The sequence below is a fragment of the Mixophyes fleayi genome, chromosome 4 (genome assembly GCF_038048845.1).
Source record: "Mixophyes fleayi isolate aMixFle1 chromosome 4, aMixFle1.hap1, whole genome shotgun sequence".
NCBI lineage: Eukaryota > Metazoa > Chordata > Amphibia > Anura > Limnodynastidae > Mixophyes > Mixophyes fleayi.
The window spans coordinates 98,630,766-98,702,854 of record NC_134405.1 but is presented as its reverse complement, the minus strand read 5'-3'; the positions used below and the strand labels follow the sequence as shown (position 1 = coordinate 98,702,854).

Below are 72,089 nucleotides of genomic sequence, written 5' to 3'. Positions count from 1 at the left end.
TCCCATCATTCTTCTTATGTCTCTCTCTTTCCATAACACCTCAAATTCACATCTCACAGGAATTGCTGTTTCAACGGCAAGCAAACATTTATATTAAATTAAGTATTTCTGTATTGGTTGCTTAGCCTGGGAACACAGTGATATTATTATGTCATTGTACCCCCCTACCTTTCCTTTCCCTTCCCTGCTCCTTTTCTCTTTACACTTCCCCAAGCCATGTTTGAAAATGTAATTGTCGTGAACATAGGGAACTTACAGTTATTTATAAGGGATGAATCATAACTGCAGTGTGAATATGTTATATGAAATGAATCCATTGATAAGTTTAGCTACTAAAGTGTAAAATGAGATGACAGAAAGTCTGATGTAAATGTATTTGATGGCTTTGCACATTCCAGTGTGAGAAGATAGGAGTGTCACCTGGGGCAGCTTCAAAGAGCTCTTGCTGTGAGATATGTCCTGACACAAGTTAGTTTTTGGACTCTCCAATAGACTTTGTGGGGTCAGTCACAGCTGGACATCCTTGCAGCCCAAGGCAGCATTTTGAAGGCCTATACAGGTCTATAGAAATATGAGCTTCAAAGGAAAATGTCTTCATAGTGCACGTTTTGGGAAATCCGTGTGCCACTCCATACTGAGGAGCAGAAATCACACCAGGGTTGTGATTGACAGGTACGGATGGTATCTGGGAACAGCTAAAATCACTTATCTTTGGAAAAGGTATGTCATAGTGTCAAAATGTCATCATGTTTGGTATCAAAAGATGGACAAAGTCATAAGGGATTTATTAATAATAAAATTGGGTATGTGTGACGCTCCACAGAAGTTAGGTCACATAGTAGAATTGAGTAGTAAATCAGACAACATGCAAATGGTGATTGAAAAAGTGTCACAGGCCACAACCCCCGGGGTAAGGAAGAGGTGTGGAAGTGTCTTTAAAAAGCTGAAACCAGTTACAGCAAATGGTCAGACTTGTTGGGAAAATCAATCCACGTTGATAAGCTGTCCATCTTTCTTGCCAATTGTCAGACGCCGTCCCTGCGCCTCCTCCTCGAGCAGGGACGGACGTCTGTCTTTGGAGCGCCCCGCGGGGACACGTCTTCCGGCGACGCGGTGCGCAGGCGCGCCCGTCGCCATAGCAACGTGACGCGTTTTCAAGTTCCTGTCGGCGGTCAGAACAGCTGACCGCCGATCCTCTGCCCACCAATGAGGAGTCATCACTTCCTATTTAAAGTCTGCTCTGACACCATTAGGGTGCCAGAGCAACTGGTTTATCTAGTCTCCAGCGTTCCAGTATAGTGTTCTTGTCTCCTGTGTTTGACCCGGCTTCCTGACCTCGCTTTCGGATTCTCCCTTTGTTTCATCCTGATATTTTGGTTTTGACCTCGGCCTGCTGACCATTCTCTGTCTCCTGATTCGGTACCTCATCTGCCCGGTTGGTTCCTGACTCTGCCTGTTTGACTACGTGTTTCTCTATATCTCACAAGTAGCTACCTGGGAGGGCCGCGACCTGCACGTCGTTGCCGCTAAGTCCAAACTTCCTTGCGGGGGTCCCTGGTGAACATCAGCGGCGTGTTAGACTCCGCGCCTCCTGGTGTAGTAGTGCCAATACTTGCAGGTACTAAGGTCACGTCTGTGACACCAATTTTCCCTGGCACAAAGTATGCAATTTATATAAGTGACACTCTGAATGTAACCCCTTTTATTTTAAACTGTTTTGCTTCTGTATGTTATTTCAATCTAGTAATTGTTTATGAATTATTTTTTTTAGATCTGTATGCCCTGTACTTTTGTATATTAAATCTATAATTTAATATGTTGCGTCCTTGATACTCTAACGAATCCATTAGCCTGTTAAGAAGAACAGAGCTCGACCAAGTTAACCCTTTGAATGCCAGTGTGTGATTTGTTGATAAATTTGATTAACAAGCTGTGTGTGCTTGCATTTATATTTGTGTAACAGTCTGGAGGTGTGAAGAGTTAACCCTTTGCTTGCTGCTGTGGGTCTTACTAGTCTGTGAGCAGCTAGAAGCCTTGGGTGCCAGTGTGGGACAGTATATTGGGGTCCTATTGCCCGTATTCAATAGATGGTGGCAAACCTGAAGTGTGTGGGGGCGATTCAGTAGGTTTGTAACCTGTGTGATAGGTAAAGAGAGACTGCGGGCTGAAATCGTGTGTGACCTCATACAGCAAATACCCCCAAAGTCACGGCAGCTGGGAGCGTGTAAAATGTATTTAAATAAAAGGAAATTGGTTATTTGATTGAACAGATTCTGAAATTTTACAGTTTCACCATTGGCAAATTAATTTGTGAATCTGTCTATATTCATCAAAAATGGACAGTAATGTGCGTGAAACATAAATAAAGCCTATCAGTAATTATCAACAAATCTCACATATCTATAGCCTTATAAAAGGAGCTTACAATCCTTCGGACACTCATTCATCAGTGGAGACTCTCTGTGATTGTGACAATAGTAGTCCAGACTAGTCTACACACTGTGTGCACTGCATTTGATACATCACTGTGTAACCAGTAGTGCAGCATAACCAGCCTGACTTATATTTTCCATTTTTAACTAACACTTTTACACCCTTACCACAACTCTCTGAGTATGGCAAAACACTATAGTTTTCTGTACTTGTCATTAGCATCCTTAACTATCATTGTGATCTCAAACAGTATATTTGTTAAAATTTGTTAACTGTAACAAACTAAATTTTGTTTTTGTCTTATGGATTAACAAATACTAATATAAATTGTGATGTCAACGTGTGTAATTGTTAAAATGCAATGACTTGCGCAAAAGATTTTTTTACGCAATTGTTGTTTGCGCCATTTGCACCATTACCTATATATACATATAGAAATGCAGAGGCAATTCATTGTGACCTCAACCTGTGTGTTTGTTAAAGTGTACTGAGTAGCAGAAAACAAAATATTTTCAGTACTTGTCATTATTGCCACTAGCTATATCCAGGTGGTACACTGTAATATCAACTTTTATATTTGTTGAAATGATTGGTGCAAAACACATTATTTTTTCTGTACTTATCATTAGTACCATTATCTAGGTGTAGAAATACATAGACAAATGTTGTGATATCAACTAGTATATTTGTTAAAACGGAAAATGTGCACATTTTTTTGTCGCATGTGAAAGAGAGCAAGTGCTTGTGCATTGCCAGGAAACACACAAACGCTTCAGTCAGTCATACAGCAAGAAAAGGAGTCAGAAAATGCGTCTGTATGTTCACAACAACCTCAGTCAGTGGTAAAGAAATTCAGCAAAATTGTAACAAACACTCCCTCCCAGGAAAACAGAAAGTCTATTAACAATAAAAGAACTATTTCAATGTGAAGGATGCAGAAGTTTGTTTTTTCCTTTGAAAAAGAGGGTGACGAGCCACCCAATTCTGCAACTCATTGACAGTAAATGGTGGAAGCATGCCTGAGTTGGTCTATTGTACCTGATTATAATCCGCCTGGAATATTGGCAGAAGAAGCTTGACCAGTGGCCAGGATTATATAAAATTTTCAGTTGAAACTCTTTCCTGACAGTGTTCCAGTGTGTTATCTGAAAGTGTGTTCAGCCCTGCAGGAGAAATGGTAGCCGAAAGTTGCAGTCAATTGTCCAAAAATGTGGCAATAATTCAACATTAGATAACCCTTAAATTTACTTCCAAACATGTAATTTCAACAAGAACAATAAGTGAAAAGAAAAAAAAATTGTATCACGTTTGGTGTAACATTACTTTGATTTGGAACAAAGACATTTTCTGGGACATGTAGAAACTAGATGTAAAAAGACATTAAACTGGAAACGCAATTTTTTGTTGTAATTGTCTAATTTTTCAGCAGAAAAATGAAATGTAGACTTGAAAAGAGATGATTTACAACATGCAAAACAGCCATGGTGCGGTACTAAATACTTACACGCCTTGATTTGTGTTGTTGGGCTTAGCTTACTGCCAAAGGGCATGGTTTGTGGGACAAGGCAGTGTAACAGCCGATGGGAGCAGTTGGCTAAAGTAAATCTTTATGTATAATCAAGTCCAGATGTGCTCTTCACAGAATTCCCTTCTGTCAAAACAAGTGTTTGCATATTTTAACACTTAAAGGTGATGAAGGGTAAGGGAAAAGTAATTAAAAAATACAGTGTAAAGTTCAGATGGATAGACTAAGTAATTAAACTTATTTCTACCTTATTCAACGCATGGTATTAATGTGAAGACCATTTAGGCCATTGAAGGTAAAACACTGGCGCGGATCCCTGGCAACGAAAGGGGTTAAATGCCAGTACTGTCATTATGTAAGTGTTACGATTTTGATGCCTTAGTCAGTATTAGCACAGGCTTACCTAGGGCGCGGAGTCTAACGGCCTTCCGGTCTTCACCAAGAACCACCGCAAGGTAGTGTGGGCTTAGCTGCCGAAGAACCGCAGGTCGCGGCCCCCAGATTAGCCTACTGACGTAAGGGAGAAAGTTCTAAGTGATGGCAGGCAGACAAGAAAATAGACAATGCGGTGCAAGTACAGGCACTAACCGTTAATTCCAGGCGTAGTAGGTCTGGAACAGTAACCGGTAGATGCACGGAGGCAATGGGTGCGTGGCAGGATCCAGAGAATAGTTGGTAACACAGCCGGGTCGGTACACAGAAGGTATCAGGTATACGGTGCCAGAGGGAGATCCAGAGAATAGTTGGTAACACAGCCGGGTCGGTACACAGAAGGTATCAGGTATACGGTGCCAGAGGGAGATCCAGAGAATAGTTGGTAACACAGCCGAGTCGGTACACAGAAGGTATCAGGTATGCGGTGCCAGAGGGAGATCCAGAGAATAGTCAGGTCACAGCCAGGTAGGTACACAGGAGTAGGAGGAATAGAGGGGTTAACAGGGAGCAGGTTTACAGGAGTCAGGACACAGGAACGGTAGCCAGGAACAGGAAACACATTGCTCTGACACAGGCAGCGTGTCAGAGCAGGGAAGATATAGGAGTTTGAATTCCCCGCCCAGGAGTCACATGATCAGCAGCAGAGAGAACCCGGAAGTGCGGCAGCGCTAACAGAAGAAGCGCTGAAGAGATGGACACCGCTGTCAGCTCCCGCTGACAGCGCAGCGGAACAAGGTAAGTTCCTAACAGTACCCCCCCCTTCAGGGGTGGCCTCCGGACAACCTATAAGGCTTTAGAGGGAACTTGGTATGGAATTTCTTCAACAAACTCGGAGCATGAAGGTCTCGTGCAGGAATCCAAGAACGCTCTTCAGGACCGTAACCTTTCCAGTCAACCAGGAACTGCAAGGAACCTCTGGAAATCCAAGAATCTAGAATCTCCTTCACCTCAAATTCCTGATCTGGTGCAGAAATAGCAGCAGGAGGTCTTCTTGAAGAGAAGAATTTGTTAACAACAAGTGGTTTGAGAAGGGAAATGTGGAAGACATTGGGAATCCTTAAGGTAGGGGGTAATTTTAATCTAAAGGCCACCAGATTAATGACCTCAATGATCTTGAAGGGACCGATAAATCGGGGAGCGAATTTCCTAGAAGGAACCAACAAGCGAAGATTCTTTGTAGACAACCACACTTTGTCACCAGAAGTAAGTAGTGGAGACGGTCTTCTTCTTTTGTCAAATGCTTTTTTACTGATGGCAGAGGTGTGAAGTAATTTGCGTTTGATAAGATCCCACCTAGACGAGAAGTCCGATAGAAGGGAATCCACTGCAGGAACCCCAGAAGCGGTTAACTCTTTGAAGGGTGGAACTTTAGGATGAAATCCCTGAAGAGCAAAAAAGGGAGAAATGGAGGTAGAGTCGTGTGAATTATTATTGTGGGCGAATTCTGCCCAAGGTAATAAATCAACCCAATCATCATGTTTAGCTGAAATGAAACATCTGAGGAATTTCTCCAATTCTTGATTCGTCCTTTCCGTGAGACCATTACTTTGCGGATGATATGCAGAGGAGAAATTTAACTTAATTCCACAAAGACGAGAAAAGGCCCTCCAAAATCTTGCCACGAACTGAGTTCCTCGATCAGAAACGATAATATCTGGACAGCCATGTAGGCGGAAAATTTCTTTAATGAAGAGTTGAGCCAGAATAGGAGCAGAAGGGAGACCTTTTAATGCCACAAAATGAGCGGCTCGGGAAAGGCGATCGGTGACCACCCACACTACTGAGAACCCTCTGGAGGGTAAATCTGTGATAAAATCCATGGAGAGATGACTCCAAGGTCGATCCGGAATTGGCAGAGGCTGCAGCAGACCGTATGGAGCTTGACGAGGAACTTTATTCTGAGCGCAAGTGGAACACGCCGTCACAAACTGTCGAACGTCCGAACGGATAGCCGGCCACCAATAACTACGGGAGATAAATTCCAAGGTCTTCTTTATACCGGCATGACCAGAAAAACGGTAGGCATGAGCCCATTTAAGGAGTTTAGTTTGGAGATGTGGAGGAACCAAAGTCTTCCCGTGAGGAATGATCACCCGAGTAGGAGTAGTAGCCAAAATACATTCTGGATCTAGAATAGACCTAACACTCTCTTCTTCGGTATCCATAGAATCAAAGGAACGAGAGAGAGCATCAGCCTTCTTGTTCTTGGACCCTGGTCTGAAGGTAATGATCATATTGAATCGTGAAAAAAAATAAAGACCATCTGGCCTGACGGGGATTGAGGCAGGATGCAGTTTGTAGATAAAGCAGGTTCTTGTGATCCGTAAAAATAGTAACAGGAAATCTGGCTCCCTCCAAATGATGTCTCCAGGCCTCCAAGGCCAATTTGATAGCAAGTAGTTCTCTGTCTCCAATGCCGTAGTTTTTTTCGGTGGATGAGAATTTACGAGAAAAGAAGCCACAGGGAGAAAACTTTCCAGTAGAATTCTTCTGAGACAAAATAGCTCCTACTCCAGTGGAGGATGCGTCAACTTCGAGAAAAAAGGGGAAGGAAGAATCTGGCTGTTGAAGAATAGGTGCCGATATGAAGGCTTCTTTAAGATACTTGAAGGCCTCTACCGCCTCTGGTGGCCAGGTCTTAGCGTTGGCAGATTTCTTGGTCAGGGAAGTGATGGGTGCAATAACAGACGAAAACCCTTTGATAAAGTGGCGGTAATAATTAGAGAACCCAATAAAACGCTGGATGGCCTTAAGTCCAACCGGTTGGGGCCAATCGGAAATCGCCTTTAATTTCTCAGGGTCCATACGTAATCCGGAGCCAGAAACCACGTGACCAAGAAAAGGAAGATGCGTTTTTTCAAAGACACACTTGTCCACATTACAGTACAGATGATGCGACCGAAGGCGTTGAAGAATCAAGGAGACATGATGGCGATGAGTAATAATATCAGGTGAAAAAATAAGAATATCGTCTAGGTAGATGACAACAAATTGATACAGGAAATCCTGAAAAACTTCGTTAATGAAATTTTGAAAAACCGCAGGAGCGTTACAAAGTCCAAATGGCATGACAAGATACTCAAAATGCCCATCGTGCGTATTGAACGCCGTCTTCCATTCATCCCCTTGTTTAATACGGATAAGGTTGTAGGCCCCTTTCAAATCCAGTTTAGAAAAAATTGAAGCTCCCTTGATCCTATCAAAGAGTTCAGAGATTAATGGTAAGGGGTACCTATTCTTTTTCGTTATGGCGTTGAGGCCACGGTAGTCTATGCAAGGACGCAATCCGCCGTCCTTCTTTTTTACGAAAAAGAAACCTGCTCCTGCTGGTGACGAGGATTTCTGGATAAAACCCCTGTTTAAATTCTCCTTAATATATAGGGACATGGCCTCTGATTCGGGTAGAGATAATGGAAATACCCGTCCTCTAGGTGGTATCTTATCCGGCAACAATTCAATGGAGCAATCCCAAGGTCTATGAGGGGGTAACTTGGAAGCCTCCTTTTCACAAAAGACATAAGAAAACGAATGATATTGAGGAGGAATACCGGAGGGTGTTGGAAGACAGCCCATAGCGGGTCTATGAATCCTGGGAAGACATCGGGAATGACACTCTGAACCCCATGCAAGAACTTCCGGTTTCTGCCAATCTAAAGTGGGGGAGTGAAGTCTGAGCCAAGGTAGGCCTAAGATCAACGGGTTGATAGCCTTTGGAATGACTAAAAAGGAGATTTCCTCAGTGTGCAAGGCTCCAATGCGTAGAGACATGTTGACAGTTCTGTTCTTAATGGATCCTCCAATGATACGACTGCCATCTATAGCTGTAATGGCAATAGGTGGATCTAAGGGTTGCCTAGGCAATGATAACCGCTCTACAATGTCAGCTCGTAAAAAGTTCCCCGCTGCACCGGAGTCAATAAGCGCTGGAAGAGACAATTGTTTATCAGTATATTGCAGAATAACTTGGATAGAAAAACTAGAATCCATAGGAGAGAGAATGTTCATACCTAACTTAGTCTCTCCGTCATCAGTTAGGTCCGATCGTTTCCCGGGCTCTTCCCACATTGACTCAGGACATGACCGGGTTCCCCGCAATAAAGGCATAAACGATTCTTGAACCGCCTCTCTCTTTCCTCCTGGGATAAACGTGCTCTTCCCAACTACATAGGCTCTTCCTCCGGTGTAATAGGACTTTGGAAGCGAGGAGCCAAACGGAAAGTAGATCGACGGGAACTCTCTCTCTCCTGAGTGCGTTCACGGAAACGTATATCAATCTGGTTACAGAGAGAGATCAAAGCATCCAGGGTAGTGGGTAACTCTCGGGCTGCTAGCTCGTCCTTAATACGATCGGACAAGCCTTGCCAAAATGTGGCCACTAAAGCTTCATTGTTCCAACGAAGTTCGGCCGCCATAGTGCGAAATTGAAGGGCATACTGGCCCAGAGTAAGGGTACCCTGGCGCAGACGGAGGAGTCCAGAAGCTGCACTGGAGACTCGTCCGGGTTCATCAAAGATGCGTCTGAAGGTTTCCAAGAAAGTGGCACAATTATGGAGAATGGGGTCATCATGTTCCCAGAGAGGAGAAGCCCAGGCAAGCGCTTGACCAGACAATAAGGAAATAATATATGCGACTTTAGTTTTCTGTGTGGGAAAGTTTCCGGGCAAAAGTTCGAATTGAATAGCACACTGGTTCAAGAAGCCTCGGCATTCCTTAGGATCCCCATTGAACTTGGGTGGGTTAGGTATGCGGAGTTGAGAGGTGGTGGGAGCAGATACAGCTGAACCGCTTGGAGCGGGGGCAGGCTGTGGGGCCGGAGCAGGTGGAGGATTAGGAGCTGCCACCTGAGCTGCTTGGAGCGTATCCAACCTGTTAGACAGAGTCTGCAGAATCTGTAATAACTGTTCTTGATTTTTTCCCTGTTCCTCAACCTGAGCCGCTAAGTTATCCAGTAGTACTCTCGCAGTGGGATTCCCTGTCGCTTCCATCAGTTAGATAAGGGTCAGAGCAAACTGTTACGATTTTGATGCCTTAGTCAGTATTAGCACAGGCTTACCTAGGGCGCGGAGTCTAACGGCCTTCCGGTCTTCACCAAGAACCACCGCAAGGTAGTGTGGGCTTAGCTGCCGAAGAACCGCAGGTCGCGGCCCCCAGATTAGCCTACTGACGTAAGGGAGAAAGTTCTAAGTGATGGCAGGCAGACAAGAAAATAGACAATGCGGTGCAAGTACAGGCACTAACCGTTAATTCCAGGCGTAGTAGGTCTGGAACAGTAACCGGTAGATGCACGGAGGCAATGGGTGCGTGGCAGGATCCAGAGAATAGTTGGTAACACAGCCGGGTCGGTACACAGAAGGTATCAGGTATACGGTGCCAGAGGGAGATCCAGAGAATAGTTGGTAACACAGCCGGGTCGGTACACAGAAGGTATCAGGTATGCGGTGCCAGAGGGAGATCCAGAGAATAGTCAGGTCACAGCCAGGTAGGTACACAGGAGTAGGAGGAATAGAGGGGTTAACAGGGAGCAGGTTCACAGGAGTCAGGACACAGGAACGGTAGCCAGGAACAGGAAACAGATTGCTCTGACACAGGCAGCGTGTCAGAGCAAGGAAGATATAGGAGTTTGAATTCCCCGCCCAGGAGTCACATGATCAGCAGCAGAGAGAACCCGGAAGTGCGGCAGCGCTAACAGAAGAAGCGCTGAAGAGATGGACACCGCTGTCAGCTCCCGCTGACAGCGCAGCGGAACGGGAACAAGGTAAGTTCCTAACAGTAAGCATTGTTCTTGCTATTGTTCTCTGTAATTCCTATGCACTAAAGTCATATTGTGTTCACAGAACAAAATACATTGACACAATCGTCATAATTGTGTATAACTTTTGTTTAAATCTAGCTTTAATAAGAACATAGTATTAATATGTACTACGTGGCCACTTTATTAGGTAAACCTATTCCTTAGCTTGACTGACTGTTGCCCACCTGTAGCTGAGTATTATAAATTGTCCCAGCCTCCAATGGCCTTTTTCATCAATGATCTTTTTCCAACTACAAGTCTGGGTGGGCTGGATGCTAGGTTGGTGTCACATCCCTGAAACATCCATGGTAAGTGCTGTGCATAAGCAGTTTTCCTACTCTGGCATGTCTGCAACCCACTACCATCCAAAGTCACCTCAATCTTTTGTCTTCAATTATCTCACTCTGAACTTCACTCACTCAGTCGATTGGTAGCTGTTTGCCTACCTAATAAACTGACCACTCAGTGTAGTTTTTGGAGGTACAATGTTGTAAAGGAGTCTAATTTTAAGGCTACATGGACATAGTATAGATACTTTAAATGTGACCTGCATCAGATGTTGAATAGAACAAATTGCTTTTCCTGTTCTTTTTTGCATTCAGCTCCTGATTATATAATAGGCTGACTAGGCTGCTGCCTAGGGAGTAGGTTTTTGTGGGGATTATGACTTTTTGAGGGTGCAAAGTTGTGATTGAGAGAGCTATAAACTGAAATTCATTTTAAAATATAAGAGAATAGTTCCCGCAGAAAGCTTCCCAGCTGGTGCCAACAGGCCCCTGGCTATGCCACTTGCACCTTAGCCACAGATGGCCACTTTCAGCCTATGGAACCACAACCTCCTGCAAGAAATCCTCCTGATTGGCCAACGCGAACGAAAATCAGGAACAGGGGTCAGTCATCTGTACCTGATTTGTAGATCAAGCACATCAGCTAGAATTTATGTTATAATCCTCTACTATTAATCTATGTTTCTATATTACTAAATGCAATAAAGAAAATTAAGCATTTGAATAAAAATACTATTTGCATCAGCAATAATTTAATCTGTAGTAAATTTATACACATAGGGCTTGATTTGTGTTCAAATGCAACTTGCACTCAAGATAAGCATCGATTTGAATACGGGTGTGAGTACGCTCTGCCTAAACAGTATTGTCATACGTAGACAAACAGAACACACTGCAGTATACAGACACGCATAAGTACAATAAAAGCCAGAGCCGTAACGACGGCGGTGTGACCGCCCAGGGCGCAAGCCCAAGGGGGGCGCAGCCGCCCGATACCAGCCTCTGTGCCCAGATGAATCGCGGCTCTACAAGCTCCCCTACAAGCAACATTCCCGGCATCAAAAGCAGTACAGTGGAACGCATGTGCGTTTCACCGAAAGCAAGAAGTTCGGCATTTGGAACGCATTTGCGTTCCAAATGCCGAACTTCCTGTCATTGGAACGCACATGCGTTCCACTGCGGGACGGTAAGAGGCTCAAGAAAAAGATCTCTCCCCCCGCCCCCACCCCCACCCCTATAGTGTGGACAACCAAGTCGTTGTGGTACTATCTCTCAGCTCCCTGCTAGGTTCAGATGTTTATAGACAGCTGCAAGAAAGAATTATAACCTTATTTCCCTGTCCTCCTTAACTGTTTTTTATTAATGAAGTTCAACAATCATATTTCGAAATTTTGCAAAGTATCTGTTAACAAGCACGGTAAGCTCGACCATAATACTGGCTCCACATGTAAAATATTATGTAAAATAATCCAAATGTATATTACAATTTATGGGTCATTCGTTATTACTGATAATGGCATTTATAAGGAATGCCCTGCAGGGTGCTACAAATTAAATAAATGGCTGAAAAGCACAGGAGAAAATCAATGTATCAAACGTTGCAGGAGGCCATACAAGCTAATACATTAAAGTCATCTAAGGGTGGTAAATGCTTTAAATGTTACTATTGCTAGATTAAAATAATTATGACTTAATAATAGATAACATGCCAAATATTATTACATTTTACTCGGTCTATGATAATAGTGAAGGGGTGTGGAGAAAACTCAATTGGGAATAGGTAAATTCATAATCATGAAACTGAATTTCTTGACAAATCAATGCAGATTCTGACCCCTTTGCAGAGCTGTAACTAGGCATGTGTGGGCGGTGCCATTGCCCAGGGCGCAAGCCCAAGGAGGCGCAGCAGGCACCCACTACCTGGCACTGATTTTAGACTGAGACTTTCATGCAGAATTCTTTCAGTAAAGTGCTAGCCACACCCCCACATTAGGTTGGCCACACCCACTTGGCAAATGTCACTCCCATTTAGATGGGGGGCGCCAGTGCCCTGTCTCGCCCAGGGAACTAAAATGTCTAGTTACGGCACTGATAAAAGCTCACATCAGAAAGCATAAAAAAACCTATTTTAACATAAAATAAAATAACAACTCAACAGTATATTTATAGAAATATTTTTTTACATTTTTTTATAATTTTTTTAACATTTACATAAGTAAATATGATTTGAATGCGTATTGTACATACAATTACTTTTTATAGTCTATCTTAGTTGCATACAGTCGTTCTGTGATAAATAGTGGCAGGCATATGTTTCATTTTTAATTCAAAGACTATGCCGTGTCAGTCATCACTATCAGTCAGCAATTGCACCTGCCCTGTAGTGGGTGCAAAAGATACGGATGAAAACAAGCACATTTATGACAAATGTTCCTCCCTTGTTCTTTTGCAGAATTGAAGTTGTCTGCACTCTGTGTGTAGACTGCAGAGGTGAGTCCCACATAGGGAAATAGAGCAGCTGCCAGTGTCTACACATTTTTATTAATATATGTGTTTCTTCAAAATGTGTGTTTGTGTATATATATATATATATATATATATATATATATATATAAATGAACTGGGGGCACTGTCGTGTGGCATGTTGTGAACTGTGTGCATTATTTTGAGGCATAATATGAGCTGTGCCACTACTGTGTGGCATAATATGAACTGTGTGGGCACTTCTGTTTGGCATAAAATGAACTGGGGCACTACTGAGGGGCCCAATATAGATTGGGGTACTACTGTATGGCATAATATGAGCTGAGGCACTACTGTGTGGCATAATATGATTTGGGGGCACTTCATTTTGGAGTAGGAATTGGGTGAATTACTCTGTTGCGTAATATCAACTGGGGGCCTATTGACATGTGCTACACAGAGTATCAGCGGAGAATAGTGCAGTGTTAATAAGCTCCCTGCAGGGTCAAATGCAGGATTTGTAGAGGGGGGGTTCCATGCCATGCAGCTAGTGGACATGACTAGCATGCAAGGAGGCGCGACTATTATTTTAGATAGCGCTAAGCAGCTCTCCAACTCTTCCAATCCCCTTCAAATACATGGGCAATGCTGTGTGCACTACTGTTAGGTGCATGCAGCTCCCCCTTCATTAGCAGAGCAGAGCAGTGTGAAGCGGGACTTACCTCCCACCTGTCCCTGTAGTCGGGACAAAGCCCTGACTGAGATAGTTAGTCCCCAAACTCAGGAAAGTTGATTGTCCTGTTCTCTCCTACATGTTCTTTCTGCTTTCATTACTTTCTGGGCTGGCAGTGTTTTAAGCTCAGATGCTGCTTGTCTGGATCCTGGAATGTTGGGTCCCTGTTTGGAAAAAGGCTAAGAATATTAGATATAGAAAGCCTAGAAACGAGTGAGCACTGTAGGGCTCCCTCCCTCTATGCAGTCCAACATTAAATCAAAAGCACCCATGTTTTATTATTAGTCCTCCCACCTTGCAAACAGCCCGACTGTAAATTAATTTTATTCACCTTTAATAAAAAGACATATTTTCCCAAAACAAATCCAACAATAAATTAATAGTATTCACATTTAATAAATAAACCTATTTCCTCTCAAACATTAAATAATTAGCATTCACTTTATAAGAAATAGCTCTCCCTTCTCCCCAAACTCAGCCACAAATTCAATTAATAGCACCCAAACCAGCCCAGCATTTAATTAATAGGTCCATCATCCTAAATTATTATGTCTGCACCAACCCCACTATTGAATTAAATAGTCCCCACCATCAAATACATATCAGCCACCAATAAATTAAACGCTCCCACCATTAAATGATTAGCCCCCACTCTCATCCTGCTATAAAATTAATATCTCTCACCCACCCACATTACATTACGATTCACCCCTGCACTTACATAATTAAATACTGTCTTTATAACATTTACGTTACTTTGGGTGAAGATTTGTGTTACATTTTGCAAAGTGCACCTACAAATGTGCTTCTCAGCCAAAGCACAACTGGAAGGAGGAAATTGCATCCTATTAAATGTATAGCATGAGACCCTTTCTCCACCAGCTCAGATTTGATACACCACTCAGCATAGAAAGGAACTCCCCTAACATTTTCCCTGGCCTTCCATTTAATTCATTCAAGTAATTAGCCTAATTAAATTTTGCGTTTGCAAACTCCTGCTCCACCAGAAAGGATTTTCTGCAGCTCTATGACAGTTTTGTATTTTTGTAAATGAGGTCCACTGAATCAAGCAGTGCATTAGTAACATCATGGACTAGGAACAAAACAGCTGACTACATGCTTAAACCACATTTGCACTTTCATTTACAGCTTTCCGTTTTATTTATTTATTCTTATTTTGTATGGCTGTTTGCCAGCACCCCCTGCAAATGGAGAATACTGTAAACTAAGTATTTACAAAATGTGTTATTAAATGAAAAAAGTATATATAAAACAGATAATACAAAAAAGCATACAATACAAAAATACTGTCTCTCACTTTGTCCTCTTGAAGCGGCAATTGGAGGTTGTATGTCTTATTGCTTATTTTAGAACTCCATACAAAAGCCACATATTCCTAAAGAGATGAATGGGTAAAATATACTGATTTATAATCTCAGGTTTTGCTTAATTATGATTTTTTCTCAAAATTGGCATTACTATGCTAGAGATGTAATGCAGAGATCAATGTATTTTAAAAAAAATTTATTTAAAATACTTTGCTCCTACTGACTACATTTACAAAGTGCAGTACGTTAACAGGAATAAAACTTAACAAACATCTGGGATCACCAAGAGGAATTTTGGGCCCCCTGTACAGCAATGTCTTAGGCCCTTCCATAGATGATTAAGACCAAGTTGGGGTGCTTGGCCACATTTTGTTGAGGGCATGGCAATGCTGGGCCATGGTTGCAGCCCTTTTTGGTACGTGAGAAGCGCTAGTCAACCTCCAGTCCACCTTAAAAATAAAACCCTCCGCTGCCACGTGCACTGCGCCATACTTGTTCACTTTCCCAGGAGACTCCTTAATTCTGGCACCCGGGCGACAAAATGGCACGATTCGCACCAATTTCTACCAAGGAAAACCAACAATTTGAAATACATAAATAAATAAATAATAATAACCCAAAACTGTCGTTACATTTGACAGGTAAAGCATCCCAGGACTGGCACCATAAAATATATTAGGTGACAATTCTTGCCCTCACCAGCCACATCATGCCCACAGCCCACTGTATTTACCGGTGCAGATGTGCAATGCTGTTGACATTCATCACCATTAACATGGAACTGTGGAAACTTCCTGCAGAGCGAGAAGGAAAGCTCTTAGTCTTGTGACATTACTATTACCCATCTCACAAGACTATCAGAAATCTAAGACCGGCAGTGAGTCAGGAACAGACAGCCTAAGAACAATAAACAATAACATACATCAGGCGGATTCCAACACAGGCCCAGGCCCCTTGGCCAGGAAAAAGACAAGGAACCTGCTTCTTCCCAGGGGCTGGCTGGCAGAGTTTAGCCCGGGGGCAAGTACACAGCAATGGCCCAAAAGCAGCGGACCATCCTTAAAGGGTGATTTTCGGTACAATATATAATGATCAACATAAAAAAGAGGCTATTTTAGTGTTGCTTAACCCAGCGATACTTTATTATTATAAATGATAAATCTTAAATAATTAAATATATAATACAACAAAAAACAAACCTCACTTTATAGTGCATTTTATTTTTTATATCTTCTCCCTGCAGCATCTTTTTTTACATACCTGGCTCATTATAATGGGGCATACTGTATATATAGCATTTTATAGCTATAAAATCACAATAAGAACAACAAATAACAGATATGTCTATCCCATCATCACACTGTTCATTTGTCAATACACTGCTGCCTCCTTCATCACACTATTCCCCCTTCATCACACTGTCCACCTGCAACAAACTGTTCCCCTATATCACACTGTTCCCCCTTCATCACACTTTGGCCCTGTATCACATTGTGCCCCTTATAACACTGTGCACCTCATTACACTGTGCCCTTCATAACACTGTGCCCCTCATTACATTGTCCCCTTCATTACTGTGCACAATTCTAATTTATTTTCCTGTGGTCTTCTTTTCTTCTGTCTTCTTCTTTTGTTCTCAGCAGTTCCTTCCAGTGAAGCTCCTCACTGACAGCGTCGGGATGTCATGATGACATTACACCCGGCAGTCAGTGATGCGGACGGTAAATTGATGCTACAGGGCTCCCGTAGTCTAGAGGAGGAGCTCTGCAGCACTGTCATTGGAGTAATGTAGGCAGCCTATGCAACCCATGCATAGGCTGCCGTATTGCATACTACAAGTTGTAGTACAATATTCTATGAATGGATGATGCGGCCACATTGAGTAGTATCTGATGTGCCCACCTATGCATGAACAGCAAAGGGTGCCTGCATGCAATTTCCACTGGACCACTAGGTGGCCCAAAATAGACTTTGAACGTCTGGTCTGGGGAGGGGCGCACATGCCTCCCTGCCCATCCAGTCCCTGATCTGCCCCTTCTCAGCGCCCTGCAAACATCTGCTGTAGCACAGCTGCTAACAAGGCAGTTTATTTCTTTAGCACTCACACCATCTTATATAGACATATGCCTCATCTCTGATATACACCTATCACTTTCCCCGTGCTGCTGCACACATATGGCATTCCATAGCTTGCCCAATCTCCCTCAGCCTTCAAATCTTTAAATACTCTATAAAAGACCACCTCATTAACAAACAATTACTCTACAGCCACCTTCACATATGTCCCAATCTCCTCTCTGATTCACACTCTCATGAGCGGGGCCTTCCATACCCTTTGTTTTCATGCTGGCATGTCCTGTTTTCCCCACCGTCTGGTGCTCTAGAGCACTGTGGCATCTTAGAAAAGAACTACAATATTAATAATAATACAAATCAATGACTAGGGATGAGGAAAATACAAATGACAAAATGATGGCAGAATGAAACGTCTGAATCATTTTCTGAGTAAACAAAACTGTTTTGGAAATGTAAGACATTGCAGTTCACCATCTGCTACAACATATTTTTCAGTTTCAGTTCCACTTTAAATAAGTTAAGACCATTAAAATAACATTTTAACAATAGTGGTCCTTCACCTCACTCCCTAGCAGCTGCTAAGTGTTAGCAATCCTTAATAGAAGACATATGGATCTAAATCTGTCAATTAAAGTAAAGCACCCTGGCACCAGCCTTAGCTGTATAGATATCTGTGCTTAAACATTGTTGCATATGAACAAAAGTTAGTCACCTATTGACTCATACTTGTTCAATCAGGGATCTCTCTAAGGTCAGGAACCCACCTGTTTTGTGTTTGCATATTTTTAATGCTAGTAAAAAAAAACACGAGTGAAAACGCATATGAAAAGCAAATGTTTTTTACATATTTTTGTTACTAGTGTTGGGAGTTAACTGTAGGCTTGGGTGGAGTACGGTTTAACAGTGTGGAAAAATCATACACCGAGGACACCTACAATAAAAATCCGAATGTGTAAAAAAACGATTTGCATTTAGCCAGACTTACCTCCAATACGACGGTCTACATCTCCGTTCGCAGCACCATGCTCCCCGCAAGTTATTCCGATACACACATGTCCGGCACCAAACTTTGATGTCATCGCGACCTGAATAAATCTTAAATTAAAGCGGCAATGTCGGGTTAAGTGTTTAAACACTTAACCTGAGGGGTCCCGGCATTGCCGCTTTAAATTAAGATTTATTCAGGTTGCGATGACATCAAAGTTTGGTGCCGGACATGTGTGTATCGGAACAACTTGCAGGGAGCATGGTGCTGCGAACGGAGATGTAGACCGTCGTATTGGAGGTAAGTCTGGCTAAATGCAAATAGTTTTTTCACACATTCAGATTTTTCTTGTAGCTGTCCTTGGTGTTGGAATGGTGGTAAACGTGACACCGATAGGTTTCCCTAAAGCAATTACCCTCTGTTTGAGAATTCAGTACGTGATACATTCAGAAAAATGCAACACAAATGCAATTCAATTGACTGCAAGTAAAAACACAATCTGACTTGTTGACATTGAAAACAATGGTTTCTATTTAACACTTTTTTACATGCATTGTACTAGCATTAAACATTATTAATAAAACACTTGAAATTGTGTACAAGGCGTAAGGGCTGTTTAGAGCTGTGTAAGGTTATGTTTCATCCCATTGGGCCTGATTCATCCAGTGATGTAAATGGCGATTTTTGGGCGTATCATCCAGAAAATCCAAAAAAGTCCAGAACCGGATCATATGCCACAGAACTGATTATTAGTGATGACAGTCTTGTATGCATGCTATGTGTTTGCAATCAGGAGCAACTGTAAAAATGTATTTTATGTTCAGTATGTATTAAGAACATTCTAATAAATGTATTTTATGTTCAGTATGTATTAAGAACATTCTAATAAATGTATTTTATGTTCAGTATGTATTAAGAACATTCTAATAAATGTATTTTATGTTCAGTATGTATTAAGAACATTCTAATAAATGTATTTTATGTTCAGTATGTATTAAGAACATTCTAATAAATGTATTTTATGTTCAGTATGTATTAAGAACATTCTAATAAATGTATTTTCTGTTCAGTATGTATAAAGAACATTCTAATAAATGTATTTTATGTTCAGTATGTATTAAGAACATTCTAATAAATGTATTTTATGTTCAGTATGTATTAAGAACATTCTAATAAATGTATTTTATGTTCAGTATGTATTAAGAACATTCTAATAAATGTATTTTATGTTCAGTATGTATTAGGAACATTCTAATAAATGTATTTTATGTTCAGTATGTATAAAAAACATTCTAATAAATGTATTTTGTGGGGGGGGGGGAATCTCTTGTATCAATTAATACCTATATTATTAACAGGTGACATTAATTGAATATATTTTTTGCAAATGTATATTCCATATAGGTATTGGACGTATCCTGCAGTGTCTTGTGTAGTAGAGCTCTACATCCGAATTCATCAGCGCATGTATCTTCAGATCCGGTCCTTGTTGAATTCGGGCGTGCACAGACCGGAATTACGTGCGTTCTGAAACAAACGCACGTGGCGCTTAGTATCCGTGTCTGGATGTATCAGGCCCATTGTGTTTTAGTTTGAACAAGCTCTAAAAAAAGAACTCACCACATGCTGCAGACATGGGAATCACAGATTGCTTTTTAAACAACAGATCTAAACGAAGGAAACGCAGGGAAATTGTGCACACTGGGTGCAGCATTGTATGAGAGCTTTTCTCGTGTCTTTCTAATGCCTGCAGGAAATGACAACACGCAGGCAGATCTTACCTGATTAGGATGCAACCAGAGAAACATTAACAAAAAGGTACCATGTGGGGTTGTATAAATTATCCTTGACATGTTGTACCAATTGTCCTTACAGGGATTCCTCAATGTCTTGCCATAGTCAAGGTCTCCACCCTTAACTGATGACCAGCAACGCCCTACAAGGATAAAAACATAAAGACAGGGACCGCTCACTTGAAACGTCCAGTTTTCTTGATTGCTGTGTACTCTATCTCAGCGGCTGTGGAAGAAAACAGAACAAACCCCTCCCCACGCGACTTACTGCCCCTAATCTACGTCTAGTATACCCCCCCCCCCCACTCTAGTCTAGTTACAACAACTACAAAGTTCTAACAACTGCACTGGGTCCGTGTGCAACACTGCAGCAGACTAGGTGTAGTGCTCTATCCTTTACCAGACTCTAGTCACTGTAATACACAATGGAGTTGATAGGGGAGAGCAGAAGTACACAGCAAACAATAACAACAAAACAATATAAAATACTTCACACAATAAAATGACACAAAGGATTAGGAACCACTCCTGGACTACCGTCACCATCTTTTGTATTAAGCCCACAATCTTCTTTGTTGACTCAGCTATCTCCGCTGATCCTGGCTGTGTTCTTCTTCCGGAGCTCCTCATAGGTCTCTCTCTCTGCTGTCGCACAGAACTCGCCTCTCACAATGGCTAAGTATAAGCCTTGCGAGTGTGTGTGGCAATGACGTGCCGACCATCGTTTGGTTTACTGCAGTGCACAAATTTAAATGGCTGGTGGTGAGCTGTGATTGGCTCGCCGTCCTGACCACTGATTAGCTGACAGCACATTTGTTCAGATTTGCTGTTACCGATCCTGGGGAGAGCTGCGGGAAGAAAAGACTTACCTACACTGGATCATTTATCTGGTAAGTTGACTCTTCTTTTCTTCAGTAGCACCACTACAGGGAGACAATCTGTATTCTGATCACACCGCCATGAGAATAAGTGATCAGCCATAAAAACTGAGAAAACAGCAGTTTTCCTTGTAAAATTACCATTGTATAATTTAGGAAGGGTTCAACACAAGAGAAATCATAGCTTTCTCCTGCCATAACCCATTTAAAGTTTCTTAACACAGACCCCATATATCAATATGGGCACTGCAAAGTTCTCTAATTTATCAAGCTGATTTTCACGGGAAGGTAATACCATCTCAGGATGGGATTACCTGTCATTTTCAGTGGGATCCAGTTTAAGCCTCTCTGTCTTCGCTGGCACCCTCACCCGTGGAAGTGCTAAGCGCATGTCAGGCATGGTAAATTACAGCAGCGTTTCATTATGCATCATTGTGATTTGCAGTGATCCAAAGTGCGTTACAAGTGCTTGTCTGCATGCAATTCTTTGACAGCTGAAGCACTTTGGTGTGAGTGACTATGGTTCCCAAAGCAGTATAACATCACACCGCATTTGTTCAATTTAGAACATCACTCTTTTTTGCCCAGAAAACTGTTGTAAAATGCCCGTGTGACACAGCCCTAAATCACACTGATGTAGAATTTATGGGGCCTATCTATTAAGGTACTTGGGGGCACATTTTTCAATGTTCTCAAAAAGTGAAAAAAAGTTTTCAATCCTTATCGCATTGATAAGGATTGAACTATTTCTCAAATTTATAAAGAACGCAACACATAAACAGCAGTTCCGATAAACTGCTATTTCTGTGATAAAAAAAATACTTACCATGCCTCTTCGTAATGCGCTGTCTCTGGATCTCCTCCTTGTCCTCTACGTTGCTCTTCATACTGCAATTGCGCATGTGCAGTTCGATAACAGGGAGGGATCATGTGATCCCTCCACACATGCTCTTCAGAGCAAAGCTGACAGCACTGAAATTTTTCAATTTTGATAATGTACGCCAGCTTCAGCTGGTGAAACATTAGCATAACAAGTTACTGAAAAAAACTTTTTTTCGGAACTTGCTAGATTGCGGTAGGGAGCAGTCACCATACTATTGAATGGTGACTGCTCCCAAAAGCGAAACTGAATGCAAAGCAGCAGATATCCACGATATCTGCTGCAATGCACCATTCATAAATATGCGGGACACTCCAACTTGTGTTGGAGTTGCGGTAAGTGTGTGAAAGTTTGATAGCACTATTTCTCAAATGTGTCCCTTTAAGCCTAAAATCCTGGGGAAAATACTGTTTTTGTGGGATTTCTCCAATATCTGCTGCGGTCCCACTGACTTTGTGCGCAAAGTCAGTCCCCATAGAGGACTGCGGTTTTGCGTGATTTAACAAGTTACAAAAACTTGTCCGCAATAGCTAACGTGCAATTGAGTCATATATACGGATAGCATTGCGGTAGAGGGATCTTCAGATAATTCACCGCAGCTTACCTGCTCTCCCCTCCGGTCACTATTGCACGTATGTCTTTGCGCATGCGTGTCCTAAGGATGCCATTGAGTTTTCAAGTGAGTGAAATCATCACCGAGACAACCTCCTGTTGGATGCATTATCCTGGGAAGATTTTTTTATTACATGGGGCCAAAAAATCATGTGTCATCAATACAACGACAGATGATAATTAACAGGGCAAAGCGCCCCTATGTGTTGGATTTATGAAAACAGCATGGAAAAAAAACCTTTCAATCCCAAGGTCCATGGACATATTTCCACATTGTCCTAATGGTGTGCAGGGTTGGGACAGTTTTTCTGGAGGCAACATACTGCAGTAACCACACGCCACATTCTGTCAACAGATTGTAAAGTATAATATATTGCTATTACAGAGAAACACAAGCATATAAATCTATCCTGGAAAGTCCCTAAGTTTCAGTGTAGTAAATCTAATTGTGTTTATCAGGGAACACCTAGTTCCAGGAAGGTGGGCCCCCCACAGGTAAGGACATACCTCAGCAGCCCCATCCCTGCAGAGAAGACGCCTCTGTCTTCATGACACCATGCAGGAAGCATGCTGCACAAGTGCACTCACTGTGATCACACACTCCGCCGGTGTCATACAGCATGAGGCAGCAGCGCTGCGCCTCCTCCCCACAGGAGCTTAAGACACCTCCACAAAGTGTGTGGAACAGGCACAGGGAGAGGGTGTGTGAGAGCTCAGGGCGGGAGGGCAGAGCTTCTGATCTCTCAGCCCTTCTACTGCACTGTACTCCTCTCAGCTCAGTACCTCCGTGTGGTCTAGTAAACCCGAACAATAAATCGCCAACGTTCTAGCAGAAGCCTTATTTGGAGACCCGTGCGTGGGGCTTAGCTGGAGGTGCAGCCACTGAAGCCATGGGCTAGAGGAGGGATACAGCCTGGCCCACCACTGCTTGACCATGGCTGTGCCAGTCCCCCGGTCTACCGCAGCGCATGGACCCACAGGATACCCTCACTGTGGACTGATCACTTGTGGATCTTAAAACTTTCACATTGTATTTTGGAACAACCATAAGTCTCCCACGGTGCATGTTCCTCACGATTGCGTCTTTCCTTTATTGCTGGTAAATCAGAGCGCAGGAGGATGCTTCCTAGCTGCAGGTAAGACACGTCATGTGTATGTATATAAATGACTGGAATGATGACCCATCATGTTAATTGATTGCACTGTATTGTCAAGCTACAAAGATATCTATCTCAGCTTGTCATATAGTTAATGGTATGTTGGGAATATGTAAAGTTTACTGTGTATTGCTCGGCCAATAAAACTTGTTACTAATTAATCCACAACTTATTTACCTCAGAGGCATGCACCTGGAAAATAAAATTTACATGAAATAATTTCATGATGTGCGTGTAAGAGCATATCCGAATGTAAATGTTATGTTGGTTAAATGACATTTTTCTGCAGGCTAGTTTGTTTTACTGTTCCCAAAAAACTGTATGACAGAGCAATACATTTCTCAATTATAAGACATGTATTTATTGTATATTTCCCATTTAATTATAAATGCAAAATCTGTCTCTAGCCTGCAGAGCTTGTAATCTATTTCTATTTTCTTGTTCTGCTTTGGGGGTTTCATAAAAATCATCCTTTTGAATGCAAAATATCTTGCTTCAATTTTTGCATGTCCTGCGGGAGGTCATGGTCTGGGAAAGGGTTAATCTAGCATTTGGATTGTAGCTCATGTGTTTTGTGGTAATACCCACAGCTACTAAGGTTGGACAAGGAAAATCAGGAATGAATGAGGCAAGTGACAGCTGCTCTACTCTGTGTACTGCATGTCTTGTGCATTATTTGGAGATTTGCAGAGATTACCTGGGTATAGGGTATCATTTCTGTTAGGGCTCTTGGCCAGAAGCAGTGAGCAATAACTCACAATGACCATTAGTTATTCTGATGCATCAAGAAAGATGGTCCCTCCCTTATCTCATTATCCAAGGGCTCTCGCTCATGGGGCACATATCTGGGTGCAGGCAGGAAATTGGTTTAATCAGAGCCGTAACCTAAAAGTTTAGTGCCTGGGGCGAGAAGCAAAGATACCACCCCTCTAGCCCTCAATTTTAACCAAATTAACCTAAAATATTCATAAACTGCGCCCCGCTTCAGCGTTGCGCCCTGGTCGGTCACCCCTATCACACAGCCCTAGTTACGGCCCTGGGTTTAATCAACAGCTGTACATGTCCAGGATTTTTTAATCCAGTTTGGGGCATGTCAAAATAAAGTGTATGTACAAAGGATCATGGAGGCTTTCTCCACTTTTATATGACAATTAGTGATTCCTTACCCTCCTGCATCTGTTACAAAATACCTAGCGTTATCCTTCTGCCTTAATTTTCCTATTGTCTGCCGTGTCTTTATATTGCCATGCAGAACTGTTTATTTTCTTGCTCCGATATGAATGCAGAAGAGAAGTCATACCCAGTGGCATCAGAAATAAAGAAGTCTACCTAGTGATATAGGCACCTAGCTGAGAAGCACAGAAGGAAGTCTGCAAGTCATGTATTTAGCAAGAGTTGCAGGAATGCATGTAAAAGCCAATAATTCAATTTAAGGTATTGAGTTATATATAAAAAAAAAAAAAAAGCAACAACGTTTATTCGGTATCACAATATGTAATAATGCTAAATGAGGGAGGGGATAGAAATAACAAGTCAAGGGGGTAAATGTATCAAGCTGAGAGTTTTCCAGCGGGTTTGAAAAACCAATCAGATTCTAGTTATCATTTATTTCGTGCATTCTACAAAATGACAGCTAGAATCTTATTGGTTGCTATAGGCAACATCTCCACTTTTCAAACCCGCCGACAAACTCTCAGCTTAATACATTTACTCCAAGGAGGGATATCTAGTTTAATAGAGCAAAGGGGATACTCTGCAAAAGAGTACTAGGTGGTCTGTAAGGCAGTATGGTCAATAAAGGCTCTTTAAAATGGAAAAGCATTGTCATCTCTGTCCTTTTCTTACATGTATATAAATTATTGGTGATGATGATGTTTGCCAATGACTATAGGTTTGGAGCTGCGCAACTTTGTTGTCAGAAATGTCTTGCAGGACTGCAATGCTTGGAGAATACACAGGAGGGAGTAGAGAAATCTGTTCCGCCTTCCTACCAACAGCTGGTACACAACTCCTTTCACACTGATGGTGCCTATCTAGAATGGTCTTACACAATATTATGCTGTACACACAGGGCTGATCAATTACAGATTATCTGCTCTGTCAATCATACAGAGGGAACTGTACAGATGACACTGGCTTCTCCAGCATGACTGTCAGTGTTAGACATTGCTAGGACTGCCGTCCGTTTCACTTGAAAAACCAGAGGACACCTTGATGACCTGCTGTTTGCTAAGTCCATTAAATCCTTCTTTAATTAATTTCCCAAATAAGGCTAAACAGTTATAGGATGAAACACTAAATAACAGCGCTAGTAGCATGATTGCCTAAAGATGAAAAAAGTGCGAGTTCATGAATCTATAAAACCAATATTTATTAAAACATATAAAAAAAACACATTCATTGATGTAATTGCAGTTTTATTTGTGGATACAATTTGTATATTGAACTACAGAGCGCTTTTGATGTTCTTCATGTTATGCATGTTTATGCATTAGGAGGTACTTTGAGATATCTGCTAATAGTTAGCGATTTTACAGGTCTGTGGTAGATGAGATATTGTTATGTGTGTTGGTTTTTATTTATATGTTTTAGTAAATATTGGTTTTATATATTCATGAACTTAGACTTTTTTCATCTGTAGGCAATCATGCTACTAGCGCTGTTATTTAGTGTTTCATTGTTTTTTCTTGAAGAGTTCACAGACTCTTCTACAGCTGCAGGTGCTTGTTTGCCTTAGTCTATTTGGACTGGTTATATGTCCTCAGATCTATTCATTAGCACCTGGGTTTTTTCATATTAAACAGTTATAGAAAATCATCCCTACTCGTCCTGCTTATATAGGCTCATCAGAAGTTTAAATAATGGGTAGACAAACAGAAGCAAACATTATGTGTGTTCTCTCACTCCCATTGACCTAGTAATTGTGTCCTCAGCAGGCAACATACTGGCGGTGGGAGTGAGCCGAGAAGCATAAGTTGCATGCAAGACGTCGGGGGGGTTCATGAGTAATTTTTTTGGGGACGGGTTTAATTTTCTTATTTTTAGGTGGAATTATCCTTTAGCTAGGACACTTGGGTGTCCTGGCCATTGTTCTCCACCACTGAACCACATTCTGTTACCACCCCAGGTTTGTCATTGGTGGCCTTCCAGGTGAGTATTCTACCCAGTGTGTACATACAAATGTCATTGAATTATAGGTTAACAGTGTGAACAGAAAGAGGTCCAAGCATCTCTACCACCTGACAGCGACCAGCTGCAAAAGACTGCACAGATCATTTAACTATTACCATATAGATTCCATTCTATATTAAGGAGCATCCTCTGATCTTGTGTTAAACTATCTATAGAGTTTGGTTGGTGTTAGAGAGTTAAATGTATTGCAGAGGTTTGCACCAAAAATGCTGTTATTGAATGTGTTGCAGCCAATGTGTTGCAGCCAATGACATGCCTGACCTTTTTACCTGCATCCCCTGATTACATCTAACTCATCACCTAAACTGATCATGGGTGTCAAGAGGAAGCTTTCAAATACTTGTTCCATCCATCATCATCTTGTGACGGTGTCTAATTTCAGACCTTTCAGTAATGTGTGCATGCTATAGCGTGTATGTCCAGTGTTCATGTTGTGCACTAAGCAAGCTGTGTTTTCTGTGACAGGAAATTAGCTATTGAAGTTGTGTAAACATTCTGTTTCAATTTTGAGTAATATTACTGCCAAAATAAAGACCCCCCCACCCCTGAGCTCTTCCGTATACTGACCATAATTGGTCTGGGCTCTAAGGTCTTTGCTCCTGGGGCTAATGTTATCCTTTATTCTCTACTGATTGCATTAAGCCTTCTTTGTAAAGGCAAAATCACTCAGAGGCTAATGATGTCTAATGTCAGTGACAAATGGGGCATTACATGTAAACAATACAATGCTAATTAGTAAATATAATGAGTTCAGGCACTAGCTAGTCTTCCTTTTGTCTCTGTGTCCTTTGGGTTAATGTTATAATGTATATAGTATAATTGTGCTAGTTTGCACAGATAAAGCACAACACAGTATAGATTTCTATAAAGTAAAATAAAAAATTAAGGTGTTCTGTTTACTTTCTCTTCATGCTTTATCACAAAGTATCACACATTATACACTTTGAACTTCTGACTGAGAACAGAATATTGATTACCCCCATATCTGAATGACACTGATTTGATCAAAGAGAGGCAGTTACAAAGACCCATTCACACTATTCTCAATCCTGTAGTGCAGTTCTGAAGTATCCCATACCATCTTTACCCCTTCACAGTTATAATTATTTATTTATATTTTATATTTATTTATCCATGGAGACTTGTCCTCACTGTGTCTCTCTAACACATTATATTTTAGTACTACATATAGCAATCGCTGACTGGCACAACAATGCCTGAGCAGCTTGGTGGAAAGTTGAAAGGAAATGCAGCCAGTAACTACACGGTCTGCTGCAGAGTCTGAAGACAGACTAGGAGAAGGGGATGTGCGCCCTATCAGATTCTACAGTGACCGCGCAGAGACTCAATTCTGTCCAGTCACTGCCTGTATTACAAACTGAATGTTTCTGTCCTATGGGGAAAGTGTGACAATAGATTGGGTGGATTCTGTCCAATCCTCTCTTTAGTACAGGCCGGGACAGATCTTGGACCCCATTTAGTCTTGGGAGTAAATCCAGCTAGAAGGTGCAGTTTTGAACTTTGGCACAACCATGTTATGCTGCAGAAGGGGTAACATTTGTACCTTTCGCATTACAACATGGTTTGCCCCAGGTGCAAATTTGCACCCTTTGACAGGATTTGCTCCTAACTCTAAATGAGGACTTGTTACCTCATACTTATACTTTACAAAGGGGACATTAATTAAAAATGCTGAATTGCTAAGGAAAGAACTATTCATGAATGAAGGCTTAATGCAGCACTTTCCGGGATATGGTAATGGTATATTAAAGTATTTGTATAAAGCAGAACTCAGAAACTTCTGACATATACTGGGATGACATTAAAATGATATTTAAACGTTAAACTTGCACATAATTTTAAACACAAGTACAGATTCTTATATGAAGACAGCATCCACCTTTTCACATAAATGATGTATGCAGGTCTGTGCAATAGTCACTTATCTGAAATGTATTAAAGAAGTGGCAATATACACTGTTTGCTGTTACGTCGGTGATCGATACTGGAAAGGTCAAGCTATTCAAACAAAACAAAAATATGTCACAATTGTATTAACAAAAGATTCACAAAGAAAAAGAGAATATAAAATCTGCAGTATGTTCAATCTATGAATGCTCATCTAGGGATATTCAATTTTCTCAAATCAATTTAATAAAAATAAACCATAATAATAATTTGACAGGAGCCTTGGAAACCCTGCTCTTTTCATTATTAAACTCTGTCTGTGGCCTCCATTCACCTCCTCACATCGTAGCATTGTCCCTGTCACATGCAGTCCTGTTCTCACTAATATAATCACACTTATGGGCAGTACTTGCCAGTCACACACTCACATCCTGAAATAATTTGTGCTGCTATGAAGATTTCAGTGATCTGATTGGCTATAAAATGTATTACCCCTCCCACTTAAAATCAGTACACATGGAGATATAGAATAATAGTGCTCAGAGAATTGTCAAAGGCAGCTTGAAAAGAAGTTATTTTCTACGTATTAACTTTTTATTTACTCCATTGACAAATGAATGTTATGTATGTCAGGATTGCAACATTATTTAGATCAAACATTAAAAAGAGTGTAAAATGCAGCTGTAAGTGGGATTCCTATGGCAACTACTCCTGCATTTTCACATCTGAACACTTGTAAAAGTCCAATGTTTTGGAGACATTTCGTGAAGCATTCTCAGTGCGTTCAGTTGTGAATGAACAGGAACTGTTGCCATAGGGATCAATGGTACAACTACATTTTAGGTGCAGTTTTCAAGTGATTTCCCTGCTAGTTTAAATGAGCCTTAAGACCTGAAGGAAAAATATGCTCAAAAATAGGAACTTCTGGTAGTAGGTGAAGCGATGACCTCTGGATACGTTCATTATGCATGGATGCGTCTGTTAAACATATTCATTTTTTGGGTTGACATCTGATGTTACTAGTAAAAGCTGTGGAATATTATTGTTTATATATCATTGGCTAAACAGAATTGTTCATATTAGGTATATCGTCTTCTGTCTTCTGTCAAACATAAATCCCGACACTACATTCTTCATGTAAACATAGCATACATACATATATGTATAAATACAGAAACACAGATCTGTGTCTTTTCTGTTATTATTTGAGGTATTACATATAGCAGGGCTATGTTTGTTATCTGACTGGCTATCGCCTCTTTGGAATGTAGACATTTCAAAATACTTGGCGGTTTCTTTTTGTTTGCATAATCTTAGTAGGTGAAAAACACACTCCCATAGGGGTGAAAAGGATGATTGATATGTCTACAGAAAAATATACCTTGTCAGGAGTAATAGCTGTGCAAATAGAAAACCTCACAAATAAGATTTAAATAGTAACTTTGTTGTTGACTTGTTTCTTGTATAAGCAGAAGGAACATATTAGTATTATTCATTATAGCATAGTGTAATCATATTTGTGTACTGCCACTATTAGGCTGATTACACTCTTGCATTAGGAAACATCAGTGACACCACAGGTGACTTGTGGTCGTTACCAGTGCTGGACGACACTGTACTGATTGCCTCACAAGCACTGTAAAAGCCATTTAAAAAATCATGTACCACAGTTGACTTAATTATAGTCTCCGATTGTTGGGTTGGGCAGAAACCGCTTCTCCCTGCTGTACTGTGCGCTTATTACAGTTTTACATTAAAATACATATATGGTGTTGCTTTGTAAGAGACTCTTTGTCATTTTTATGCCTGAAATATGTGTTCTTGTTAGTTTATAGACTTATAAAACACAAAATTGTAATCTGATTACTGAATTTTCAGGTGTTTGCTTGTGTAATATCATTAGTAAGAGACAGACCCATAAAATATGTTTGGATACTTTTGTGGGGGAATTGGGTGCGATTGCAAAATAAAAGAATCAAAAAGGAACATCTGTATTTGATGTTTTAAATTTGAACTCTGGGATTGGTCACGGATCGCACATCATTTTAGCTGTTAGCTATATCATATCGGGTATCTGCTGTAAATTACCAACATATTGTAGTGCACTGTACCGTCAGGGAGACAAATGACTGACCCGGATCTTGTAGTTGTATATTACACTGGCTGATTGGAGACTGGGGCTTATTTATGAAGCCCTAAACCATCTAATTTTTTTAAGTAAAATGTTCATTTAATAAAAACCTAATGCCTAACGCCATCACCCCTGCACTGTTTAACGCAAATGGCAACTGCGCATGCACAGTAAAAACTCTTTTTAGACTCTTTGTAGAGTCTTTAGAAAAAAATAATCGCGGGGACATCCTCCTATCAGATGCGCTGTCCCAACAAGACTTCATTAGTAAATTGCCCCGAAGACTACTTTGTCATCGTTGCGATGACAGATGATACTTTACAAGGCAGAAAGCCAGTAATTATTAAATAGGCCCCAGAGATACATCAAAGTAATTAACAGCACCCATGGTGGCTGAGGCTTATCATAACATGAATACACAAACATACTTTGATTATAATGCCGGAACATTGAAGCAGGCGGTAGAACGGTTTACGGTCTAGACTCTAGAGGAATATTGACTGCTAGACTAGGGAACTCATTTGTAAATTGTACAATCTGACTTAGTTTATTAACTTGTTTTTGTTTCTTTTAGTCTTATTGTTTGTTTGTTTTTACATCTCTTCCTATATATAATAAAGACAGAGGCAAAGGAATGTAGAATTTAGGAGAGAGGGAACATGTGCATTCATTGACAAGTGGGAATGGCTCCCAAAAGTTAGGCTCAGCACCAGCTTGTTAATATGTATTGTCCCTGTCCAGAGGTCCTTCCTGACTTTGTAGCTTCCCCTTCTCAGTCATTGCAACCACAGAGTACAACACCTTTTTTAGTGCATTTCATTTAGTGAGTAATCTCTCAGATCAGGAACATTTCTTTCATGTTGATTGAATGTAATTGGCTGTTATGACTATGTGTTACAGGAACTAAGGTCAAATTATGTCTTTAAATAGTTCTGCGTGTGATGACAATTACTGCGCCATGATATCAGTGCAAATAGCCAAAGGCAAACTATGTTCTTTTTAATAAGAATCAAATATTATTATGTTATCAATGAGATCAGAGAAAAAGAAGGATTTTCTAGCATTAGAGCGGAGTGGTGTTGTTGAAGACAAGACTGGCTAGGGATTACAGTTACTGCTGGACTTGTATTATTGGTAAACACAGGATATACATTGCTCATCCAAGTGCCATTAGTGTAGACTTGCCAAATGCTTGGTGGCTAATGAGTACACTAGCTCTGGCGGTCTGTACCCATACAACAGAGGTCTCTGCCTTAGTTGGCAGTTGGACAAAGGACTAATGAGTACACTAGCTCTGGCGGTCCGTACCCATACAGCAGAGGTATCTTCCTTAGTTGGCAGTTGGACAAAGGACTAATGAGTACACTAGCTCTGGCGGTCCGTACCCATACAACAGAGGTCTCTGCCTTAGTTGGCAGTTGGACAAAGGACTAATGAGTACACTAGCTCTGGTGGTCCGTACCCATACAACAGAGGTCTCTGCCTTAGTTGGCAGTTGGACAAAGGACTAATGAGTACACTAGCTCTGGCGGTCCGTACCCATACAACAGAGGTATCTGCCTTAGTTGGCAGTTAATGAGTACACTAGCTCTGGCGGTCTGTACCCATACAACAGAGATCTCTGCCTTAGTTGGCAGTTAATGAGTACACTAGCTCTGGCGGTCTGTACCCATACAACAGAGATCTCTGCCTTAGTTGGCAGTTAATGAGTACACTAGCTCTGGCGGTCTGTACCCATACAACAGAGATCTCTGCCTTAGTTGGCAGTTGGACAAAGGACTAATGAGTACACTAGCTCTGGCGGTCCGTACCCATACTACAGAGGTATCTGCCTTAGTTGGCAGTTAATGAGTACACTAGCTCTGGCGGTCTGTACCCATAGAACAGAGATCTCTGCCTTAGTTGGCAGTTAATGAGTACACTAGCTCTAGTGGTCCGTACCCATACAACAGAAGTCACCGATAAAGTCTCTGCTCACAGTGGCTGCATGCAGTTTTGTGTACCAATGGGTTCATATAAATTAAGTTCTGCATATTTCTGTAATGTAGTGACTTTGTAACATTGTGTTAAATAAAATAGCATTGAATTTACATTGGGCATCTACTTAGGTGTGTCTTCTCACCTACAAAACAGGACCGAGAGTCACTGCCTTCATAGCCACTAACTCAGCCTGAAGGAGTATCATAGCTCTCAGTAGTCACTGCACTGCTACCCCACAGTCACTCTGGACTAGATCATATACCCTAAATATTGCGACATGAGGAACGAGGCAGAGAGCCTTTCAGTGCCTTCAATGGATGAAAACTGAGGAGGACAACTTTTATTCATGTACATGAAAAGCTAATCTACATTTAGAATTCTCATTTGTTCTTTAGTTTTGTTATGTTGTATGTACTGATCCTTCAATACACCTATTGAAATTGAGTATTCCACTATTTTAACTTTTTTTTTTTTCTAAACTTGGTTGACCGTCCATATTTACTTTCTGTATTGTGTTTATCCTTTCAGGTGGATATGTCGATGTTTGGCTACTCTGTATGTGCTTTTGGTCCTCCCTATTATACCGTCCTTCTGCCAGGTACAGTAAACAGAAGTGGATTTGATCAATTTAACATGAATTGTTGTCCCTTCTCTAGTCATAATTATTGTTTTTGTCCAGCCATTCATTTACATGGGATATTACCTGTAAACTGTGTTAGTTATTTGCTATTCAGATGTCAGTTTAGGTTCTACAATGTCCATATTCTGTGGTCAATTGAAGCTGTGTCATAATATAATGACTTTTTAACATAGCCAGAGTAGTGTACACATTACTAAGCAGTTCATGCTTTCAGGGATATTTATCTAGGGTGGCTTTGTCAACATCACAAACAGGGACGTGACAATTGTATTGTACACCACATGCTGATGAACTTGTAGCATCATCATCAAGTTTATACTTTAAAGGGGTCATTTTTGAGTCAGTATTCCTTCTTAAAGCAGCAATCCTACATAGAAGAATTTTTTTTTTTTTTTTTTAAATATCAATTGCAGTGTCTCTTTTTATGCTTTCCTATCTATCTGTCCTCCAACAGATCATTGTCTCTTTTTCTAAATCTCTCTGAAAGGGAGACTAATATGGTTGTGATAGCATGGCCATGCCTCCTTCTCACAGTTGTCACCTGACATCCCCTCCGGGAGATCCTGGAGGGGAGACTATAAAAGTTGGCAAGTATGTTCTTATGTCAATGCAGTCAGAGCTCATAGGGTTGTTCCAAAGCTTCTCTATATCATGTATCATGTGACTGTGGTAGCCATGGTAGTCACATGACACTGCAAACTCTGGAAAATGGTAATTTAAAAGCTTTTCCTTATTGCCTGCCACAGTGATTTATATTAAAAACAAACTTCATTTTTTCATGAGATTGCTGCTTTAAACTTTTTGCACCATTTTCGTATTTTCCTTTCTTTATTGGCATGGAACAACCTACATTACATATTCCACAGGGCGTGCTGTTCCCACTTGTGGAAAGATGAGATCTTTATACACTAATTGGAGCACACTGGTTGGCAGATTGAAGTCTTCCAGTACTGGAGTGAGAAAGGGAATGCAATATTGTAAAGGATTGATCGAGAGCAGTAACCATTCAATCAGGTGTCCCATTCTTTAACATCGTCATAATCCTCATTGTCATCATCACCACCATTTATTCACTCCACAACTCTGTAGGTGCTCATACATGCTGCAATTTTATATTGGTCCATTGTATACCCAGTTGGACCGATCTTGGAGCTTGTATGGGTCTAAAAAGACTGATGTACTGTCTAGAATCATAAGAACAATACCGGTATTCCCTGAGAAAAGGCATAAAACAATTCCATGCATCCTTCAGGATAATGCATTAATGCAGTAATTCAATTATAGATCTATATCCTGACGGGTGTTTTATCTTGGTGCATCAAGTGTTACCTCTAACAATAAAGACATCTTTAACTATTGGATCTGCAAACAATGAATGGAAATGTCAAATGTGTCACTTTTAATTATTCACACATAATACATAAATGCATCTATAGTAATCTATGCACTTCAAGTGACCTTGAAAATAAATGTTTTTTTACATTTGAAAGAGCTGCCTGAGAAGTGTGCATGTCATTATCCTCTTACAGCACTCAGACTTTACAGGTGAGTACAAAGTGCAGGGTTATTGGAATTAGGTCAAAGTCCACTATCTTCCACATGCTTTATTCAGGCGACTAGGTTCATGTAACCTGGGGGCTGGGAGCAACATTATTTACTTAAGAAAAAAACAACTCCTTATATCCACATACCACATCTACTTATCAAGGCTTTCACTGCATATTTTGCTCTAGATATATGTTCTAAAAATCTTGCGGACGTGTTGAAAAGTTCTGGACATGTATTGAATACAATGCAATACATGTCCATACAATGTAATATACATTTTATAGTCTTATTCTATTGAGCAAAGTAATAGGTAAAAGTGGATCAAGAGAAAGCACTTAGTTTATCAGTCTCCTACATAAAGAATAGACAGGAGTTTAGGCTGAATACTGGTTCTGCCCATAGAGCTGCTGTCTCATGCCACATGCTTCTTGTGCCTTTTATACCGCTGTGATGTCTATAGTTCCTAGTGAATTGATAAGTTGAATATTGGACCAGCCCTTAAGATACTGCCTCCGATGTGTGCAGGTGACACAGACACTTCACATCAGCAAAAAGCAGCAATTTCTGAAAGTAATTGTACTTAGTAATGTTCTCACAAAGGTAAATCTTGAAATAACACGCCAGGCTATTGTATGTTTATCAAGCTTGACAGTGCAAACAAGGTAGTAGATCCATTGTATTATCGCTCTGCAGAAAGTCACGGACACATGAGCTTTAGATTTGTCACTATTTGGATTACAAAATTAGACATGTATTATGCTCTGTCAAACTCCTCATTGGCTATGAGCGCATATTGACGCGGAGAGGGGGAATCTGAAGCTCCTGTCACCGGGCCATTAAGCTGATCTTACCAACATGTTATGATTGTGTGACTTTTTTTTTTTTTACTGTTTTGACATATTGTTTTATTGTTCGCTTTTCATTCAGCAAATCCATGTTTTGCAAGCTTTGGAAATAGAAGACGAGTGTTGTTTCACTTGCGCTAGATCCGGGCTGTCTCTGTCTGGACACTTGTGTTTTCAGAGAGTCTGTTATGGAGCAGACACCCCAAGCTTATTTTCACTAAATGCTTGGTTCTGTCTTATATCCCTTTGTTTATCCTATAGGGGCATTGCTGCATGCCCTGAAGGCTTGACACTCCATAGCATTGTAATGGAGTAAAAGCAGGCTGAGATAAGCAGGATGGAGATCATGTTTGGATTGCCAGTTATTGAAGGCAGGCAAAGTTTCTATTGCATATAAATGTAATCCAATTTTAAAACAACATTTCATGTTCTAAAATTACAAATTTAAAAAGCTCCTTCTTGGTTGTTATGACATGATCTTTTCTCCGTATTTGCTTTCATCAGGTGCAGAGGATGCCCTTCCAGAGAGGATTTATCAACAGGTTTGGCCCTGAGCATAGTCCACCTCTGAGGTCCAGCAATGAGTGGGGTTCGTGGCAAAGCTGGTCTCCATGTTCTCGAACGTGTGGAGGGGGGGCTGCAGTACGCACCCGGCAATGTATCATAAGGTATTGGCTAATTTACTGACACAGGAAATCTTCATGACTTTTGTAGGATCAAATTGTATACTGCTTCCTTTATGTTTTCAGAAAATGGCTAGGTTATATATAAATGTCTGACCACTGCTCATAACAACATGTCCTTATTCCAGAACATCGTTAAGGATATCCAGCAAGTGCCAAGAGTTCTGGCATCCATATAAAACATTTACCAACTAGACACCGCTAACTATAATGTATGCGGAAATAATCCAATGTCTAAAAAGTTCCTAAGAATGGAAGAATATAATTGTGTAAAATTGTATGAGGTTTTCTTTTTTTTTTTTGTGTTTTAGTTTTCTTTTTATAGAGTATTTCCACCAAAAATTGGAAATTTTAGTTTTGGGTAGAATATTACAAGTTATACCCAGTCCCAATAGTTTATCTAACTGGGGAATGATATTCACAAGCTCCTAAGGATTGCCCGACACACACCTCTGCTTCCCCGGCTCCTGCACGCTCCCGTTTTGTAAAAAGACTGGGTGGTCATGAAAAGAGTCCAGTGATGTGTGACACTATCTTCTTGCTCCTGCTGACCAAATCTTTGTCACTCAGCAATGTGTTGTGCCGGATATATGTATATGTATAAATATATGTATATATGTATATGTACCTGTTGAATTCTGCTCAGCATGTAGTTTGTCTGTGAATATGGGGGACTAACATTAACAATTCAACAAACTAAAAACGGAAGTGGTATAAAAATAGCAGACCTAACACATGGCATGTAAATGACAAAGTTATCACATTTGTTTGCACTTTATGTTTGATTTGGAGTGCTTTTTATAGATATCATTTCCACTTACTGTTTATGGTTTAGTTGTCAGCTGTAACCCTAGAGACGGTTCATTGCTCTTCATTGAGGCACATGAGAAATGACTTTCATCATATAAACCCAAACTATGTGCTTTTTGTAAGCCGTTTAAACAAATTATTTAGGCCATTATGACGCCTTTTATTTATGTGTCGAAAACACGTCCTGTCCTGCCGACTTGTCAGTAGAAGAATTCATGTGTCTGTTCTAAAATCTTAAAAGATGTATTTCTGTAACCAGATAATGTGTGATCGGTGTCTTGTTACAACGTTAACCCTTTTTGCTGGCTGTTGAGGTTTTCAGTTCTCCTCCTTGATCTGTGCTGTTTCTTCATAGAGATTCTTCAGGACCAGATTGCCCAGGAGACACCAGACAGTACCAAGTGTGTAACTTGAAGGTGGGGTCAAGTTTATATTGCGCTCTTGAATCCTATGGACTGGAGTTGCTGTGATATGCAGCATATTCTAATATTTTTCTAAATCTTATCCTACACAGGAGTGTCCATCAGGAGTGACAGATTTCAGACACTTCCAATGCTCTGCTTACAACAACAAGCCTTTAATGGGCAATTATTACAGATGGACCCCTTTCCAGTCAGGTAAAACAAATATTTTTTCATTATTTTTCTATATGTCACTAATGACATATGGCCAAAATACAAATCTACTATATTTACTGTGAGTGGGGTGTGCCTAGTCAATGGCAATCCCCCTGAAGTTCTTGGCTGGTGCCAACAAACAAAAATGAGACATACGTATACCCATTCCTGCCACATCCCATACACCGTTAAATTGTATGTAGCTTCAATGTGTACAAAATGGTTTCTTGCGTTACAGTATCTCCATGCATAATGGTTCAGAATAAATGTCCCGTGTTTTTCTATTTCCTAATAAGGGCAAGGAGACTGTGAGCTAAGTTGCTTGGCACAAGGGCAAAATTTTTATTACAACTTTGGCAGAGTATTGGATGGGACGTCATGCCGAACAGAGTATGATGGTGTCTGTGTCAATGGGCAGTGCCTGGTAAGAATGGACAAGTGTTTACTAAAACATTCTATAAACTTTTTCTACAAACTGGATGGCTCACTATGCTTTACCTGTATTTGTAAGTTCACATTAAAGAGCAAATAAAGCCACTATTTAACTTTTAATATATGTCAAAGTCTGTGTATTACAGAACTGAATTATTTACACGACCCTTGACCAAATGTGTCCCTCAAGGGCAGTTTCCCTCCTCTGTAGCAGGCTGCTATATTGGGTGGAAGGTGCTTCTCTAATGCAGCAATCACCCAATGACAGACGTGTTTGCAGACTCTCTGGGGTAAATGTATCAAGCTGCGGGTTTGAAAAAGTGGAGATGTTGCTTTTAGCAACCAATCAGATTGTAGCTGTCATTTTGTAGAATGTACTAAATAAATTATAACTAGAATCTGGTTGCTGTAGGGAATATCTCCACTTTTTCACACCGCAGCATAAGTTGTCTATAATGGAGTGAGGAAGCAACGCAGAACAATAAGTGGTGCAGGGGCCCAGGGTGGGAGGGGCCCGGTAATGCTGGAACACACCCACCTCCAATTCCCAGGAGAGCAAAGCTGGAACACACCCACCTCCAATGCCCAGGAGAGCAATGCTGGAACACACCCACCTCCAGTGCCCAACAGAGCAGTGCTGGCCCCCACCCACCTCCAGTGCCCAACAGAGCAGTGCTGGCCCCCACCCACCTCCACTGCTCGGCAGAGCAGTGCTGGCCCCCACCCACCTCCAGTGCTTGGCAGAGCAGTGCTGGCCCCCACCCACCTCCAGTGCTTGGCAGAGCAGTGCTGGCCCCCACCCACCTCCAGTGCTCGGCAGAGCAGTGCTGGCCCCCACCCACCTCCAGTGCTCGGCAGAGCAGTGCTGGCCCCCACCCACCTCCAGTGCTCGGCAGAGCAGTGCTGGCCCCCACCCACCTCCAGTGCTCGGCAGAGCAGTGCTGGCCCCCACCCACCTCCAGTGCCCGGGAGATCAATGCTGGCCCCCACCCACCTCCAGTGCCCGGCAGAGCAGTGCTGGACCACACCCACCTCCAGTGCCCGGCAGAGCAGTGCTGGCCCACACCCACCTCCAGTGCCCAGGAGATCAATGCTGGACCACACCCACCTCCAGTGCCCAGGAGATCAATGCTGGCCCCCACCCACCTCCAGTGCCCGGCAGAGCAGTGCTGGCCCCCACCCACCTCCAGTGCCCGGCAGGGCAGTGCTGGGCCACACCCACCTCCAGTGCCCGGCAGGGCAGTGCTGGGCCCCACCCACCTCCAGTGCTCGGCAGAGCAGTGCTGGCCCCTACCCACCTCCAGTGCTCGGCATAGCAGTGCTGGCCCCCACCCACCTCCAGTGCTCGGCATAGCAGTGCTGGCCCCCACCCACCTCCAGTGCCCAGGAGATCAATGCTGGCCCCCACCCACCTCCAGTGCCCTGGAGATCAATGCTGGCCCCCACCCACCTCCAGTGCCCGGCAGAGCAGTGATGGACCCTACCCACCTCCAGTGCCCGGCAGAGCAGTGCTGGCCCCCACCCACCTCCAGCGCTCGGCAGAGCAGTGCTGGCCCCCACCCACCTCCAGCGCTCGGCAGAGCAGTGCTGGCCCCCACCCACCTCCAGCGCTCGGCAGAGCAGTGCTGGCCCCCACCCACCTCCAGCGCCCGGCAGAGCAGTGCTGGCCCCCACCCACCTCCAGCGCCCGGCAGAGCAGTGCTGGCCCCCACCCACCTCCAGCGCCCGGCAGAGCAGTGCTGGCCCCCACCCACCTCCAGTGCCCGGCAGAGCAGTGCTGGGCCACACCCACCTCCAGTGCCTGAGCACTTCCGTGAGGCCACCGCTCTGCTCTTAATATAGCAGATTGAGGCCTTTTCTGAGCAGGGAAAAATTAATACTATTGTCAGTTTATCATCATCATCATCACCATATATTTATATAGCGCCACTAATTCCGCAGCGCTGTACAGAGAACTCACTCACATCAGTCCCTGCCCAACTGGGGCTTACAGTCTAAATTCCCTAACACACACAGACAGAGAGACTAAGGTCAATTTGATAGCAGCCAATTAACCTACTAGTATGATTTTGGAGCGTATATCTAACGTACAGATGTGCATAAATGTGTAGAGCCCACTTTACATATGAAGACTATTAAATGCCCACATTTCTCCAGCTATAGGAGTAGGATAAATCTTCTTTCAGATATATTTAATTCTATAGTAAATGTCCATCTATTGCCACATGCACTAAGTGGTCTGTGTAATAGCTAGTTACACCTGTCCTTACCGTGTAATTGACTGATGAATCAATGACGTGCAGATGTTTGTATTTTCATTTAATTTGTGTTTTGTATTAGATTTTATACTGAAAATGTGATTTTTCACATTTATAAAGAACACAGTCAACACTATATTCACTTTTGTATGTGACACTTTGTTTATAGTACAGTACTGTGCACAAGTACGATAATGGGACTGTAGTATGTACTACTTATATATATTAATTTAGAAATTAATTAATATAGAAATTTATTTTTTTATGTGCTTCTCTTACCCTGTACGTATGTCTGTATCCGCTGCTTAGGTGAGCCCCCATGTGTTTTAATAAAAATACATATTGCAGATTAAAAAAGGAGATGTTTCGGCTTTTACGTGAATATGGAAGTAGCAGCATTATCAGAGACAGTCCTATGCATTGTTAACGGATTTGTAGAGGGTTATTCCCAATTCTTGTATCTATAAACAGTTATTTACATAGTACATTTAGAGCCTGGTTACTGATTCTCATTAATAAAGAAAATGAACAACTCTCTACCTCATGTCATCAGTAACAAATACTGCATTTTAGCTTCTCTCCTTCTTGCATGCACTAAGGCAAATGTGAGAAATACAATTTTTTACATCCTTGTTTTCCCAGCAAGTTGGCTGTGACTTCATCTTAGGATCGGATGAGAAGACGGATATCTGTGGAGTTTGCGGTGGGAAAAACGTATCCTGCCGACACCATCACAATATCTACTCTACAAAGTACCCGGCTTCTGGTAATTGTCACCCTGCACTTAGATCATTGAGAGTACAGGTCACTGCTGGCCTAGACACCAGGGCTAGAACTGAGATATGCTGATTACATCTGATTTGTCCAATTGTTTCTACACTGAGTAACTCATTAAATAGTCAAATACATCCGCACATCCAGGTATTATCATAATGGATGAACTTGTATAGTACTACCTTGTCATTTCAGTCACTTCATTAGCTGTCTGTCTAATAACCTGAGCTGACATAAGGGTTTATCAGTATTGTAGTGCCTGTCTGTGTCTTGATCATAGCTTCATTCACATTCCATCTACAGTTATTGTGAGAACACTCCCTGACTCCAGTAAAGCTGGGGATTAGTATTTCCATAATAGTTTAGTGTCAGCATGTTAGACAGTATGAGCTAATGCATCTTCGTGTGAAGCGAATCTAAGGTAAAGGATTGACATATGTTAAAGTGGTCCAATTATTTGGAATATACCCTACTGTACTTCTAAGTATAGCATTCCACTATCAGACCTCACATGCATACCACAGACTTGTAGTTATGGCTGTAATTGGAGTCTGTGTTACTCTGGTACAAAACATGCACAATTATTCATTTTATTATCTTGTTGCAGTGACTTCCTCTATGCTTGTGGCTGAAATGATGGACAAATTATTATTATTATTATTATTATTATTATTATTATTATTATTACTACATAATAATATTTTTTTCTTTTATATAGCGCTTTTCTCCCAATAGGACTCAAAGCACTTATCATATTTTGCAGGCGCTGAAGCAGCCATCTTGGGCATGCTCAGTTGCTGTCCTATTTATTTATTCACATCCGCCCCACACACATTGGAACTTACCATCTAAATCCCCTACCACACACATACACACACTAGGGCCCATTTTTCTCAGAAACCCTATTAACCTACCCGTATGTATTTGGACCGTGGGAGGAAACCGCAGTACTTGCACAATACAAAAGTACTTCTCCCCAATACATGGGGAGAACATACAAACTCCACACAGACAGGATATTGTCTAGTTTTATGTGATCTGCAAAACTGCAGTTTATTCATTACTCCAAGGGCTAAATTTATTAACAATCGAGTTTGGTGGCTGTTTTAAACTGCCACACATCGCCGGCGGTTTAGTGGTCCAAACCACTGCATTTACTATAGGGCGGGTTGAGGCTGCAATTTAAAATGGATGGTGATGTGTGGTGGATTGAAAAAGCTAAACTGACTGTGGTTTTGTCATTTAAATTGTCATTTAAAGCACCATTGACATTTAAATTATTTGGGCAATCATTTTTTATTGATTAAGGGGACAAAATTAATTTAATATTAAACTTATGGGGGGAAAAAATTCATTATATTAAGGGAAAAAAATTATTGAATTGTTATATTATTCATGTACTAAGGCCAAATTGTGCAACAAAAATAATTAGATCCACCATTAACAATCAGTTAATATTAAAGTCATGGGCAAAAGTTTTGAGAATGACACAAATATTATTTTTCACAAAGTTTGCTGCCTCCGTTTTTATGATGGCAATTTGCATATACTCCAGGATGTCATGAAAAGTGATCAGATGAATTGCAATTAATTTCCCTTTTTGCCATGACAATAAACTTTATTCCAAAAGCAACATTTTCACTCGATTTCAGCCCTGCAACAAAAGGACCAGCTGACATCAGGTCAGTGATTCTCTCGTTAACACAGGTGAGAGTGTTGACGAGGACATGGCTGGAGATCACTCTGTCATGCTGATTGAGTTAGAATAACAGACTGGAAGTTTTAAAAGGAGTGCTGTGCTTGAAATCATTGTTCTTCCTCTGTTAACCATGATTACCTGCAAGGAAACATGTGCAGTCATCATTGCTTTGCACCAGAAGGGCTTCACAGGCAAGGATATTAATGCTAGTAAGATTGCACCTAAATCAACCATTTTTCGGATCGTCACGAACTTCAAGGAGAGGTTCTATAGTTGTGAAGAAGGGTGCCAAAGAATGTCCAACAAGCGCCAGGACTGTCTCCTAAAGTTGGTTCAGCTGCGGGATTGGGGCACCACCAGTGCAGAATTTGCTCAAGATTGGCAGCAGGCAGGTGTGAGTGCATCTGCACGAACAGTGAGGCAAAGACTTTTGGAGTATGGCCTGGTGTCACGAAGGCCAGCAAAGAAGCCACTTCTCTCCAGGAAAAACATCACTGAAAGATTGATATTCTGCAAAAAGTACAGGGATTGAACCACTGAAGACTGGGGTAAAGTCATATTCTCTGATGAATCCCCTTTCAGGTTGTTTGGGGCATCTTAAAAAACGCTTGTCCATAGAAGGAAGGGTAAACGCTACCATCAGTCCTGTGTCATGCCAACAGTAAAGCATCCTGAGACCATTCATGTGTGGGGTTGCTTCTAAGCCAAGGGACTGGGCTCATTCACAATTTTGCCTAAGAACACCGCCATGAATAAAGAATGGTACCAAAACATCCTCCAAGAGCAACTTCTCCCAACCATCCAAGAACAGTTTGGTGATGAACAATGCCTTTTCCATCATGATGGAGCACCTTGCCATAAGACAAAAGTGATAACTAAGTGGCTCGGGGATCAAAACATTGAAATTTTGGGTGCATGGCCAGGACCTTAATCCCATTGAGAAATTGTGGTCAATCCTCAAGAGGCGGGTGGACAAACAAAAACCCACAAATTTTGAGAGACTCCAAAAACTGATTAGACAAGAATGGGCGGCCATCAGTCAGTATGAGGCCCAGAAGATGATTGACAGCATGTCAGGGCGAATTGCAGAGGTCTTCAAAAAGAAGGGTCAGCACTGCCAATATTGACTCTTTGCATAAACTTAATGTAATTGTCAATAAAAGCCTTTGACACTTATAAAATGCCTGTAATTTTACTTCAGTATACCATAGCAACATCTGGCAAAAAGGTTTAAAAACAGTGAAGCAGCAAACTTTGAGAAAACCAATACTTGTGTCATTCTCAAAACTTTTGGCCATATATTCACATTTCCCCATAGTATAATGCTATAATAGTGTCCCCTTAAAAAAAAAAAAAAAAAAAAAAGATGCCCCATAAGTTAATATTAAATTAATTTAATTTGGCCCTTAATCAATAAATAATGATTACCCAAATAATTTAAGTGTTAGTGGAGCTTTATCTTATGTTCTGAATGGCAAAATAGCTCAAACAGCATGCAGTTTAAGCAATCTCCCCACTCTCAACCACCTCTTTTATTTTGGCCATTTGGGTGGCGTTTTTTCAAACCACGGCTTAGTAAATCCAATGGTTTGTTTGTTCACCATTGTTAAAATCGAGAAGGCGATTTGTAAAGTGGTTTTGAAAAATGTCAATTCTGTTCTTTTTAATGGCGGTTTGGGCTTTAGCAAATCCGACTGTTTTAAAACCGCCGGAAAATCGGTCGAAAACCAGTGGTTTCACCAAACCACCCTTTAGTAAATCTAGCCCCAAGTCTATGACTTGGGATGTAGGACAGACTTTCATGGAAAAATGCCAGTGTGCTTTTGCAACTTTTCAATGCTTTTTCGAGTAAACAGAGCTTTTCTGAGTTCCAGACACTTCACCTTCCTCTACAACATGTCATTTTTTTTACAGATTTCTCCAATTGAATTCTCTTTAAAATGGTTTTCTTGGGGCTTTACAATTCTAATTATTGACATATTAAGTAGTAATTTCCTAATGTAAAGTCTGCATGTGAAATTCTGTTGTGCATAGTGTGCAGTCAAAAGGGCCTTGTGTTGTAGTATTAAATACAGAACTCTTTAGGCAGGTAGCAAAGGTGGATAAGGACAGAAATATGTAGGTTTTGTTTTCATGTTGTAAAATATTTATGTAACTTTTCGTTACAGATTGTAAGATTAGTTTTAGTCTATATTTGTCTGCTTGGTGTCTGAAACCATAGCAATGTCTCGCTAAAGACCCAGGTAGTGTGTTTACTGTTTAATTGTTGGAGATAAAGTCCAATGTAAATAATCAGGTAAAGAAACTTGGCTGGTTATGGTACATTGCAAACAGCTGAAACCAATCCGGTTAATTCCTGGTGGTAGTAAATTAAATTCTTCACATTCATGTAGAAATATAACAGCTTCAGCGAATTTCCCCTCCGTACGCAGGTTCTTTATTTTATTAACCCCTGTACCAGGGCAGTGTCTGCCTGTAGAAATCATCCCGGAGTCTCCACTCAGACAAATGAATTATCGGAAGGGATGAATACAATGGTTCATTTTATTATAATGCCTCTAATGTTCTGGCAGGGCTCACCTTTCCTCATTACTGTCATTTTTAGGGCTATTTGGATACAATGAAGTGACCATGATCCCTGCAGGTGCCACTAATATCAGGGTGACTGACGAGAGCAACAATTATTTGGGTAAGTGGAGACTGTAGGAGGACATTGCAGGTGTGTGAACGTACAGGGCAGGTGCATTGTCCTAACTTTCATAGAAATAGTCCGACTTCCATGTTTATGTTCTGTGCTTAGTTGTTATCCTAAAAGTAGTAAAAGATGTCTATTAAAATACCAGACATTCTAAAATGTGGATCATAAACTGTGATGTGACCTAATACTTCATGGGAAAATATTACTGCAGTCTCTCTTAATGCTTCATATATACGATACGATATATACGATACACATATTTCTTTTAGATTGTACGCTCCCTTGAGCAGGACCATCTCTCCTCCTGTTTCCTTCACTTCTAACTCTTCTCTCCAGCTACCTTTCCCCCCACCCCTCTGGGGGTCTCCCCGTCATCCGTGCCCTTCCTCTTGGGCTCCAGCGCTTGCTGGTCTTCCCTCTCCCTCTCTCTAGCTGTGCTTTGAGCTTACTGAGTTCTGTGCTTATTGTTTATTGTACCGTGCTGTCCCACCTTGTATTGTACTTGTTTGTCCCTGTACGGCGCTACGGACACTTTGTGGCGCCCTATAAATAAAAATTAATAATAATAATAATAGTTGAACATCCTCCATTGACCGCAGTGACGCAGTGCTCTGTCTGTAAATCAGCATGGAAATAATGCAATTCTCTTTTGTATTTGTCCAAAACTTCTGAACTATGTATGTATTGGAAGTTCCTACATAATGTGCCGTAAGCCTTTCATATTGTATCTGTATGATTTGTGCTTCTTGTTAGATATTGTCAGTCTACAGACACTGTGGTCTTAGTTGAATAATAGCTGATCAAACTTCATGGTAGTGGTGGTTTGACAGTAGCTGGTCATCTAGACTAAATAGACTATACATATTTTTAGAGTATGAAGATGGAACAAGATATGTTTTGACAGTAGCTTGACATAGAATAAGCACTTTGTTTCTTATAATTTGGTGGATAGCTAATTATTGCCACACTAATAACTTCTGTTCTGGCACATCAGGTAACTCAAGCATTTTATAGTGCATGCTTCAAGGTATGAACAGCGTTTAGTGAGCTTAACTAACTGGTGACTTTAAACTAATGAATTTGCTTACATAGGATACACTCAGTGATGTCACTCATTCACAGTGAACTAATAGGTTACATTCTCAAGAGGATTTGTTCAGCCAACAGAATGGCTGACACCATTGTCACTAGGGAGGTCTATGCATCATTGGTGACAGTGGGGATGTGGAACCTATCAATATGTAGCGCAGCAGAACGCTGCTCCGCCCGAATCCAGTAAGCCCCCCCTTCTGTTCAATACTTGCGCAAAACCTCATGTCTGCTAAGTATTTTACACCTCACTTTCACTTTATCGGATTCTGCAAAGCCAGAGAGGCTTCAGTGGAATCCCACAGAAAAAGACAGGTAACGCCATCCTGTGCAATGCAAAGCTTTTTAAATGCATTGCAGAACATCGCAGTCCCCATATGAATCTATGGGGACTGCGATGCTGCACGATATTTGCCTAAATGGAGGAGATTTCTGTGAAATTTCCTCCATTAGGCAGTAAATGCATAGCAACTATACTTAAAAGATGCGGAAACTGTGTGAAATTATCTTAACGCATAGACCACTAGATATCTAATACACTTTAATGTGAATTAAGGGCATTAACTACTTGGATATTTTTGCGTTTTATAAACAACATTTGATAATAATAATTGTCTTTCTGACCTCCATGTTTCCCAAAAGGGATTTCATTTTATTTATTTTATCAACCCACCGACAACAAAATGACTAAAAGTAATGTGATGGTATGTGGATGGAAGGGAATATTTGACACTGCTGTGTAAGGCCAAAGGAATTGTGTTGTCCTGACTTGTCTCTTTAAGTAAAGGTACAACTAGTTCTTTTACTACATGGATCCAGGGACATCATTATTTTTTCTGTTCCAGAAAGGCAGCGCTGAACGCATGCATTTTTATTTTAGATATGTCATGGAAAAAGAATTACATGCTTTCCAAAAATAATCATTGAGAGCTTGTGTATAATCTGAGCTGAATATCCCATTAGGACGCATATGAAAGCCCTCTGGCTTTCAGTTAAACATATTCTTATCTGTTCATTGGACTCACGAGGCAGACAGGTAACATCTTGCCCAGGAATCGGCTAAACAGAGACAATTGAATGTTCTCCAGCCTCCTACTACGTCTTCTCAGGCTATTCCTCACCTCCTGGGAATGAGATCTGTTTTTCTGCATTCATATGTGCTGATTGCTATGTACGGATAACGAATGAATAACACTGTCATTCATTAAATGTACAGCTCAGTCATTGCTCCATCACCGGTACTGGAATTTTTCCATTTACTGACACTTGTGGCATGTGAAGTAGAAGACAAATAATTTGAAAAGTAAAGACATGGAAACATTTGAAAGGAAACTCAACCTCCCTTTTTTTTTTTTATCCGCCACTTGATAGTAAGATGATTTACACAATATTAACGTTATGCTGTCTTCTGGTGTTAAAATGAACATATTTTAAAGTTGTTTTTGCTTGTGACCTGGAGATTTCTGTGATATATACCAAGTGAAAAAATTGTAGTTTGAGTGCTCACGTCCTTATCCACTACCCCCACTACCCTACAATACAACTAGGCAGGTTGCCAACTACTGTTAGCGTTTTTCCTTTGATACAGCAATGTTCCAGCTCTTTCCAAGAGCTGGAGTGATCCCTACTGCTGGAGAGTTGCTAAGTATATAAGAGTGCATTTCACGGTTTTGTTAACTGGACAGTATGGATTGATATAAAAACTGGGCATTCCCCTGTGTTGAGGATGTATGCGGATATTGGTATTTATAATGTATACTGGAATTTTGTAAATATTAAATATATAGATACTACTTTTAGTTTTAACACAGAATTTCCAAGATAATATTATTATTGTTATTATTATTACCATTTATATAGCGCCACTAATTCCGCAGCGCTGTACAGTGAACTCACTCACATCAGTCCCTGCCCCATTGGGGCTTACAGTCTAAATTCCCCTAACACACACACACACACACACACACAAACAGACACAGAGAGACTAAGGTTAATTGGCTGCTAGCTAAATTGACCCATCAGTATGTTTGTTTTTTTGGGAGTGGGAGGAAACCGGAGCACCCGGAGGAAACCCACGTAAACACGGGGAGAACATACAAACTCCACACAGATAAGGCCATGGTCGGGAATTCAACTTATGACCCCAGTGCTGTAAGGCAGAAGTGCTAACCACTGAGCCACCATGCTGCCATGTACAGTTTATAATGTATTGTTAGTGCACATATGTTAATGTGGATATTTGTATAATCTGGTGTGTATAGCCGGATCTCTGACAGATTTGGCCATACACGTACATAGATGAGTATAGCCAATAGAATAACTGATGGAGTTCTCATAGCAGTGGTGATACATGGACAGATGCATCTATCATTTGTAGATGGAAACCCATCAGATTTTATATATGTTTTGTGACCATAGAAGCTGTGGTTTACAGCCAGATAAGTCTAAAATGACTTAGCAGGGCATCAAAATGGCAGTGTTTATGGGCACCTTAATCTTTGCAAATGCTAATTCAGAGTAATGAAAGGATTGTATGAAATGATGTCACATTGACACACACAAATGCTCTACCAATACAAAGAAAATTCAGATTATAGTGGTGCAATAGCTTTATTGTAGGTCACACGGTAAATATCGAAAGGAAGAAAGACTGTCCGCTGTGTGTAGTGTTTATTGAATGTGAATGATTATACGACATGAATACATGGCAGGATAAAATGCCATATTTATAATGAATGACTAGATCCACTGTGGTACTCCTCTTAAAGGACTGCCAAACCTGATATTCAAATTGCATTACATGGAAGAGTTACATTCCTCCAAATATGTATGTAACACCTTGATAGATGTTTGATATTTTATTTACATTTGCTATGTATTTGTTGTGTATTTAATTGTAAACTATTATTCTATTGTCTGATCATTTCTGCAAAGGAGGTTGTCTGCAGAGCTCATCAGTGGGATTCCTGGAAGGAAGTGTGCTGTGCACAGGAATATATGTGCTTCCCCCACAAACACAAATTTATTTTGAATATCTTCATGCTCCTGAAAATGTTACATATTGTACATATATTTGTTAATAATATTAGTAGTTCTTTTATATAAACCAATTTGTTTTAGGTGTAGTGGATCTTTTATTTCCCATCAATCTACTCCCTGTTATTTATATATCGCCAGCATATTCTGTAGCGGTTTTCAGTTGGGAGCCCAGTTATAACCTGAGACTGGGTATTAACAGACAGACAAAGCAGTAAGAGGGCCCTGCTTGCAATCTATAGGAGTTGTCCAGGGTGATTTTTTTTTTTTTTCCCCTCTGTATTCGTAACATTTAGGTGAGAATTTAATTGGCCCTGATGTTCTGCAGGATTTTTACAGAAATCTCACCCTATAGAGGTGTGAGGGAAAATGGGCGTAGATTTTACCGTAGTAACAGTAAAAATGCGCAGCCTTAATTGAATCCCCCCCCTCCCCCATAATATTCTTAATGCTTATTTATATAATGCCAGCACATGCCATAGCACTTTACGATTAGGATCATCTGTTCTTTTTGAGCGTTTGTTTGTTTTTTTGATATTTGTATTTGTTATCTATGGTAGCACACTATTTCAACACACTACTTCCTCAGATCTTTTCAAAACGGTGAAACACATCTTAAAGCATATTTGCAGAGATAATGATTATTTAAAAAAAAAATGCTGTAGATGAGAGAAATTTTGTTTGCTGTTTCCAAAGTAGGTCTCTCCAAGGGAAGGAAGCAGGTTTTCCCTAGGTTTTTCTATTTATTTTAGATATGGCTGGCACGGTATAGTAATTATAGGAATGCTTTTTTGTGCCGCAACATTTATACACATCCACTGCCTTAATAAACAAGTGATTATCCACAGAGCAAAGGTTTCAAAATAATTCAGTTTAAGATAGTGTGTTGCAAGCCTTCTTCAGAGAACCCGTTAGACCAGCATGTTTATTATCTAATATGTTATGAAGGAAAAAAAAAAGGTAAAATCTACAAACATGTTCAGACTTTATAAAGTTTACTGTCTTATTTGCCCTGTTTTATGATTTTTAAATGTATTACTTAATAATTGGTTATAAAAGTATGATGCGCTCATATTCATTAGTTATACATTACAGTGACTCATAAAAGCAGGTAGCGCTGTAGAACGGGGCACTCCGTGGAGCCAGACATCTTCTTAAGTCTTGTTATTGAGAGAGTCGTGGAATGTGTGTTTTGCAATCTTCTGCTGTGTAAGCCTGTGCACTCTCCTTACACAATTTTCCTTTCATACAGCTCTGAGAAATAGAAATTATCATTATGTGATCAATGGAAACTGGGCCATTAACCATCCTGGAGTCTTCAATGTGGCAGGTACCAAGATCCAGTACAAGCGCTCTGCTGACAATAAGGAGAGTCTTGAGGCAACAGGACCAACAGATGAGGACTTGCATATCATGGTTTGTAGTTTTATATATTTATTTAAATTATATTTATTTTTGTTTATTTCTTGATTTATCTCAGTCGTTTCCAGTATTTACTGGGGTATCTGTATGCTTTATTACACCTGCTTATAATGAAGCAAAAAATCATGTGAATGCTAAGCCGTGAATTGGTTGCTATTCTGACAGCCCTCCAAAACCAACAAATGTTTTAGGGTGCGTTTGACTGGAGCTAGTACCTCTCTGTCTATCTATCTTCATGAGCAGCACGGTGGCTTAGTGGTTAGCATTTCTGCCTCACAGCACTGAGTTCAATTCTTAACCATGGCCTTATCTGTGAGGAGTTTGTATGTTCTCCCTGTGTTTGCGCAGGTTTCCTCCCACACACCAAAAAACATACTGGTAGGTTAATTGGCTGCTATCAAATTGACCCTACTCTGTCTGTTTGTGTGGGTGTGTGTTAGGGAATTTAGACTGTAAGCTCCATTGGGGCAGGGACTGATGTGAGGGAGTTCTCTGTACAGCGCTGCGTTATTAGTAGCGCTATATAAATAAATGATGATGTTCCCCATTTTGAAGTGGGTGGAGCAACCTATAACCAATCAGACTGCTCACAGCAGCACAGAAGCAGTGACCTGTCCTCTCATGTGATTGTGTAATGGTGGATAGAGCTGTATCTGACATGGGCTGTGTTGAGGTTCGGGGAAAACAAAGGAGGGCGGTAAAAATCAACAGGCTGCAAGTTGCTTAATGGAAAAAGTAAGGTCATTCAAGAGCACAGTAGAGTAGTGATATGAGGCCTCTGTACACCAGGGAAGATTGTGGTGTTAAAGAGACCTCTCTATGAAACCACATTATTAGTATCATTTGTTTTCATTGCAGATATGACATGTAGCGTGTGTGTGTGTGCGTGTGTGTGTGTGTGTGCGTGTGTGTGTGTGCGCGTGTGTGTGTGTGTGTGCCTCATTGTGACTTAATCAACATCTGAGGCACATTTTACTAATAAGTTGTTTGCAAAACAAGGAACGTTTTTATTATATTTCTTACAGCACAAAGATATTCTGAAGTGTTTTACATAAACTCGGTCGATTCGCTTCACTTACTCCAGTCCTTTTCTGAAGCTGGTGCAGATTTTGGACCTAGCTCAGCATTGGTCACTCTTTAAAAAAATTGTTTAAAGCTTTCAGTCTTTTTAGGTTTCAAGATAACCATATAACACTGCTGAGTCTGGGTACTGACAATCACGGCACTTAAAGATGTCAGCAGAATTCATTTCAAGTGTTCTTTTAATTGGCATCTTAGGAGACTAGAGACTGAATCAGTAAAAGATACAACATGTTTGTGTTTGTTGAGTCTCAGAATAGTTAAGTATTTTGTGTGACACTGAGCCCTTCAGCCGCTGACAGTCTGTAGCTATATATTTTATAAGTACACCAGTTCTGTCTGAAAAACACAGTAATCACATAACAAAGTACAAAAAAATGGATGATAACCTGTTTAAAGGACCATAGCACTTAAAACACGTTAATTTTAATAAAAGTTCATCATGTAACATTTACAAATGTGTAAGAATAAATATAGCAAACGGAGCACTTTGTAATAAATATTAAATAGGTCAATCCAGTGTTGAATCCTTTTTGATATTATTTGTATTCTTCAATTCAAGGATAAAATGGCTTATTTGTATAGTTTTGGTTATTTAATTAGGACTCAAGTGATATCATAATGATATAAAACATTAAAAAATCAACATTTTCTTTTATTTTTATTCGTAACATTTATTAAAGGGATATTGGCCAGACATAAATGACTCTATGGAAAAATAATGTAATACACCTTGATAGCAGAAAAATCAGTATGATTACTTTCAAGGCAATAATTATATATCCTAATGCCCAAAAAAAGTATAAATTGAAATTGTTGCTCAAGTTTTCAAAACCAACAATTTTTGTGTATCATGATCCCAGAAAAAAACTAGATGATGCAATAAACCAAGTTTTCTGGTGTCAAAAAAATTCCACATTGTTAAAAATTCCTACTCAAGAGTTGTTTTATCAGAAAAATAACCCAGAAGTATAAACTGTATTATATAAATAGGTCCACATGTATACCCTGGGGAAGGCTGAGCCGGTCCCATACTGGGCTACCTTGGGCTGGGTCACTGAGCCACCTGTATGTTATTGTTTTCCCTTTAAAATGTTCCTAATAGGCTGCCGAGTCGAGTCTTGCCTTCCGGACTAAAAATTCCTCGCCCTCTCCTGTGTATGCCTCATGGCAAGACTTAAGGTGTTTGCCACTGCGAGCTATTTTCCTCCATTATCAGCCTTATTAGGCAGAGGAAGATAAGATTCCGAACACTGTCTCTGTTGTATCATATCAGTAACTCCTTTCATATAAAACAAAAATTGTTTTCGTTCAAATCCTTTAATAATGGAAAGCTAGAGGTGTATTATTGTTGTTTTAAAAGGCTCAGAGCTCTTTGTCCAGCTTGTCTCATGTGCTTACGTGCTTGGTGTCCTGCTTACGGGTAGGACATCAAGCCACTCCCACTTTCTGAAAACTGTCACCATACAAGTCCCCATGCAGCCGACCACACAGTATGTATGTAACGTAGAAGAATGTACCTGGAATAGGTCGTAAACTAATGAAGAAGAAACATAAGCACAGATGTATACTGTATTCTAATTTAGCAACATTTATTCTTTATATTCTAGGTCCTTTTCACAGAGCAGAATTCAGGCATAGAGTATGAGTACTGGCTTCCTAAGGATTACTATATACACCACCAGAGAGACCGCAGCTCTTTACATGACACTTTGGAGACCGCCGTATCACCAACGCTACCGGCTACCACAACCATTCCACCAACAACGAGGCACAGTGGTGAGTAGAGGGGGCATCACTCAGTCTCACCTGTCAATCAGGGAACCTCTTGCTGAAATAACATTGGAAACATGTGATACAGCCGGCATAGGTCTCTGTGTTGGCTGTTGGGTTTAGGAAAAGCAGGTTTTTAGTGTAAACATCCTGTGTGCTCCCAATGCTGTTGACATTGTCGTTTAGAATAATTGTTTATTATGAAGATTAATGGTCTTATGCTATGTACTAGAGGATACCACAGCAGAGTCTAATGATAACAGTTAATGAAGCTGTGATTAACTGTAAAAACTATGATTAACTGTGCTTGGAGTGTGGAGCCTATTAAACTGTAAGACACGGAGACCATTAGAAGCGGAGTGTCTGGAAGTAACTAATTGGTCTGTAATAACAGAAGTACATGTCAGACACACACTATGCACTTTATGTAAGCAGCACATATACAATCATAATCGCAGACAGTGTCATTACACATTTTTTTCCCTTCCAATTACTGTCTGGTAAGCTGATAAAAATGGCTTTGAAATGTTCACACTATCATATCTGCTTCCCTTTACATTTACACATAGTGTAAATAGTCTGACGCACACACATTCCTGCTAGATGTATTTGTTGGAACTGGCAGAATAGTGTACACCTGATTGTTGTCATTGTATTCTGTTCTGGAATCCTGTAATACATGCGAGCATCACTTTGTAGGAAGACAGATTGATAGCATTTTTTTTTTGGTTATGTGCCTGTGTTTCCACCAGAGACAAAACTAACAAATACTGAGCTCCATAGCAACAATTAAAAGGTCTCCTACCCCTTCAAGCATCTGCCCAACTAAACTCCATCACTCTCTCACCAAGATCTGCTTTGTCTCCAAAACACTGCTCAACACTGCACTATGTACATATCTGGATATCTGATACAGGTGCATGGACTGTATATATATCATTTCATCACCTGTTTCCTAATCCAATTACGACCTGTATAAATTTAATATAAGGCCAAGCAAAGGTAATATTAGCAGAATTGTCCCAGTTTTATTTCCACTAGAAACTTTCTCTGACGCTGATTGTCCCGGATTTCATGTTACATTGGCTGGCCTGGTTACTGCCTCAGTATGATGGGGACCTTGCCTTCGAGGCAGCTCCTATCCTCTGGGTCCTAGAGCTTTAGTGTATGTGCTACTGTCATTATAGTTGTACACTTGGCTGCCATGAATGTAAAGGAAAGTGCTCTGACAATGAACTGTGCAATAAGCACTTTGCAATCATTTGAGAGTGCAGGTTCCCCTGCTCAGGATGTTCATTTTTTTATACGTTTCCTTGTCGCTCTCTCCGTTGTCGGCTCAGCATCATAGATTATGTTTGCACTATGTAAATAGCATGTATTGATAAAACACCGCTAGGGAATTACTTTTACACTTTTGAATTTCTCTGTGCAGCACTATGGCTAACATCAACCATGAAGCGCCCACACCAGCCTCGGCTTGAAAGAGACAACACAGAGTTGAACAGGATAAAGGAATCTAAAAAAGATGGTAAATATTATATGTTTTTACTATTATTCTGTATGGTGATCATATAAATGAACTTTGCCTACATTCATGCAAACGCAGCCTTGTATTAGACATAGCACAGCAGAGGCGGAACTAGCAAGCTGTGGGCCCCGCTGCAGGTAGGAGGGAACCGGGGCCCACAGCTCGCTAGTTCCCCATACAGTGGTCCCCATTATCCCCGTGGACCCCTGTGCACCCCACCTGCTGCCACCAATGGTAGTTCCGGCAATGTAGCAGAGTGTTAAACCTCTCCATTCTAAAGTAGATCCATACTATTTGGCACTAGTAAATGACCAGCAATCATAGGCAGATCTCTCCTCCCTATTTAAACATTGTACATTTATTGTACAATGTAGTTTGTAGACTACACTAGGACAGAAATCATGTAGAGCTTATAATACTTATGTGAAATAGGCATTTATTTGCTAGCCGATTGTAGATTATAAGCTCCTCTGGGCATGCCATATTTACCTTTTTACATTACATTTACATTATGTACCTGTTTCATGTCATGGTACATAATGTGTTTGTATTGTTTGAATCATGATCACCTTATTGTAAAGCGCTGTGTACTAAGCGTTATGTATGGCACTTTATAAAGTATAATAGTAATGTCATAGGACAATAGCAGTGGAGTGTTGAAACAATCCAGTAGCACAATTATGCGCATATCATCCCAACAACTTGAATTTTCAATAGGGGAATCGGCAACTTTCCCTAAAAACCTTCCTGTGGATGTTGGGGTAGATGACTCATGATCCACATAAATAACGTTTTGTCAAAACATGGTTCTTTGTGAAGTCAATCAGTCACAACACATTAGCAGAAAGACAGGGTCCGATGTCCAGAAGCCAGTTCAGGAGACATTGAATATCGGCATACAGCCACTGCAGTAGTGCAGAAATTCAACCTCCCCTGCTTCATGGGGCAGCAGAACAAGCCGGTACAGAGGCAGTGGGAAGGGATGGTGTAGAAGCACCCAAGTGTCAAGGACATTGGAGCCCCGTCCTTCAGGTATCGGGGGAGAGACTGTTGTATAAAATATATACACATTTAAGCTTAAGCAATATGCTCACTTTGTGTTTAAGAGTTCTGTTGGAGGTTGGAATATCTATTCCTTATTCATACCTGTTCCCAGTAAAGTTTGTTTCCTGAGCTGACTTTAGCCTGAGAACTGTTATAAAATATTTCTCATGAGCCTTCCTCTGCCAGGTAAATGTTAATGCTAAATGTTTCAGAGGACAAAGGAATGTGCTTATTATTTCTTTTAGACTGACCCAGACCTAATTGCAAAATAGAGAAATAGAGAGCATGTATTTAATGTAAGTAGCGCTATAAGATCTCTTAGACCTTTTCTGTTCATTAAACAAAAAAATGAATGAAGAATTAGACTTGTCTTTACCCTAGTAATAATCAATGATTCATACATTACAAGGAACCCAGGCCTCACTGTTTCTGTCTAACCTGTCATGGTCTTGTTTTGCATGGATTATGTGGGTGTAAGATTCCACTGTGTTCTCCTTACATGAACTCACAATCCTCAGCTTGCCTCTCTATGGGATGGGCTTCATAAGATTGCCGTCTATACCTTTCCATATAATGGTGGGTGTGAAGGAGATTAGGAAATTTTCTTTGCAGCCTACCTGGTCATGAGGAAAATGTTCTCAAGTCTTGCTGTTTGCAAGATTTTATGACCTTCCAAACCAATGAGACTGCGAAAATGGACCTCAAGAAGGTGGAAAATAGTCATCTGTTGTAGGTCCATGTTAACACATGGGAAGATAGACATTTTTATATATTTTATATATATATATATATATATATATATATATATATATATAACTGGTGCTATAGAATTTCATGATTGCAGTTAAATTTGACCATTATTAGGGTGTTGATTTCCATTTTAGATGGTTTTAGCCCTACTGTAATGGCAAGTAATAAACATTTCTTCTCATCTTCCACCACCAGTTTGCACAGCACATCTGTGTGTCCTATAACTTTACACATTGTATTTGTCTTCATCTCTCCTCTCCCTCCTTGTAGTTGGTGGGATTTACATTAAGTATAGGGATGCAGTGTAAGAAAGTTTAGTTTGTATGAATGAAGAGCAGTGATCACATATTCCTAAGAATACAATTGGTAGCATCATAGTGAGGTCCAGGTGGAACAGCCAACAGCTGCTCCATGTGACACTGCACCTTTCATGTGTGTGACTCCTTATCCCATTGTGCCATGTGATAGAGGTGTGTGGATTTTCTAATTCTCTAACCATTGTCTTGCTGTGATATCATGGTCCTTGAATGTCATGAAATATTATTATTATTATTATTATTATTACCATTTATTTATATAGTGCCACTAATTCCTCGGTGCTGTACAGAGAACTCACATCAGTCCCTGTCCCATTGGGGCTTACAGTCTAAATTCCCTAACACACAAAGACACAGATAGACAGACAGACAGACAGACAGACATAGACCAGAGTCAATTTGTTAGCAGCCAATTAACCCACCAGTATGTTTTTGAAGTGTGGGAGGAAACCCACGCAAACACAGGGAGAACATACAAACTCCTCACAGATAAGGCCATGGTCGGGAATTGAACTCATGTGCTGTAAGGCAGAAGTGCTAGCCATTAAGCCGCCGTGCTGCCCAAAATAGTTGAATAACAATCTGTATTTAAACTTGGTGAATGCTATCTACTACCGATCGTTATCGGTTTGCAAGCACTGTGGATTGTGAGCCAGCAGACTGGTATAAAGACTTTTAATTTGGGCTCCCTACCATCAGAGCTTTAGGCCAGCTAAAATGAATATGAAGAACATTTTTATTTACTGGCTTCAATATCTGTGTTGAAGTAAAATGTAGCTGAAAAGTAAAACGCTTAGTGTAAACCCCCATGTAGTGAGCATGTATGAGAGTATATGCTGGCATGTGCCCATTCTGCTGACCAAGGGCTGCTATGTTGGTAATGTTTGTATTCATTGTTAGTGTGCTATGTAGATAAGAACAGGTGGTAAACTGAAGTCTGCTGCAAACAGGGCAGTTAATTTATTAATCCAACTCCTTCACTAGAAATGTGGGATAGAATTCCTTGGAACTATGATAGTGGTCAGTGAACAACCCCTGAATGATTTAATATTCTGTGTGTCATAAATATCATGTTAGCCACGTATTCCAGAAATGCTTGTTTCTTTGTTTTCAGTCTTGTTTCTAAAGTCTGTGGTATTTTATGAAATGAGTGGGAAGACATGGATGTAGCTGCATTCTTGTAGGTTAAAGGTCTACTAAACCTAAAATACAAGTTTAACCAATATGAAACATGATCATGTAACACTTACTCGTGTACATGCAGTTACATACCAAATGCACCCTGGTCCTAGGTGATGGCGAAAATACAGTTCCCTATTGTCTCCTCCTTGCCCACAAGTGCTGGGGAACAGTTGGAGACAGAGATCACTTTGTAAAATATGGTGAAATCGCGGCATGGTGACATCACTGCGCAGCAGTCCATCCACTCTTTAAAACCTGAAACCTCTCTACTTCCTCATTGTGTGCTCAGCACTTATATGTTGATTTCTGGCCCCAGCACTGCAGCTTTCAGGGATTGCCGACAGAGGTGCACTGGTACATGTAGTACCACACGGCCGTCATGTGTCCTGCACCTCATTAATTCCCAACCATGGCCTTATCTGTGTGCAGTTTGTATGTTCTTCCTGTGTTTGTGTGGGTTCCCTCTGTGTGCTCCGGTATCCTCCTACATTGCAAAAACATAGTGATAGGTTAATTAGCTGCTGACAAAATTATCATTTATCTGTGTGTGTTGGGAAATTTAGACTGTAAGCTCCAATGGGACAGGGACTGATGCGAATGACAAAAATATTCTGTGTACACCGTTGCGGAATTGGTGGCGCTATATAAATAAATGGTAGTGATAATTATGTATGGATGTAAAAATGTGCTTTTATTCTATTTAACCTTGTTATCAACAGACAACATCTTGCAGTGAGTTAAATGGTCATTATAGGCTTTGTGAGATTTCTTATAGTGTCTTGCATTGGGATAGGTTACTGAAATGTTACATCTATATTTGTGAATGGTTGTGATGGTTAGTGGTCCTTTGACAACAAGGATGGTCTCTTCCATTGTAACGGGGGTTAAAAGTTTGAGAAAAACTCCATCACACCCCTTCAAACCTAACACGATTTTCCACCTGGCCAGTAAACAGTCTCGGCAATGGGGAGATGCCTGTATGTAATATGCTTGTTCTTTTTCTATTACTGATTTAGTGTTGTACTCCATATTACCTCCTAGTTTCTGCTTGGCTGCCTGTAAATGTTACCTTTGATCTGTTAGCAGGATATCATTTCAGGAGTGGCAAAGCGAAGATGCAGAAAATTATCTGGAAAAAAAATGTCAGGATGTCAGCTATTTGGCAAAAACACCCTGGCCCGGTGCCAGGTACACATTTCCCTAGCTCTGTTGTATGGTGAACTCCCAGTGGTGTGGAAAGGAATGGGGCGTGTGTGCGCTCGGGACCTTGTTGTTGTTTCAGATGATAGTGTAGCCGACTGATACGTGCTAAACATGTGGAAATAGAGGAGGTATATCAGTGTCACATTCTCTGGCTGCGGGAACACGGACTCAGAAGTGTCTGATTCTATCTCTCTCTACCTGGCCTGTGTGCTTGGCTGGAAGAATGTCTGCAACATTCATACACCAGAGCAGAGATATGAGCTCTCTAGATTTAAGTTTGCAATGGGCAGGTCATTTCCAAATAGATCTACATTTCAGTCTTTCAATAGTCATTTTATGATTTTAATTTTTTACTACTGTGGGGTGAAAGCAGAATATTTTGTTCTTATTGAGAAATGAAAAGGACTCTAGGTGCCATTGGTTGACAATGGTTGGAAGCCCGTCAGAAAGCCCCAGGGTCCGACACTGGAAGTAATGACCGCTCTTTATTGGCTGGCCACAGCACTTGTCCAATCAGGCACAGGCTGTCTCTTTAGGCAGTGCTTTCAATCATTCTGAATCAGCAGCTGCCCAGCAGAGCCGCCAGTCCCAGAAGTATGAGCTACAGCAGCAACACCAACGCTGATGCACTAGTCTGGTGGAAAATGGGGATGGGGGCTGTAAACTCCCTGAAGCCCCAAAGGTCTTTATTATTGTATTGCTAGATTTTTCTTCCCCGCATTGTTTGTATGGAGGGGAGTGTTCCTTGATAGACAGTGCTGTAACAGGTTAAATAACTAAAACACACACATTTCTGGAAAAAGTGATACTTTTATATCTTTGTGATTAGCCACACAATGGTCTCCACTTCTATAGCAACACAAATGTTTTGTGAATGTTTTATAAGACTGGCTTGGGAGAACAGAAAGGCAGGCTGATAAAATGGTGACATCAGCGCAGGTTTTCTGAGTTCAGCTCTGAAAAATCAATGGATTACTTTTCTAATTGCAGATAAATGTGGAAAGTGCAGGAGAGTAAAGGGACGGCAAAACAAAATCAAGCAATACTGTCAGAAGGACTTTGGTAAGTGACTGTGATTTCCCTTTCTTTCTGTGCCAACAGAAGAGCAGACCTCTGGCTGCAGTCTTAACAGAGAACAAACTTTTTTTTCACTTGGAATTTTGCAGTGTTCCGAGGGAGGATTGTCAGCAAAAAGATCGTGGGTAAGGAAACACGTTATGATGTCCAGGTTGTAATGGCCTACAAGAATAATTTCCCTATCCTGAGACGAGAATACATGTGGGTCCCAAACACGTGTGACTGTCCCAACCTACTGGAGAAAAGGGAATATATCCTGATGGCAAGGAGGCACGTCAACTATGAAAAGACTCTGAACAGGATACTGCTAGAGACTGAGAGCTTTGTGCGTCCTTACAGACCCAAAGAGGACAAGATGCTCCGAGATCTTGATCAAGAATGTGCCAAGTATGGGTACCAAATAAACACAAATCAGAATCAATAACCCTTCTGATAAGAGATAATATGGCACTGAGAAATACCATAATTTTATTATATGTACTGTGTGTGTACAGCATATTTAAAATGTTATTGGACAGTTTGCTAATGTGGACATAATGTAATATTTAATAACTGGTGCTACATGCTAGAAGGAATGACATGGCAAATGAACACGTTGCCAATCTGCCTAAAAAGTGAAAGACTTAAAGGGGAAATAGTTCCAAAATATACATGTTAACCATATTATTTGTCTTGTATTACACGCGCAGCTTTATTTTCCCCATTTTAAGGTGGCGATACTTCCCCTGTAAGTTTTTTACACGTTTTTATATTTTTCTAATTATCAAAACTGTTGCAAAGGCACTGAAGACAGTGAACGGAGCACAATACTTGCCAAATATTTTTTTGTTGTGTTTCTTTTTAAACCAAATGCAATTTAGACGTCCTATTTTTTACCAGCTGTATTAAAATGTATATCCAGCTTTATATTTATAGAAAAAAACAAAAAACCCACAGAGATGCATATGCCGTATGCATAATTTATTTTTACGTGCTTTGGAAAATGAGCTCTCACTTAGAAATGCAAAAAAGAGTCCTGCACGTGTGTGCAAGTACTCCTATATTTATATAAGGTGATATGTACAAAAGGTGTGTGCAAGTTTTGGTATGAGTGAGATTGTATGTTTGAAATATGTTTACAATGCAGTTATTAAAAAAATATATGAACAAACAAAACCTACAAATATCCGTCATATTTTTTATAAAATTTTAAAGACAGTGTCTGGCTTAATGGGATATATGTTTATATCTTATTGGGTTAAAGCATGGTATTAATGGGATTTATCATTTTGGAGGGGTTCACTAGTATCGGTGGCGGTCCCTTTTCTTGCACCTCCATTACTTGCGCAATTCAGGAGAGTAGCAGTATTAAAAATGAGTGGGCCGACTGCTGGATCATTGCAGTAACAATTTATTTACTTAATGCTCTGGTTAGTATGTCAGTATACATGCCCTATCAATAACACTTATATTTTTATGTCTTTAAGCATAGTATTTTTACATTAATCAAAGCAGCCAAGTTGCATATCTCACTAGGAGCTTACAATCTACTTTGGGGAAAAGGGAGATAGTGACTTGTCCATGGTTACAAGGAACTACACTGGACAGGATTGCCTGTTACTTCATAGTGGTGGGTGAAGTGGGGATGTTGAATCCAGCAGTAATCCTGCCAGCAGGATAATAATCATATTCATAGGGGCATATTCAATTGTCGGCGGAAACGCCTGAAATCTCGCGGTCCACGCATTATTACGTTATTACGGTAGTTTTCTCGCTGGATTTCAGCTCGCAGCTCCCTGAGCCGCGAGCTGAAATCCAGCTAACTACTACCGTAATAACAGTAGTATTTTTAACACGCCGCGGAAACGGCACAATTCAATATGCCCCATATAATGGCTCTGATAGTTATTTGTTTTAAGACTTTTTTCCATAAAGCATTTTTCTGTTTAATAACAACGCTTTTGTACTGTTGTTCTGTACCAGATCCACTCCTATCCTAAAACCTGACACATACCAAAGTCAATGCTGCATTTATTTATTTATTTATTCTTTTTTTACAATAACAAGCAGATCCAGAGAGAGTGTGATTTTGATTTAGTTTTTTTTTTTAGGTACAGTAAGTCAAGCTAGGCTAAGCATCCAGAAGGGAGGGAATAAATGAAGGAATTGTTGACTCGTCTTGCTAAGGGGAAAATTGTTTCTTCCATCAATTTGACAGGTTTCTTATAGTATTAGTCTGGTCTGGATGACTTAATTACTACACATGCCTGTGTAAGCTGCCTTGTGCTACAAAAATATATCCAGCCTCTGTTGGAGTGTAACACAGGGGATTTATGACAGATACTGTAAAATATACTATGCTGCTATCATCTGCTATGTTTGAAATATGTAAATATGTCTGTGTGTGTGTGTATATATATATATATATATATATATATATATATATATATACATACATACAGATACACACACACACACACACACACACTGACAGTGGTGGAAGTGGCCAGGTATATGGCGGTATGCCATACTTCTCCTACTGATTTCATTGTAAAAATATCCACATATTGCAAAATAGCAATATGGCCCTTTTGGCCAGTCCTAACATGATCTATTGGTATGCTTTTCATCTGGGTTGAAGCTTACCTGCATACAACTTTTAAAGGCAAATACTCCCCAAGCAATAGCAGCCACTGGACACATCTGACACAAGTTTAAAATTAATGTTTAGAAGTAGAACTTGTGTCTGGTGAGTCCATGGGTGTGGGTTCCACATAGTGTAATCTATGTTACGCTAACATTCCCTGTTTATTTAATATAGAAAAGTAGTTGGAACAGCATTAATTGTTTATTTTGGTGAGTGCAATGTTGAAAAATACATACATTATATACATATTTTATGGGCACACACACTTGCTTATAATCAAGAAGTTGGTATAATGAACTTTGTTTCATTTGGATCCACAATCTTCCAGCAACAGTTTCACAGAAACCTTCATATCAAAGCCCAGACATCCTTCCTGTCTCCCTTCCATTTGCAACATTATGACGGTGCCCTCATCACAAACCCTGTTATCATGTACAAAATTACACTGGTCAATGCCTTCCACAAGATCAGCAAACTCTTCTCCTGAAATATCCTGTGCTGCTGTTGTTACTGCGTGCCGACCGCATGTTACACAAGGATATGCAAATTGAGTAAAAAAAATAAAAAATGTATATGATTTAAATGCACCTTCAGAAGATTTAATACAGTGGTGGATTTAGATATGGAAGGGTTTCTTAAGACATCCCCAAACGTACATGTAAAATTGCAGTATGACAGGTGTTAGTGTCTCCTACACACAAAGTATCTCTGTGTTAGTTCTTAGTGAATTGATAGGCTGCATTTCCATGAATTTTGGTTTAGGCTGCAAATTGCACTGCTCTACTGTGTACAGACAGCAGGTGAAATTGAACATTGTATGTAATACTGGCCACTTGCAGTCTGATCCTGTCTCTCAGTCTGAGCACAGAGTAACAGGATCCTTTTCCAATGTGGTCACACATGTGGGTGGCCAGATAGAACACATGCAGATGCTCAGACTGAACACCTGGATCGCATGGAACCAGTTACTACAATTGGCAGGCAACCAGTACACATGCTTTTAGGTGTTATCTGACAGCAAGATTTTTGGAAACATCTGAAATTTATACCATTCATTTGTTGGGCGCCATGCTCGAAGTCGCACAATGTGCTATTTACCATACTGCTCTTGTACTCTTTTCTCAGCTATTTTAGGCTCAGATAGTAGGAGTATTGGCAGGAATGTGAACAGAAAAAGTATACTTATGATGAAAACTTAAATGAAATATTAGTTGTGATAAACTTCCAAACATATATATTTGTTAATGTTGTGAGCAGTTCTTTAGTATAAATTTAATTAGAAAATACAAGTTTTATTTCTACACTAATTGGGTAACATTACCCTCATGCACATACCATCAAAGGTCTCTGACATTAATTCGGGGCCAGTGAATATAAATATTGTCTATGAGTATTTATGAGTTTATAACTAAATGACCACTCAACCCAAAAAGGAATTAAGCTGATTCAGGTGTGTTTTGTGAAATTCCAGTCAGACTTTCTTGTGTGTCTCTCTCTCTCAGCACCGAGTCCCTTCTGGATCTTCTACCATAAAACCTCCGTCCGTTGAGTTGGTGGTAATGGTGTAATTCATACCTTGTGTCTGAAGTAGAGATGCTCACTGACCCCCGTGTTTTGGTTTTGGATCTGGATTACCGTCGTGTTTTGGTTTTGGTTTTGCCAAACCGCCCTTGTGTGTTTCGGTTTTGTTTGGTTTTGCAATCTTGTTTAAAAATCAATGTTTTTGGGCATAAAATAACTTAATTTAGTGCTCCACCTGTTTCTTGGATAAGTAATGTAATTGTAAAGCTAATAAATTATGAAAAAAACAGTTTAATTCCTGGTAGGCCGTCATCAATTCTACACACAAACCACATTGTCTTCCTCTCCATCTATGCATATTGGCAATGCAGCCATCGTCTTTGGGTGTATATTACACCCTACACTAAATATCTAAAGAAATGGACAAAGGCAGTTTGATTTCTGTCTCCATAGGCCGCCCTCCACTTGTAGAAAATACAAAAAAATTCAGCCGTTATAGACTGTACAATATTAATTGAAATGGACAAAGCCAGTTTGGGGTCAGTCTGTGTATGACACCCTATCCTTAATGAGAAATTGCCAAAACAGCAGCCTTTCAAGACGGTACGTGATATAGAAATGGCCCAAGTCCCTTTCCTCTTTGGGGGTAGATTGCAACCTACACTTAAATAGTTTTAAAAAGATGTTATCGTCATCATCTGGAGCTTCATCCTCACTCTCATCAGTGTGTACGTCATCATCACAGACTATCAATTCATCGCAGCTTGAATCCGCCATTAGAGAACAGTCAGTGCTTGGATGTCTTTGATGGTGAAGGCCTTCCTCGTGAAAGAGGTAGTTCATTTTTATAAACATCATCTTCTCCACATTTTTGGGAAGTAACCTCCTACGGCGATCACTGACTAGGTTCCCGGCTGTGCTGAATACTCGTTCAGAGTACACACTGGAGGGTGGGCAGCTCAGGTATTGCAAAGCAAGTTTGTACATGGGTTTCCAAATGGCCTGCTTTTCTTCCCAGTAAGGAAAGGTACTGTCTGACATTTCCATATCAATTACCTCTTGAAAATAATCCTCCACCATCCTTTGCATGTTAATACTCGCATTGGATGGAGTTATGGGCAAGGTCACACATTTTTTTAGAAAAATCCTTCAAACCAGCCCAGATGTTAAATTGTTCTGGTCTGCCCCCTGCGTCTTCCCTGCTTCTTTTTTGAAAATGTAATTTTTTACGAGCAGCAGCTGCTTAAGAAACTGAAGGACACGTCGTCAAGCCAAGGCCCAGTTCAGCGGACAACTTGCTAAGCAATAGCTCCTTGCAAAAGTTCACATCTCGCTCATTTTGAAGCAAAGACTTAATGTAGGTCTTAAGCCCTTGGATCAAGCACGGTGGCCAAAATGTACTGATCCGAGTTCAAGATCTTAATAACTCGAGGATCATTGTAAAGCGAATTAAGTACTTGATCTACAAGGCCAACATACTTTGTGGAATTGCTTGCTTTCATCTCCTCCTTCAGTTTCTCAAGCTGCTTTTCCAATAGTCTAATTAAAGGAATGACTTGGCTCAAACTAGCAGAATCTGCACTTACTTCACACGTCACAACTTCAAATGGTTCCAGCACCTTGCACAGCACTGAAAGGATTCCCCACTGTGCAAGAGTGAAATACATCCCTCCTCCTTTCCCGATGTCATGGCTTGTGCAATACGCTTGGATGTCGTTGCGCTGTTTCTCCATCCTCTGAAGCATGTACAGGGTGGAATTCCACTTAGTTACCACCTCTTGCTTAGGTTGGTGGCAGGGCAAGTTAAACTGTTCTTGCAGCTGCTGCAATCTCCTACATGCTGTGGCAGAATTCCTTAAATGGCCTGAAATTTTACGGGCCACCGAAAGCATCTCCTGCACCTCACGGTTATTTCTTGGGAAGCTCTGCACCACCAAGTTGATGGTGTGAGCAAAACAGGGAATGTGATGGAATTCACCCACCTGTAATGCTCGCACTATATTGTTGGCGTTATCAGAAATGACGTATCCTGGGGACAGTCCAAGTGGTATAAGCCATGTATCAATCCCATCTCTTAGTTTGCGTAACAAATTGTCAGCTGTATGCCTGTTAGTAAAGCCGGTGATAAAAAGAGTGGCCTGCCTGTGACAAATGTTACGTAGTGGTGTATAGGCTGCTGCTGTTCCTGCTGGTGAAGGTGAATGACCAACCCAGTGGGCTGTCACAGTCATATAGTCTTTGGTTTGACCACTTCCACTTGTCCACATATCTGTGGTTAAGTGGACAGTGGGCAGAATGGCATTTTTCAGCGCAATCTCTACATTTGTACACACTTTTTGGTATAGTTGTGGAATTGCTTTACGGGAAAAATGGTGTCGCGATGGAATTATGAAACGCGGACACAAAACCTCAATTAACTGTGAAAAATCAGCTGCGTTTATTGTGGATATTGGACGCAGATCTAACACTAACATGGCGTCTGTGATTCGCTTGGCGACTGGATGACTGCTGTCATATTTGCTTCCCCTAGCAAATGATTGTTTCACAGTTAATTGTTGAAATGTAAGACTGCTCTTTTTCTTGGCCTTCCTCTGGGCTAAAGATTCACCCCCAGCAGCAGCAACAGCAGTAGCAGTGGGACTAACGCTTTCTTCAGAGGAATCAATTATAGTGCAGGAGTCATCCAGCCTTATTAAGTGGGATGCAGGGCTAACTCCGAGGGCTACTGAGGATATTGATGAGGATGGTGCTATGGGTGTATTTTGTAGCCGTCGGGATGTCGGTGACCGAAGGGTCCTAGCTGATGATGGAGTGCTTGTAACATTTTTGGAAGAACTTTCAGCTTTTCCCAACACTTTATCACGTGCCAGAACTGCTGCCACTGGTGCAGGACTTACACAAACAACCTCATCCTCATCAACATCCTCATTAGCGCCCTCGTCGCCTACACAAATCTCCCCCTCATCCTCTTCTAATTCTAAAGTGGTATCCTCAATTTGTGTATCACCGGCTACACTCGGGCTGCTCAGGCACACATCAGCAGAACTGCTGAAAGGGCCCTTCTTTATGGGTACACTAACAGAATGCTCACGATTAGACATAACACTGGTGGATGGACAGGGATTGTTGTCATTTCTGATTCAGAGCATACATTATCCTCTAATGCTTTACTGTTTTCTTGCAGCTCAGCTTTCACGCGTAACAGTAGTTGTGCAGCACTTTTAGACTCCAAATTACTTGGTCTTGCTTGGTCACGAGTGACCGTACAAGAAGAAGGCTCAGTAACATTTTTTGATCTGCCACTAATAGAGAAAGGCGAAGGCCTCCTTCTTTCTTTGCCACTACGTGTGTAGAATGGCATGTTGGCAATTTGGTTTTTATCGGCAGTTAACTTTTCCTCAGTTACACTTCTTTCTTGCTTCAACACGGTAATTTTTTTTTAGGTTTGTGTTTTTTTTTCCCTGATTTAAAAAGACTATGTACTTTTACATCGGTTTTTCCAGATGACGTACTGGGAACACTACCATCAGGACTGGTGCCAGAACCTGCTTGCTGTTTCTGCTCATATGTGGACTGCTTTGAATCCATTTTATTGAGCCCAAACCACTTGGGGAATATGGGGCTTGTAGTGCTAAAAATTGTATTAGATAGATACTGCTGACAAATATGACTTTTACAGCCAGAAAACGTAGTGTAAAATACTGGGGAATATGGGACACCCCGAAGCACTTGTAGTGCAAAAATTTTTAAAAATAGGCCTCCTCTATCCTCCTCTCTTCCTGCTCTAACAATTGCTAATAGAATTTGAATTAATAATAGAATTGAATAGATTAGAAATGAAAGAATAATACAAAGAATAAGGTGTACAATTATTGCTCTGTCCCTGCTCTAATACAGCCTGTGACCTAACCCTGTTCTCTCCCTATGTCAAATGGAGATGGATTGCCGTGGAGGCTGGTATTTATGCTTTTCAAATCTCGCGAGAACCGAACTCAGAAATACGAATACGTCACGATGACGTTTTGCCTCGATTTCGATACTGAACGGGCGGGAGAGTACCAAGCCTGCTCGGCTTGGTACTCGCATAGGCAAAGTTTGGGTGGGTTCGGATCTCGGGGAACCGAGCCCGCCCATCTCTACTTATATTAAAGAAACCTACCTCATTTTTTAGAGGAGATTGCACCTTTAACTAGACTATCACTCTAATTGTTATAAAGTGTTTTTATTAATATACTGTACTTATGATGTACAAAAATAAGGGGAGTAGTTTTTAACATCATAAAGGATGCTGGTAGCACAAACTACAGAACAATTAATAACAGGCGGTTTCCCTATCTCGCTTTTTCTATATACAGCTGCCTGAATACAGTGCTGTCATGTAATATTGATTTCAAACTGAACTATAAACTTGCATTGCATAGAGATATAATTTACTTTGTTGGGCACTATAGGATTAAATCTCTGTAAGTCACCAGGACTGCATGCATGTGCTAGAAGATGGCATGTACTCACCACAGACCGGGTATAAGCCTGCTACTGGCCCATTACAGGAGCCATGTGGTAGTATATAGAGACAGTGAGAGAGAGACAAGCGAAAGAGGATTGTAACCAGTTCCAAAAAGGGGTACAATAGAGACCAGTTGAATAGACAGGAGGATAACGCAGGAGGAGGAATATATATAATAATAAAGATAGATTATGTAAGAAATAAATGCATAAAATTAGAACATAGTAATAACAAGAGGAAGTGGTTTGATAAAACGTTAAAGGGGGGGTAATTAAGGAACAATTAATATTTAGTGACAAACCTGGAACAAAGGGAGCCATAAATGGGAAAGGCACCAGGAAAAGGCAGTGAGTATTAGACCAAGAGGGAGAACAGGGAGTACAGCATAGTGTCAGGAGTAAAGATCCAAGCAGGGAGAACCAGCAATGGTAGCAAGAGTTCCATCACCTGAGCAATCAGCATGGACCCCAGCTACCACTGGTCCATCAGCCAAAGTACAGACTACTGACCTCACCACAACTCTACAGGGACAAGTCTACTAGTACCAGGCTCCACCGAGTTCTCAACGCAGAATCCTACAGGACAGCTAAGTGGTAACCCCTTCAGACTCAAACACTATATTTACAAACACAAAGTAACAACGACGTCTTGGCCATGTGAATTAGCTCTAAATAGTGCTCAACTACTTACTAAGTAAAAGTGGACAGAAAGAGAGACTGATACTTAGTAACAAGAACTTATAGAACCTATTTGAACTAGAGAATGCTAAGTAATATAAAACTTTTGTGTCTCTAGATACATTTTAGACCCAAAAAGACCTAAGGTCTCCACAAGTAAACCAACAGAAATAAATAGGTTATTATTGTGTATTTATTAGTGAAAGTATTCTGTGTACGACTTACTTTTAAAACATCCAATTATTATATATATATGATACATTTAAGGATATTTATATAAGAACATAGAAAGTAATATAGAGATATCTCTTTTTGGAATAACTTCTTACTTTAGGACTGTTGTACAAATTGATTCCCTGTGATTGTCCCTACATTTATCCTTTCAAAATTCCTTTCCTTAACCTCACTAATAAAGAACATTCCTTAAAAACTGTCTAATTATTGCAGTCTTCTTCTAGTCGGGGTCTCTGTGTGCCAGAGTTGGTGATATTCTCTCAGTAGACAGTCAAGGAGCAGTCACCTTTGACCACCCTCCAAGAAGAGCACCACAATCTTTATATAAGAAACTGTTGGCGAAGATACCAAATCAGTATGTTCCATTAGACCACAATTCATGAAATAAACAATTTATTTTTTTTAGGCAATTTTATAAAGAGATATGTAAATATCTTTTGTTTTAAAAGGCTACAACAGTATTTTATTTACGGAGTAGGGATTTTTGGTTATTGTTAGCCCAGCACATCCTAATTTCACTGGTAATTCTATATAAACTCATCCAGAACACACTGGCTATAAATAATGGATACTGATTCTCCTGCTATACAAAGCTGGACTGCTCTAATGTAATCTCAGTGCAGATCCAGCCTGACCTTGCAAGTCAATGTAAATCCCTCCCAGAATTTAAGCATGGGGATTTTATGGGACACTTCAGGTAGCTTTGGCGCAGTAATCCCATTATGTATAGATGAGAGCAGAGGTATGCAGACTGCACAGTTTGTACGCAAGTCCTATTGTGCTGCCTGTAGGCGTCAGCTCTAGATGGCTTGGTCTCAGGATATTTTCTCTGTAAAACTTGTTTGGCATTTCAGCCAGAAAAGAATAAAGCTTTGGACAAGCTAGTATAGTTAATAGCTTGCAGCCATTCACAGAAATCAAACTTACAACAAGCACACAGGACAGTCTTACAAAAACAACTTTTGTGAGCAAGCGTCATTCACTTCTACAGCATTCAGTGTCTTTTGCAAGGGTCAATGCAAGAATGTCAGTTCATTAGAGATTTTCCACAGTGATGTTTAACCTATTGAGCTTTGAGGGGACCCAGAATGCACTGCTCATAGACTGGTCCTACCAGCACTGTATTGTTACATATACCTCGCACAGTCGGTAATACTGTCCAATAATCACTAGCTGGTGGTGTGCATGGATAGGGTGGTAGGCCATTACTGACCGTCATGGATTTGTAAAATATTAACATGGCACAAGATGTCCTTCCTTGAAACCATGGGGGAAAAGTTATGGAAACACATTAGTCCTTTACCCAGCTAAAGAATGAAGCTGTACAATTAGTACTGGTTAAGGTGACAATTCCATACTCCTACATGGAACCACTGCCGCATTTAAATGTCATAGGAAAAAGAATGTAGAACAGTTATATAGAATGTAATAT

General features: G+C 40.6%; 2 protein-coding genes across 4 annotated transcripts in view; one reads left to right on the top strand and one right to left on the bottom strand.

The window, feature by feature from the left end:
* Positions 1-22,756: 22,756 nt before the first annotated feature.
* Positions 22,757-62,247, top strand: LOC142151820 (ADAMTS-like protein 5). Its single transcript, XM_075207842.1, has 13 exons — positions 22,757-23,355; positions 33,116-33,185; positions 36,125-36,288; positions 37,469-37,529; positions 37,628-37,730; positions 38,027-38,154; positions 41,063-41,186; positions 45,499-45,582; positions 50,969-51,132; positions 53,829-53,997; positions 55,424-55,519; positions 61,006-61,077; positions 61,182-62,247. The coding sequence occupies exons 1-13, from the start codon at positions 23,339-23,341 to the stop codon at positions 61,514-61,516; spliced, it is 1,587 nt and encodes a 528-aa protein (XP_075063943.1). The 5' UTR covers positions 22,757-23,338; the 3' UTR covers positions 61,517-62,247.
* An 8,864-nt stretch (positions 62,248-71,111) lies between these two features.
* SERINC4 (serine incorporator 4) overlaps positions 71,112-72,089 on the bottom strand; it is a 35,102-nt gene continuing 34,124 nt past the window's right edge. For all 3 annotated transcript variants that reach the window (XM_075207839.1, XM_075207840.1, XM_075207841.1), the window contains one exon: positions 71,112-72,089. This exon is cut by the window's right edge and continues 496 nt beyond it. The gene's annotated coding sequence lies outside the window, so the exon portion shown is untranslated.

Bases quoted from the DNA above. Each gene is read 5' to 3' on its own strand.
- LOC142151820 (XM_075207842.1), top strand. The intron at 33,186-36,124 runs GTACAGTAAACA...TGCTTTCATCAG, and splicing joins TTATACCGTCCTTCTGCCAG to GTGCAGAGGATGCCCTTCCA. The intron at 41,187-45,498 runs GTAATTGTCACC...TGTCATTTTTAG, and splicing joins TACAAAGTACCCGGCTTCTG to GGCTATTTGGATACAATGAA.